The sequence below is a fragment of the Corylus avellana genome, chromosome ca1 (genome assembly GCF_901000735.1).
Source record: "Corylus avellana chromosome ca1, CavTom2PMs-1.0".
NCBI lineage: Eukaryota > Viridiplantae > Streptophyta > Magnoliopsida > Fagales > Betulaceae > Corylus > Corylus avellana.
The window spans coordinates 2,352,887-2,416,045 of NC_081541.1; the positions used below are offsets into that span (position 1 = coordinate 2,352,887).

Here is a 63,159-nt window from a genome sequence, read left to right on the forward strand (position 1 = left end):
GCCTCCAAAGCCAGAGATTTTCCATGCTGAAAAACAACCCACTTGCATAAATGAATTTCATTTGAAGAAATGCTTTCCATTATTGGTGGTCCCACCATTTCATAAAACTCAGAAATCAAATTTAAGCCTACCCCAAATGGAATTCGCATCTCCTCCGATTTCAATCGGAAAGAATCTTCTATAGTTAATTGTGGTATTTTATTTTTAATTTATTGGTATATAAAATGTGGATCCGATTTGCTGTTATTTTAATAACAGCATGTATGCTATAGTTGAATCAACGGCTAATATTGAATTTTAAAATTGACTTACTTTTAAAAGCATTTAATAAAAGAGAGAAAATGAAAAAAAAAATTTTGAGAAATTCAATCTTGACCATTGATTAAACTACAACATACATGCTGTTATTTTAATAACAGCATGTAATCCAAATCCATAAATTGTCAGTTGTTTTTGTATCATCGAGGCATTAAATGTTGACTTTTGTTTTTTTTAAATTTAAATAATTTTATAGACCATTGAATTTAAAATAAAAAATAACGATTAACAATTGAAGAATCTCTAATTTTTTCTCAATTAGAAAGGGTCATCCCCTAAAATGTGTTTAAGATATTTATTAATAGTTTTAATTTTAAAATAAAAAAGTATTAACAAAAATATCATTTCCCTCTTTGACTCTATTTTTGTTTTCTTTCAGCTTTGTTCGGCTAGGCATTGTAGGCAACATGGGCATAAAATATATTAAAAGACAAGTTGAAAACTATGAACAAATGCACGCGACATCTCGAAGCAGTCGTATACATTTGGCGGAGACAAAACAATGTGACAACGTATGCTGTCTGGGCGGTGGTTATCATGATCATATGGGCATTGCGTCACATACTCACGGGTCGGCGAAATGGAAGGATTAGATCTTCAGAAATATACGTTATCATGTGCTGTTTTACATTTTTTCAACTAACAGGAAATCATTAAAATAATAAAATAAAATAAAAGAATGAGATTTTGACCGTTTAATTAGTTGAGGAGTTGATACTCCTTCAGACATTGCAAGGGTCAGGTCCAAAAGGGCCACGCTTAAGACGGTGTATATTTTTAGGACGGCTTCACGCGGTAACGAATCGATTAGAAATGTACCCGCCAATAATTTGAAGCAGGGTGAAAGTATTTTTCAAGGAGTCACGAGGTTTCATTGTTTCAATTCCAGTGAATGCAGGGCAGGACATCTAGTGCGCGTGGGTGTTGTATTGTTTTTGGAGAGGACAGTCAACGAGGGAAATGCTTATCGAATAACATACGTGGCGGTAAAGAATTTCGTACTAATTTATGAATGATGGGTGAGCATCGAATCGTATACGTATAAAAGACATCGTGTATATATATATATATATATATATATATATATATATATATATATATAAAAGTATGAATGATTTCACTGAATCATATACCTATAAAATATACCGTATAATACTTACTTAAAAGTAAAGTTATCGATAAAAAAAAAAATGTTTAAAAAGATGAAAATTTTTTGAAGAACACATAATCTAGTCATCAATATGATATCATGCAAGACAACTAAAAGTTAAGAGTGACGCATTGTGAATAAGGTAGGAGAGCGGTGACGCTATCGCCGATGTTAAGTCAGTAAAGATATGAGGTGAAAATTGAAGAGATAAATAAAAATTAGGAGATGAGAACATATCTAAGCCTAGCTTTCTATTGATCTTATATAGGCTAACTACCATTTATGTTGTCTACTCTTATAAGAAAATTGTCGTCAAACGACCATTAATTTGGCCTTTGATTGTGCAGGTGATTTTGATCCACCTTCCAGTAATGAATTATTATTATTATTATTATTATTATTATTTTAAATTGTGCAATCATTGTTTCTATAGAGGATGCTTGCATGATATGAAATTTTCCTCATGAACGCATGCTTCACACAAGGTTGGGCAATGAGAGATGTTAATATTTAATAAAATCAATTTTGATGTTGATAATGAAATCAAGTTTGTAGTCATATGATAATTGGGCTAGTGAAAAAGATAGAGAGATGAAAGTACAAGAATTAAGTTTTGGACCATTAACTTTTAGTTTTAGATCATACTACTCGTACCCTCGTATGTTTATATGAGATTCAGATTGATCACTAACCATTTGTGAGTTAATAATATAATTTTATTATTTTTTCTGATCTACTAATTGAGTTAATTTTTGGAGTCCGAAAACAATTATAAAACTTCCTCCTTTTTTTTATTTATTATTATCATTATTTTAAGTAATGGACCCTTTTTGTCGTAATAATTTATGGTTCAATTAGGTCATTAACTTTGCAAAGTTCATTTCAAGTAGAATGGAGAGAACCCGGTCAAAATTTTATTTTTCTGCATCAAACAATATACACGAGTCAATACATATTAATAATATAAAAGTCTAATTTAGATAACACAATAATTAAAATGAGCTATTTCACAAGAATTAAAAGGAATAAAAAAAGAAAAAAGAAAAAAAAAGGAGAGTGCTAGAGAAGTGTTGAAGCATAGGAAGACAGGAAATAATTGGAAGCTTGATGTACCTAATCGGCTAAGGTGCTAGGCTTTGGAGGGATTGTCCGGTGAACCCTTTTAATCATTTTCCTTTTTTACAGAGCTTCTCCTTAAAAATCAGTCTTTTTTCTTTTTTGTAAACTAAAAGCAGTCTTATTACTACGAAATTTCGTGAAATTCTAATATAAAAAGTAAAGGAATAAAAAAGATAACCAGTTTCTGCAAAAAATTTGCATCTAGGCTGCGCCAGAATTTTTGTATGTATGACAGATTAGTGATGAGGAGGAGGAGGTTCTCTAGGCCTTGCTCGACTAGGCACATCACTCTTTCCAATTATTTCCTATCCTCGTATACTTCCTTCTGACAAGGCTGCAGGTGAAAAGTAATGCAACATATCACGGTATTTTTATTTTACTGAGTTAATATGATAATGCCAATTTGCCATTGATTTTTATTGATCCAATACTCCAATAAAAACCGTCACAGCAACTCAGTTAAATGAAAATATAATATATAATATTACTTGTATACAAAATGGCTGATTGTTATTTTAGAGACAATGGGCCAAGAAAAGGTGTTTTTCTGTACATACGCGAGGGAAAAACAAGAAGAAGACTTAAGAAGATCCTGCTCAAATTTTGGGGTAGAGACTCAGAGCTTGGGTGGTCGGATTTATATAGACTTGCATTGGTCTGATTTTCTTCATATGATTTATACAGCTTGAGTGGATTGTAAATTTGTACATTCCTTGACTCCTGTGGCTTTCTTTTGCATTATTGCTCGGTTCATATTTTTCCTGAAGGGTACCCACTTAGGTGATTGATTTGAGTGGGTTGCTGGTTCCATGCATAACAAAGAAGTGGACTGTTTTTAACCGAATCTTATGGTTCTCTTATCCTTTCATTATTATTATTATTTTCATATTTTGCTTTATGATACTATTTAACCATGATTAATACATGAAATGTCAATGCCAACGTTTGTCACATTCGGAAAATGTGCAGTTTAAAAAGGGTGCCATTAAAGGAAAAAGCCTAGATGGGGCGTTAAAAAGTAGGTAGGCGGCTATGCCGCTATAGGCTATAGCAGCCTTAACAGTAACGGGGAGTTAAAAAGTAAGGTTCTTTATTAGTTAATAGTTACTATTATATTTACTTTGCCTTAAAGTTTATTTATTTATTTTTTTTTTTTGGTTGCAAAATTATTTTGTGCATGATAATGACTTATGAAAAGTACATGTTTGATAATGATTTGTCAAAGTCTATATTTGACAACGATTTAAAAAATAAGGTTAAGTATTTTTTTAGTATTTCAATTTGCACTATTTTACTTTTTTTCTCTCTAGGTTTTTAAAACAGTAAAAAATGATAATTGACCTATGCAAAAAAATAAAATCGATACCTCGTTAAGTTTCTGTTTGAGAAAACTAAAGATTTGTCACGTATTACTCCCAAAATATGCCACGTACCTTAAAAAATTAAACCTAAAAAAAAAAAAATTAAAAATTAAAAATTCTATAGAGTGGCCGGCCCACCCCATTGGCCAAAATGGGATGGCCGGCCACCCCCATAGAATTTTCAATTTTCAATTTTTATTTTAGGTTTAATTTTTAATTTTTAATTTTTAATTTTTAATTTTTAATTTTTACGACACGTGGCATATTTTATGAATGACATATGGCAGACGTTAATTTTCTTCAATGGAAACTTAACTAGGTATCGATTTTGTCTCTTTTCATAAGTCAAGTATCATTTTTTATTGTTTTGAAAACCTAAGGAAAAAAAATAACAAAGTGTAAACCGATGTACTAAAAAAGTATTTAACCCCTAAAAAATAATATTTTCAATTTTAATTTTAAAAATGATTATAATATAATATGAGAAAAATAAAATTTTTTATATGATTTAATATTTTTAAAGTTATTATATAATGAATTATTTTGATGTGATATTAAAGTAATAATGTTGTGTTTTAAATTATCTATTAAGAATTTCTTTTTTTTTTTAAAAAAAACATAAAAGTGTTTTTGAACGGTTAACAAACGCGATTAAAAGCTGTGCATAAAAAGATTATTATTATTTAAAATAAAAAGTAAAAAGAAATTGAGTGGAGAAACGTAAAATATTCCCTAAGCATTGATCTAATTAAGGGCACCCACCCCCTCGAAAAGAAACGAACTCTCGATGGCTTCTAATATTTTATTTGAATTTGACCAGAACACCGTAGCTGTGAAGATAGTCAAAAAGTAATTAAAGATTATTATTTTTTATTTTTTCCATTATTAGGTAGGAAAGCTTCAGTAATGATGAGAGAGTACAGAAAATCTGAGAGAGTCATATTTGCAATCTAAAGTTTTGTTTTGGTCGCAAAGGAATCTTCATTGTTATTTCCTAATCCACACTTTCATGAGAAATTGACCAAATTCTACCTTGTTTGACCCCAAAACTAACTCATATGTTTAGAACTAATCATATTCAGAGATCCTCTTTTTTTTTTTTTTTTTGGTATTTTGTATGTATTTCTAGGTTAGCTGGTCTCTATATATAAGTGGTTCGTGTACATTTGTTGATATGATTCAATATACATTGATGATACCATAAATAAGCATACGGCCTAAAGGTTTGTGCCCAATTAAATAAAGTCCTACTCACTATAAAAAGGTAAAAAGGAGGGTGATTATCTTTGTTGTGTATGTACTTATGAGATTTGTGTCTCACATTGACCAAAAAAAAAAAAAAAAAAAAGTGGTTAATATATTTAAGTGGACCCAAGCTCATTAACTTAGACTTTTGGACTAGAAGTTGCGTTCTAATATATATGTTAATTTACTCTTGTTTGAATCCCCTTAATGTTTCTCTTCCAACAACCGGTATCAAAGCCTATTGTTAGCTTCTGCCGATGGAGTATGTGTGACACTCTTGTGTGCGTGGAAGTTTGGTTAATGTGGAAGAGACTCACAACTCACAGGCAAGGGGAGATTTGTTGTGTATGCACTTATGAGGTTTGTGTCTCATATTAAAAAAATATAAATAATAAGAGTGGTTAATATACCAAAGTGAACCAAAGCCCATTAGCTTACACTTTTGAGCTAGAAGTGATGTTTTAATATTTATATTATTAATTTACTATTCTTTGACTTTCTTATTTCTAACTTTCTCTCCCCAACAATCCTAGATAAAAGCATATCTTTTGAGCTCTTCAAATAAAAGTTAAATTTGAAGAGAAAAATTCAATTTTTTTAATCTGGAAAGTCATTTTTAAAAGGAACCAAATATCAAACTCACTATATCTTTCTTTACTTTAGTTAAATATTAATATTTTATTATCTTTTAATTAATTTTTTGTTATTAGCAGATGAGAGAGAGAAGGAAAATGAATATATAAACTTAAAAAACTAAATAACTTTCACTTTTTGGCACTTAGTATTTTGGAGAGCCTTGTTATCAAAGTTAAACTTGAAATAAAATAGAAAACTTGTTAAATGACTATTTTTATAAGTTTTTTCAAATTTTTAAAGAAAAACCAAATTTAAAGAGTTCAATAGAAAAACTGTAAGATAAGAGCATCTTTTATCATCAAACTCTTCTTATTATGTTTTTCTCAACAAATTTATTGACTTAAGCATCTTAGGCTCTCCTACTTGCCTATATCACTCTGACAATTTTCGACCAGTCATTTGATTTGACTGTCCAAAATTTCTGCTTTTGTATGTATAATCCTACTTTCAACATGGTATAAACCCGACATCTTGCTGCTCCAAGTTGTTCTAACTATTGTTGAATGTGTTTTGTTGTTGACTCATTCCTCACAAAAGGGTAGATAGTGGTAGGTTGATAACTTGTAGTTGATGGGCCATCCACTCTAACTCAGTGGGTAGCTGAAAAATATTGAATAATGATGATGAAGCGTATAATGTTTACCAGTTTCATTTGATTATAAAAATTAATTAGATTAGCAAATAATAATGAAGTCTCTAATCATCAAGAGTAGGGTTATTAAATTAATTTCACCAACCCAATAAACATTGCTTTTGAGCTTATTATTAAACAGGAAGTTTCGCCGGCTGTGGTTGATCTCCTAAGTTTGATGATTCTGAAAATCTTGGAAAAGGGGGATTCTTGTATTATCAATGATTGTGATGTTTGTATGTGACCAAGTGCTTTTCCTACCACCAACCATGCCTTTTGAGTATTATATACTAATTTGTTTGCTACAAAAGTGGGTTTCTTAAGCTTTTATTAATTGATTAAAGTTGCTTATGCTTTTATAGTGCATTTAGAATTGAATTCTAGAGCACAGTAGATTTCGGGTGCCTTTATACATTAAAGTTTTTTCCAAATTCAATGTAACTTTTTTGGGTGCATGGCTTCTTGCTGGATTTTTTCGCTATGCAGCATGTGATTCACGAAACAAACCAAATGCCACCTTTTTAGAACTTAAAGGTTCCTGCTTTTGTAGAATATGACCCATTCTGTTGGAAGTTACAGGCTGGGGCTGCTTTTACGTACTTCAATTCCCTCGTGGAGAAAAAGATTTGAATTTAGTCATTTAATATTTTAATATTTTTCTTTATATGTGGGAATAGATAATATGTAGACTATTTTAATTTAAATGAGAGTAAATAACGGGAATAGTATTCATATTTAATTATTTAATACTTTAAAATCTTTCTTAAAAAAAACATGTGCTTCTCACACGTGGAGAACACATATTATTTTTATAGAATAGGTTAAAATTTTTTTTTTCTAATTCAATTTGAAAGAAAACTCTGTCTGTTAATTAATACCTTAACATCATTTTTCAAATAGTACATAACTTTTCTACAACTGAGTTTCTAAAAGTGTCATGTGTTATGTAGGATGTGAGAAACACTTTTTTTTTTTTTTTAATAGCATTGTTAAAAAAAAAAAAACATATATTCCTCGCGTTTTAAGGAACAAATAACACTTTTAGAGAATGAATTAAAAGATTTATACGACCCATTAAAAGCCACGCATTCTCAAGGCTTTAGTCAATACTTGCAGTAATGTTTTACCTTAGACAAGAATCATAATGAGAGATGTTGCACACTATAAAGCTAGTAATACACGGATTCAAGGATGTTATTGTTTTTTTTTTTCTTCTTCTTCTTTTGGAGGTAATTAAGAAAGGATGTCATGTTACTAGCATGAGCAGGACCATGGTCCATATGCGAAAGAGACAGGGATTGGATTTGCCAGGCTGAGTACGAGTAGTAGATGGTTATATTTATGAAGTTTCATCAACTTTCTACTACAGTTTTGGTAGCTAAAGACACATTTTTGTGTGGTAGACAGCCAAGATTAAGGTAGTTGAATATGGACTTCACATGCTTTTTGGTGTTAAGTTTATGCCATCGGGTTGTTGAAGTTGACGAAAACATGTCTCATCGTTTTGATTGGCTAACCACCAACTAGAAAAACAAAACAAAAAACAAAAAACAAAAAATTATTAGTTCCCCGTTGGCCATTTACAACTGTCAACAAGATGAGGGATTCCTGTCTACCAGCCACCGGCAGCCTAGAATACAAGATTCACATACATATTACGACAAAATTCTTTAGGGCTAGTTTGGGTTGGAAAATGACAAGAAAACTGGGTCTACTTTGGGCTTTCACATCCTCTTGTTGGGCTAGGGTAGCAAAGGAGAGCTCAATCTGGTCTGGGCTTAGTATATACAAAGTAGATGGTTTAACCCTCCGGAAAATTAAGGGCCGGACTCACCTCTTGCATTGAAAAATTGTTTTAATGTGACGTAAAGATAAAAATAGTTTTGTTTGCTAATGCTTTTGCTTCCTTTTCGTGTTTTTTATTTTTTTTATTTTTTTATTTTTTTGGGGTCTAACAAGCAAAAAAATTTCCCCAAAAAACGTGTCAACTAAGGCCATGAGCTTTCTTCTGGAAAATGCCAATCCCACAATGCCTTTTATCTTTTGAGTAAATAAACTTATGAAGAGGAATGAGTAGATGAATTACATTGCTTAATGAGCCTTTGACTAAGATCAGGTATAGCGTCAACAAGCTCCAGGAAAAAGAAATGCACTTATCCTCTTGCAGAATACAATATAACAATGTGAATGGGAAGTAGCCAAAAAACATACAATTATCTTTTACCATAACAATCACAAGCCTAAAAGGACCAGCACAAAACCTGGTCTGCCAACTCAACCATCAATAACAATAGAACAAAGAAAGAATGCATCCAAAAATTTCAAGTCTCTCAGTTAATCAAGTTGTTTGAATTGCATCATCTAAAGCTCGGTGTCGCATATTCGTACCATCAGTTCAGAAACCATTCTCCGAGCAAAAGGGATATAACTCAGACTGTACCTGAAGCAGCTCATCACTAATTCGTTAAGTCGTCAGTATAAATCATTCCAAATGCATAACCAAGTATTTTCAAAGTCAAAAGTGGAGAAACTAGACTAAAGATCTTGCTATAGGTAATTGGTAAACACAATATACATATAAAACACCGGTTGATGAAAACCGTTAAAAATAAACTAGAGTAGAGAGGAAGGTGCTGATCTCCTCCCCTGGGCCACAGAACTTAGGTAGAGAGAGAGGGGATTTTGGTGAAAGGCAAACTCACCACACAAGGGCGCAGAACTCAATTATGATCGCAATTATTGTTAAAATCTTGTTGTGGATCTGCAAGATGAAAAGAAACAATAACAGGAAAAATGAATTCTGCTTTTAGCATAACAAATCATATTATGAATATGAAGATCATGCCAACCTGGTTTTCCCACTTAAGACCTTGAAAATTCTTGCATAGAATGTAGCAGGGAAGACAGAAATCAAGTGAGGAGAGAGTACAAAACTAGGGCTATTATTTTCACAACTTTATTCAAAATCCTTTACAGTATCCCAATGAATTTGAATATATATATATATAACTATATATTCTAGCATCATATATATATATATATTGATGCATGATTTAAATTTGTGTGGTGTACAGAGAAAGGGACTGACTGCTGAGCCAAGTGAGGCAATGCGACGCAGACATTAATGCAAAGAAAATACAGGTTTCACTTTTCACCAATTCTGTCTACCCTATCATACGGCATTTAATCCCTAATCCATAAGGTTTTAAAGCCTGCAGATCTTAATTGATTTACCTCCACTAGATCTTCGTAGGATCAAGATAGCAAACTTACCCAGAGAGCACAAATGAGAGCAATAACAACACATCCAAGGTAAATAGCAGTTGCATAGACACGGGTAGAGTCAAACATCATCCTCATTTGTTGCCCAGGTCCAATGAGGAATGCTGTGCTGCCAAACAGGACCACAAATTTAGAATCTGAAAAATCTCTAGAGAATGAAAAAAAAAAAAAAAAAAAAAAAAAAGGAAAGAAGGGGGATGGACTGATGGTATGATATAAATAACAAATATAAAACCAAAAATGCAATCTTAGTTTTTTTTTTTAAGTCTACTAATATTTTTCTGCCCAATTGTAAAGTGTTAAAAACTCATTGCTTGAGTCCATTACCAATTATCCTACCTTCCAACTGCCAACACATTGCCAAAGGTGAACAGTACTGCAAATTTGATAGGTTTGGCAAAAACAATCAATGACTGCAAAAGAAGCAGACTAATAAGAAAATGCGGCAAGGATGTTAAGAGTTACGATTTACTGTTGTCATTCAGCATTGGGCTATAAATTTTTCTGTATGCATAAGAAAGTTTTGTATTTAAAAAATACGAAATTCCCCAAAATTATGTTTCATAATTTTTGCCCTCAACTGAACTTGATATTTCTTGTAATGAAAGAAAAAACAAAGTTAAGAAGTTACGACAAGAATTTTCATCTTGCTTAGCAAGGGGGAAAAGGCATACAAACTATCTATGACTCCCATGAACCAATGACTGAATCACACACAATGGTATTCTCTCTATGACTGAACCACTATATTTTTCTATTTTGTGCTTCTTCTTTTTCCCTTCCTTTTGGCATTTCCGAGGATGCTAAATGGATTTTCTCAAACATATATAAATACAAGACAACATTATTATTATACTCTGATATACAAGTACAATACCGGCTTTGCAATGTGAACTTTTATTACCATGTTAACCCTACCATCAGAAACATTTGATGGCAGGTTCTGTGCAATCCTTACCATGAACAAGTAAGAGAAGACAAGAAAATGAAGAGTAGGCACAATGCTAGACACAAAGCAACCAAAGGAAGGTAAAATAGAGAACTCATCAAAGTTCTGGTACACTTGAGAGCCTGCTACGGGCAGTCTGGACCTTGTTGTAGACGGTCCATATAAGTATGCAGCTGTCCTGGGTGATGCAACAAGTGCCAACCTTCTCGAGGATAGGGGGAAGTTCTAAATCTTCTAAAGGCATGCTGATGGTGTCTGTCCCATCACTGCCAATAAGAAGGTTTCTTGCCTCCATTTCCGCCATCGACTCATGATTCTCAAACAACCCCAAGAAGTGTTGAGGTTGACAGAGGCAATGGATTAATTAATGGAATTCTATTTTCAGGATATGAGAAAGTAACTGAGGTCGAATTTGGTGTTAGCAGCTTCAAAGGCTCATGACAGTGTTGTTAACACTCAGCAACTGGCTAAGCTACCTCTCTTGGAGGCAAAAGCAGGGCAGAAGAGATCTAGGACCAGCTACTACGTGACAATGTGGCAACAGGGAAGCGGTAATATAGATGATTGCCAATACAGGAGGAATATGACAATATGACCAGTCCTTTGGACAAGATAAACACACACAATAAGAAGTCAACAACATGCTTTTACGCAAACAAAGTAGAACATTAATGGCCAGAAAGCTAACATATCAATGTTTGAAGCTCAATGTACACCTCAAATTCTGACTTCCAAACTCAAAAAATGTCTTTTTTTAATAAGTTAAAATGCCGAGATTTGTTCTGATCACTGAGCTCAGGTGGTAAAAAATGATATCAAATAACCAATCACAAAATTTCCCATCCTAAAAAATTTGTATATTACTAGCCGAATTGTTAATAACCATTACCTCGTTATAGGGACTGATTAACTAACATTGCACAAATTTTATCTCCATTTAATTTGGTTCCCTTTGGTAAGCATACCATAATTACTTTTTGAGCTTTTATATCCTAAGATCACTGCGGTTATTGTTTGCAAAAGGAAGAAAATTCAACAAAGCCTTAATCTCCCAACTACTTCAGATTCAGCTACATAGCCTACATACTTCTGAAAACACTAACCTGACAACATCTTACAGTCCAATGCGTATTACCCATATCTGGAACCATAACAAATCCAAAAAAAACCCATGAAAATTCTAAACACGAAAATGCAAATACACGCATTTATTCAACACGACAATTTTATCAAAAACAGGAAAAAAAAAAAAAAAAAAAGGTGAGTGAATACTCATACCAGGAACATGCAAACCAGACCAGCGATCAAACACCCGGCGAACCCATAAATTCTCTGTACAAATCAAAACCCAAAAACCAGTACAGTTTCAGAAAAACCCAAACGCAACAAAACCCACATGCTTAAAAAAAAAATTTGTGTGAATAACACAGTACCTGCATGGGAGAGAGAGAACAAAAGCCGTCTGATTCGTCATCCAAGAGGCCCTCCTCTCCTTGGTCTTCATTGCCTCCCAACATAGACTCCTTAAGCTTCCACATTGTCGCAAAATCAAGCTTTTTCCAGCTCTTCAATGAGTTCGGAGAAAGAGAGAAACCAAAATGAGAAAGTGAACCAGAGATCAATACAAGACCCGACCATTTAAGTATTTAACCGATTGACACATCGTCGTAAAAAAAACACATGACCCCGCTAATTCGGTTTTGTGGCAATTGACTAGTGCGCGTGCGCGCGAGGCCTAGAATAAGTAAAACCGCTGTAACAGTTTGCGCTTTCGTCCTAACAAACGATTAAAAAAGGATTGAGAGCCTGCACGAGGGATCAGGATCCCCTAATAATCAGACAATGGGAGATTCTCCGATTTTCAATCTTGGCCGTCCATTTTTATCTAATAGTCCATACGATGCCATGTATCTCACTTAAATTAAATAATAAAATATTATTTAATCTTTTAAAATTAAATAAAAATGAAAAATGCTTCAGTGCAATATAATGTACACATTTGGCTTATTTTTAGTGACGTGACAAATGAACAATCACATGAAAGGGAATATTGAAATTTGAATTTCAATCCTCTCTCCTTCACTAAATATGGGTCAAATGTGAGCATTATATTATATTGTAGTATACTTCAATAAAAATATATAAAATCAAATAAAAAAAAACTTGGGTGACTGGCCACCCCAGTTGAGTCTAAGGGTAGCTTCGTATGGGCTATTAGATAAAAATTGACGGTCATGATTGAAAATTAGAAAATCTCCAATTCTCCCAATAATGGGAGGGGATCTTGATCTGTTAATAAGAGTCTGAATGCTTAAAACACATCAATTCAGACAAAATTTTCACACCGGCTATGAAATCCTGAGTTAATGCCTAAGATAATAAAGAATCTTAAGGACCGGTTAGCAACCTCTAAAATAGCTAATGGTTAGACCACTCCAAATAATTAATGGAGTTGCTAATAACTTCCGAAATAGGACCAAGATTCATTGTATTTGTATATTCAAATTATTAATAATTCAAGTAGTCAGTGTAAAACAACTATTGTAAAGCTTATTTGTTTGAACATGTGTTTTGAATGTTAATTGTGAGATGACTTTTATGAAATCCACCCGCGAAGCAGGTGCTTAGATAGCTTATGACATGCTTTAGTAGATGAGCCAAATAAGGAGTCATCTCATCAAATTATTAACAATTCAAGCCCTCAAGAACAGCTCATGAAATGGTTGACCACTTTCATTTAAGGTCATGCCTATGACGATCTCGTAAGAAGGGTGATCAACCACCTCTGAAACAATTAATGGGATGACTGGCTACCTTTAAAAGACTCTTTTACCTTATGGCAATATAGTGAGAGAGTGGTCTACCACTAAAAAGATTAGTCCTAGAGTAATGAGAATGCTAAAAATGAGGTGAAAGAGTTTTGGTTTTTAAAATTTCCCTTTTTCATAAAAATATCTAACATGACAAAATTTGGGAGTTTATTTATTTATTTATTTATTTTCTTTATTCTCTGTTCAAGGAGATCCAAAGAGAAGCAACATAAACACTAACAAGAGAATATTGAGAACGACTCTCCACTTGAGCTATAAATAATATTTGGAAAAATTTCACTTTGGTCTTCTAAACTTTCACCCGATTTTACAAACTCTTTTTGAACTTCTAAATCTTATATTTTAGACCATTGAACTTTTAATTACTCTCAATTAAAATCATTATGTTAATTTTAGCAGTTAAAAATACAAAAAAGATCAAGATGTCCTTAATTTTATTTTTTAAAAAATAAAAAAACATTTTGAAAGTTGAAATTTTATACAAAAGTTAGGGGTATAAAGGTCATGTAACGTTTAAAATTTGACGGGGGTCCACATTGAGAGTAATTGAAAGTTCAAGGGTCCAAAATAAGAGATTTAGAAGTTCAGGAGTTTATAAAATCGAGTGGAAGTTCAGGAAGCCAAAGTGAAGTTTTCTCATAATATATATATATATATATTTTTATTATTATTATTTATAAGTGATAGATTAAGATTATGTCAATTTCTCTAACAGCAGCAATTTATTTGTTCTTTTAATTATTTTAAAAGTAGTTAATTATTTTTTAAAACTCAATCGGTTATTTATCAAAAATAAATAAATAAAGGGAAAATTACAGTTTACCTCCCCAAAGTTGTCAGCGATTTGCAATTCCGCCTCCAAAGTTTCAATTTTTGCAATCCACCCCCCTAAAGTTTCAATTTTTTTCAATTCAGGCATTCCGTCAGTCAAAGCCGCTTTGACTGACGGAACAGTGATCACGTGCAAGTCACGTGATCACTGTTGGTTGTTTTTTTCCCAAAATGCCCCCATCCCTACCCCATCCCAAAAAAAAAACTATAATCTCTTCGGGCCATCTCCCCCACAACATGAGCCAATTAAATAAAGTCAAGAGTAACAATTATCACAAAGCAATCCAATTTCCAAAACAACTACTAACAATAAATATCATCAATATTTGCTTTAACGTGTCATTCACGAAGCCGCACTCTTTTTCAGTTTTATAAATAGCCAACTTTGTCTTGACAGAAGAAACTGCACCAATAAAATGAAGAGGCAAAGAAATCTAGAGGGTACTACTACTACGACCAAGTTTGAAGGTGCAACAATGGTGGAAACGTCAATGACAAAGAAGAAGGCCAAGAGGGAAGTTGAGAAGAGAAAAGAGGAGGTGGGGAAGGTCGAGGAGGAGAGGAGGGAATTAGGCAGAGATCAGCCCGGGTTTGCTGTGGCAGATTATGAGATGAGTTGGGAGGAGTACTACTGTCCGTGGCTGGGTGGTGCTGTGGATGAGCAAATGTCATGGGGGTCCCTTTGGCTGCCGTTTTGGGATGTTGAGTTTATGTGTGAAGATTACAGTGCATTCTTTGGTGATGTTGCTTGGGATGATGATATTTGGAACGTGAGGGGTATCATGGAGGTACCAAAACCATGAGAACAAGAAACACAGCTTTGCCGGCGTACTCTGTCGACGCCGGCACAGCAACCTTCGCCGGCGTCCTCTGTCGACGCCGGCAAATGAGCTTCTGCCGGCGTCAACAGAGTACGCCGGCAAAGGTAACTGTGCCGGCGTTCTCTGTCGACGCCGGCAGATGAGGTTCTGCCGGCGTCAACAGAGGATGCCGGCACAGTTACCTTCGCCGGCGATCTCCATCGACGCCGGCAGATTGGGGGAACCTTCCACAATATCTGTTGCAGTTAAGTATCTCTTGCAACCCATCCTGTCTGCATGTTCTAGAACTAACTTTGTTCTTGCCAAAGGATCTTTTGCAGCCAAAGTAGATGGATGACTGTGCTCTGGCGCAAGAACATTTAGGAGGTGAGCATAAGCTTCTCCATCCTGCAGGTCAAGCATTTTACACACTCAAAGTTGCTCCACGCAGTGATGGGGACAAATGAAGGCCAAGACATTGTTTTGGTGGGGGAGATGGCCCGAAGAGATTATAGTTTTTTTTTTGGGATGGGGGTAGGGATGGGGGCATTTTGGGAAAAAAACAACCAACAGTGATCACGTGACTTGCACGTGATCACTGTTCCGTCAGTCAAAACGGCTTTGACTGACGGAATGCCTGAATTGAAAAAAATTGAAACTTTAGGGGGGTGGATTGCAAAAATTGAAACTTTGGAGGCGGAATTGCAAATCGCTGACAACTTTAGGGGGTAAACTGTAATTTTCCCATAAATAAATAAAACAACTCATTTTACATTTATCTCCTCCCTTAATAATACGAAAAACACGTGGAGTATATACAGAAGTTACAAAAAGAAAAGATCCCAGCTTGCCTCTTCTTCTTTCTTCTGCTTCTAAAGCCCATACAGAGACAGATAGAGAAACCCTAAGTGCAAGTTGATTGAAAGAGGACAAGAAGATGTCGTCGACGTTGCTGGAGGTGACGCGCTCGGCGCACGAGGATGTGGAGAGGCTGGAGAGGCTGATAGTGAAGGACTTGCAGAACGAGCCGCCAAGCAACAAGGACCGCCTCTTCCAGAGCCACCGCGTCCGCCAAATGATCGACACCATCATAGCCACTACCGAGAAGCTCGTAATCATTCTTCCATTTATATTGCACTCTTACTTTTTCATCTCCAATTCAAAATACTGAAATTTTGAAGGTGACTGTGAACAATTTCAGGTTGAGATTTACGAAGATAAAGATAATGCCAGGAAAGATGAGATTGCGGCTCTCGGAGGCCAAACTGCCACTGGAACCAATGTGTTTAGTGCGTTTTATGATAGATTGAAAGAGGTAATTGTTAATTAATTATTTCTTATGAACTGTGTTTAAGAAGTTTCTCGCAATTTGTAGTTGAATTTGGAAGAAAAAGGTTATGTTCTCCGGATACATACATTGAACTCAATTCCCGGCAAATATGTTTTATATTTGAGTTACTCTCTTTAACTTTGTGTTTGAAGTGGATATTTTATCTCTAATCAAGAGTTTGAATTATTTATTTTTCGTTTTTCTATCTTTGTGGTAACAAAGAAAAGTAATGTAACATTTGTATGTTTTTTTTTTGTGCGTGTATGTGTCTTGAAACCTTGCTCTCAGAACTGATTGGTTGGGATGCGAATTGGTTAAGATTTTCATTGTTTACAATATGTGCAGATTCGTGAATACCATAGAAGGCATCCGGCTGCTCGTGTTGTTGATGCTAGTGAGGAGTACGAGACACTACTTAAAGAGGAACCGCAAATCGAGTTCAGTGGAGAGGTCGGTGTCTCTATTTGTTTCTCTCTCCACACAGCATGTTTAACCAAATGTTTAATTTTAGTCGAGAACATTGTTGCCCTATCATAGTTATGCAATCAATTCACTTCTACTTCTGTTTTCCACCTCTTAAAACTGTATACTTGGATTCGAACATGAGACCAGAGCTATATGAGAAATATAGTGCTATTTAAAGAAGTGTTTTTCCTAGGGGTACAACTTGGGCAAGCTAGCACAGCTCAACTCAAGCCCAATTTGGGCTTTTTTGGGCAAATTGGTGTACTTCATTTTGGCAGTCTCTTAAGTATTTTCTGTTCAAGGAATTTGTTTACTTATTATTTTTATTTTTATCTTATTACAAATTGAAATCTTTAATTTAAAAAAATAAATGGTATTTGAATGGTTAGAAAATTATGATATTAGCCGTCTCATCGCCAAAATATTGTTGTTTAGATGGTGCTCTAATATTTATAGTATGTTTAGCTTAATCACAGTTGGTGGTCACTCCTGCTTAGCATTGGAGTTAATTTTGCTTCGTTGGTTTTCCTTTTTTTTTTTTTTTTTTCCTACATATTATCTGTTCGATGCAAAACAGGTTATGGCATTATGTAAATCTGATTGTATTCTAATTTAGTACAGTTTGTGGTCTTTCAGTATCGTTTTCTAATAATTTGAGTTTTTAATTTCAGGAAGCTCTTGGGCGATACCTAGACATGCATGAATTATTCAATCAGTACATTAATTCAAAATTTGGAGACCCTTCTACTGAGTACTCTGCTTACCTTGATATTTTTTCACAACCACACAAGATTCCCCGCAAACTGAAGTTAACAAGGTAAACTACTTTCTGATTATATCTATATTATGTAGGGGTTTACCATCCTCCTCACAAAAATCAAAGAGAAGTCTGGTTGGGTGTGTTTACGCATTAGGATTTTATGTTCAGTGAGAGGCAGCCTTGGGAGATCAGATCAGAAAAGACTGAACAATAGAAATGAATGGCCTCAGTTAATCTGTACTGGTGTTAAGATCAAGGCAAGTCTGCTGAAAGGCATTGGTTGCAGCAATATCCAGAGTGCTAGGGCTGTCACCAGTGATGACAGATTTTAATTCGGGCTACATAAAAAAGCAGAATGCCTATGAATGTTAAGCAGATCGTTGAGAGAGTAAATCTAAGAAGTTACGGAGATGGGGCCTAGCAGCATCAAAAGTTAGAGGAGGGTCCTGAATAAGGATCTATTGTGACATCTTAGAGTTGCAGATTGTGGAATAGAGATGGGGCGCAAAACTGGACTGGGAGAAATGGTTGGACCTGGTTAGACATGGTGTGACTTTTTGAGGATAGTTTTGATACTTATGGACAAAAATGACCGTCTTATATGGCGAAAGAGGGGAAAATTTGGCTCAATAAAAAATGGGATGGTTGCTATCCTTCACTTGAAGGTGGGAAAGATAGTAAACACCTATATATATATATATGTATATATAGGCTTTGATTGAGGACCGTGAGAGGACCTTAGAGGAATTAAAACTTTATTCTTTAAGACTCTTTTTCATTGGGCAATTGCTTCAGATTTTAGTATTTCGAGCTGTCATGTTTTTTTAGAATTTTTTTTTTTTTTACTTCTAGCTAGGTGCCTCTCGTGTATCCCTAGGTTTTTATATATACATATATATATATAGTGTGTGTGTGTGTGTGGATATCTATGTAAATAGTTTAACAATGATTGTATATATCTATGGATTTGCACTTGAAAATTTGTTGAAATTTTTATTTTCTGCAGGCAATACAGGGAATATATGGAGAATCTATTGGAGTATTTAATATATTTTTTTCATCGGACAGAGCCCTTGCAAGATCTTGATAGGATATTCTCAAAGGTATTTACACACTTCATATGATCTATTTCTCACGCAATAGTGAGATGCAGTTTTAAAGTTTCAATTTAGGCACCTGGACTAAATTAATGAACTATTAATGTAGGCTCCAAGTACTCAAGTGGAATTATTTTGTGTCGATATGATTTACTAATGCTAATGGTCTTAAGACTGAATGGCATTGCCTGGTGCCATAACTAGAGGAGGACAGGGACTTCATGCATTCAGTCCTGTAGGAGTGCATGATTTATATTTCACTATCACAAACCTTTTTTTAATAGCATTTTTAAGCTATGCAATTGCAGGTGCTTTGGTATATGTGTGATGGTTGGAAGGCCTATATCATATTTGGCTATATTAGAAATTATTAACCTTGTAGGCTTTAAAAGTACCATGTAAAATATGTGCCAGAAAGCATTTAATTCCAAAATCAAATTTATCAGTTCACTTAAGTGTTTTTCGATTTTCATCTTTTGAGTTACTTTCTATTGTAAATTCATGTATAAATGGAATGTGAACTAGATTTGATTATAATTGATGTAGACTCTTTTCTTATAGATTTGGAACCTTCTACATGTGTTGCTTTTTCAATGAAAATAATTTATTATCGTCTGTGGCAGGTTGTGACTGAATTTGAAGAGCAATGGTCAAACCAAAAGGTACAAGGATGGGACAGCGAGGTTCAAGAAAATGGACATGTTGCTGCTGAGCATACTGTAATTGATCTTGATTATTACAGCACAGTTGAAGAGCTGATGGAAGTGGGTCCTGAAAAGTTGAAAGAGGTAATAAGTCCTTTGTAGTAATATCATAATTTTCAGCAACATTTTTTGCCACAGGAATTTTTTTTTTTTTTTTTTTTTTTTCATTTTCCTAATTTGTAGTTGTAAAGTCTTAATTCCAGAATATATGTTCAAGTTGCTCTAAAGATCCAAACTTTAGAATCTAGCAGTGCTGTTTGAGCAACTAAGCTTTGTTGGTTCTAACAAGTTTTAATTTGCATGTCCTTGAAGAAGTTCAATACATGCATCCTGCTGTCTGTTTTAGCTCCATTTTCCTTGATTGGTCACTGTTTTGTTGCCTGGCAGGCATTGGCTGCGTTAGGACTAAAGGCTGGTGGCACTATTCAGCAGCGTGCTGAAAGGCTTTTCCTTACAAAGGTAATTGTGAACCAGTTTTTTTACCTAGTAACAGATATAAGGTGTAAGTTAGAAAGATTCTAAAATGTGAATGTATGCTTTGTCTGTGCTTTACTTTCTAATTATTTTTCTTGTCAAATGACCAATCTGTTCTTGTATTATTTTTGGAGTTCACTCTGTTCAATGTAATTTTAGTGATTACTACTTAATTAGGATCTGCTGACTAGGGATGAAACTTGCTCTTTTTCTTTAGGTTGTTGTTAATGGTAAACATTCTTTAGATTGGCATATGCTCTTGTGTGTTGGAACTACTAGATATCCTGTAATTGTATGTTCTTTCTGATAGGAATGATATTGAGTGAAACCGTCTAGAAGGTTAGGGTGACTGCTCACTTATCCCATGATTTGAGAGGCCTTGAAGGTAATAAAATAATCTTCATGTTCACCTATTAAAGTTTCAACAAGTAATCATTATTCTTTAGCCGTCACAGATGCTATATCATTTACATATTCTCCTTCTATCTTCACACGCATTCTTGTTTGGTTGGAGTGGCCTTAGTTGATGAACTCCTATTGTATATCTGTTCAGCTCACTTTCTTCTGAAGTTTCTTTATCTATATGTCAGGAATTTAATTTTACTTATTTTTCCATTGCTGTCATCTCTTTTATGCAGGACACACCTCTTGAGAAGTTGGACAAGAAACATTTTGCCAAAGGTGCACGCGTTTCAGAAGAAAACCGGGCCGCTGCAACTCTGGAGCTAGATCACAATTCAAAAGAAATAGCCCTAATTGAGGCCAAAATGAAAAAACTCTGTGAATTACTGGATGAGGTTAGCCTATGTTCCACAATCACCTAGTCTTACCACATATTTGTGTTGTAGTGTGTATTTGAATTACTTTTTCAAAATTGCATTCTTGTATATATATTAATATTACATATATACCTTTTCGGAAACAACTACATGTGTGAATTTTGTGTAACCTTGTACAGCCGATTGCTCGAACAAAAGACAATATTGTGAAGAAGCAGGCTTTGACATATGAGGAAATTGAGGCAGAACGTGAGGAGGTGAGTAAATAGACCTTTATTACAATCTTTCGAGTGTCGTAAGGTGCAACTTTACATCCTGATTTTCATAGAACTTTGTTAAAACTTTTTAAATGTCTGTTCTATGGTATTATGTATGCATAATGCCACACATTTAGTTTACGGCAAGCATGCCAAGCAAGTGTTAACCATCCATTACTGGTGGTAAGTTTGAGGGGTGCAGATGGGGCAGCTTTGTTTAGAAACCAAGAATATTTCTGCCTGGTTGTTGTGTTGTGCGTGTAGATTTAATTGTTTAATGCATGAGTTGCTGGCCCACAAATGCATTTTTATAGTTTGCTGTCTATCAAATTAGGCTTTCCTAGATTTATATTTCCATACTTCATGCAGAAATATGCTGGGAGTTGGTTAGAATATACTTCGTTATGACTTGAATCTTCTGTTTGTGCTGGTTTCTTTGATAAATGGTCACTTAGATTTGATCATTCATGCAGGAGGAAACACAAGCTGATACTGAAAGTGATGATGAAGAGCAGCAGATTTATAATCCTCTCAAGTTACCGATGGGTTGGGATGGAAAGCCTATACCATATTGGCTGTATAAGCTACATGGTCTTGGTCAGGTACTTTTCCCCTTTTAATTGTAGGAGCTGTTTGTACCATATTTCCTATTTTAATTAAATTCTATGCATTGTAAATTTGTATTTGCTGTTCCAATGGTCAGATGTAAATTCTATTCCCCCTCCCATTGGGTACAAAAAACTACATATAAAATAAATAAATAAATAAATAAGATGTATAGATCATATCGACTGTATTTTCAAGTGCTCTTCTATTTTATCTTTAATCAACTGGGAAGCTTCTGTTTTTGCATTTGGGTCAACTGTATGACAAAAGCAATTTTGTCCTTTATTATTGATAGCCAAACCACGAAGGCTGGGAAAAAAAGAGACTAGTACTGCTTTCATGTACTTTTTAACCAGCATCATGGTGCATATGATAATAAATTTGTGATACACTAGTGCACTGAGAAGCAGTTCCTTCTCAATCAGGAACTGGTGTCTACCATGGGCAACATATGTTATAGGGTTCTTTATGGCTCACAAGATTGCATTTTTTTTAATGCATTTCAGGAATTTAAGTGTGAGATATGTGGGAACTACAGTTACTGGGGCCGTAGGGCTTTTGAACGGCATTTCAAGGAATGGCGCCATCAGCATGGAATGCGCTGCCTTGGTATTCCAAACACCAAGAACTTCAATGAAATCACATCAATTGAGGTATGTTTTGCAGAGCTTTTTTGTCCAATGAATCTTTCTTTGTCATTGATGAGTTCATCTGCTCAACAAAGTCTTCCAACTGTTGTTCTCATAATGGTGTCTGTGTATTGATCTGGTTGGATATTTCTAGAACCATTGGATTAACGAAACCCAGCTGAGACAAGGATAACAGCCAAAGTGATTGCTTGTTGCAAATCTCTGATTTGTAATCAGTCTGCTAATGATGATCTTAAATCAAGCTTATCATTGGCATCCGTAGAATTTGGGTTCATTTGTTCTTGTGGTACTGTCATAGAATAAAGAAAATGCTAGTGGCTTGGTAAATTATTCCCGCCATTTGTTTTTCTTGCCTAGATTTTCACAAAATGAAATTAGTTTCCCATTATATTTTATAGAGGTATGAAGACTTCATGCATTCTTGCCAAAAGGTGGCCATATGCATATTGACATATATGCTTACACCCTTTCGGAAAGATAAACTTATGCTTGTAATCTGTGTGATGAACTGATGACGAGAGCATGCATATAGATGCTTGTTCAAAATATGTTTCCATTTTAGCACTAGTAGTTTTCAATTTTTCATACTCATTAGTATGTTTAAACATTTTTATTCAGGAAGCAAAAGATCTGTGGAGGAAAATACAAGAAAGGCAAGGAGTGAACAAGTGGCGCCCAGATCTTGAAGAAGAATATGAAGACAGAGAGGGTAACATCTACAATAAGAAGACGTATACCGATCTGCAGCGCCAGGGATTGATATGAGCACCGCAGTTAGAAAAATTTTCATGTATCGAGTTTTCACTTTTCAGCACAAAGTGAGCCCTAGGGAATTAATTGCAAATTGGTGAAACCAAAACGACTAATTTTGTATTCTTTCCAAAATAGAAAGTCCCAAAAATGTACCTTACCGAAGTAGTGGCGTGTTACTTGTACCTAATCGCTTGTGTTTTTTCCAGCTGGGTTTAGTTTAAGTTACTCTAGCCTTGGTTTAGGTCGGCTGGGTTAGACTTAGCCCGTCAGTGTTGAATGGGTTATCACTCTGATCTTCTCGTGAGAAAGTTTTTATATTAACTTGAGATATTTGCGTTGTTCTCATTTTACAATTAATTGCATATTTTAATAAATCAATTAACATAACAGATATTTACACATCACTAACACTTGTGTTGTTATCTATTGGTTTCATCGACACAAGACCTTGTGAACAGCAAGGCTGATCCATTCACCCCGCGAAGAACTAGCAGCCTGGAGTCAACATACGTTCCACATACAAACTTCGTCAGATCAAACATTTCAGGCGGGAGTTGTGTCCGAACTTCCTGAACCACGTTTCTTGCAGTATCAACGTCTTGAGTCAATGGATTACCGAGACTCATTGTCACCTCTATGTCACCTGAAGCAAGTTTGGCCACTGGAAGGCTTGATGGGAACTCCTTAAAAGGGATTGCTTTCCTCCATTTTCTACCTGATAATTTCTTAGCTAGAGAATCTTGGATATTTGATGGACCCAAAGTGAACCTTCCTGTGGTCTTTTCTTCCTTGAGGTACAGCCGTCTCCCGGCTGTTAATTTGAATAATGAATCTACTTGCAAATTCCCATTTGTACCAGTCTTCGCGTGGGGCCAATCTCTACCACTCATGACTGTGAATCCAATGTTTGAGGTGAAAGACAGGTTGGTATTTAACTTTGATGCTCTTGACACAATAAGGTGCACGTCACCGATGAGGACTCGGGCAGGTGGCTGGCGAAGGGTCAACCCTATGTGCCTCCCTGTGCAGTACAATAAACGCCATTTTCCAGGCATCAACTCCAGCCAATTCTGCATGTTCAGAAGAGTAGCATAAAGTTTCAACAAGCTAGACCACGGACTAAATGCTATACTATATAATGTGATACAACAGTTGTACTAAATGCAACTTGAACCTAGCCCCCGTGCATCTGTGGGGGTGGGTGGGCATATGTACGTGTGAAGAATATTGATCGTTACCTTTGGCTTTGAGTGAGGATTCAGCATTTCCATCAACTCGATGAAGTGGGCAAGCCTACTACGCTAAAACATTAAAGATAAGAAATTCAGTGCAACTTCTACATTCTCCAACTTCTGAATTTATAAAATGTACATTTTTGGTTGCCAGATATTTAATAGCCTGAACTGGCGAAAGTTGAGCTCAAAATACAGATGGAAACACAGTATGCACATAAATTGCATACACTAACTATAATAAATGTACATAGAGATGATTCTTGAAAATATGGGACTTGAAGAAATAAGCAACTTTTCATCTAATTTACTTCAGCTTTCCAAAAATCAAACAAGAAATTCCTTTATTCTAATCTCTTGAGCCCAAACAAGATTATATTTTAGTCATGCAGCTTCATATGGGCATATTGCACAAAAGAGATGCTACCATTTGTAATGAGAGCCTATATTCTCGCTATTCAAGTGGCTCTAACAGGACAATCTATTAGATTATCATTCATATTCTTTTCAATGATTTAAAATAAATTGCTAAAAAACATGATTATTATTCAACAGTTGTAATACTCAAGCTGGGTTGGCGCAAGAAGAAGATTAAAAATCAGTAGCAGTTAGAAGCAAACTTGATGAAATGGACTCTGTAAAACTCGATTTAGACTGTTCAAAGAAGGAACTATACCCATGAGAATCCCTTAGCCTATTAGTATTAGCCACCTTGAGTCTCATTGATACCCTGGTGGGATAGGTGTTAAGTTATGGCTCGGTTGGTCTTGAGAGAGCGCCTGCAGTTCTCACTTTCTAGGTCCCTCCTGAACGGCGCCCCGCGGGTTGGCGCTACTATGGTCATACCCAAGTAGAATAACTACAATTGACCTCCCCCTCCAACCTTTTTTGAATAAAAAAAAAAAAAAAAAAACCAAAAAAAACCAAAAAAAACCAAAAAAAAAAAGAAGGAACTATACCCTAGTGTTTCTAAATATGTTTCTAATTATGTATCACTGACAAGGTTTCCATGCAACCAACAAAATAAAACAATGTTGATCTATACGGTATGGAGGTATTGATGAGAATAAAATTAAGAAATTTGATTCAGAAGTAGCCATAACCTGAGGTTGGCCATAAATGTATTCCTCTGTAATTCGTACTGCAGTGGAACCAAGACCCCACCTGATGATATCCATGGATGGGACTACCCGCCATCTTGGACCACAAAGAAATGGGTGTCTAAGAGCATCTAAACAACTGCAAACCAGTACAGAAGGATCATCTCAAATGGCATTATTTCTCTCAATAAAGATGAAATATCTAAACAAATGTTTTTTTTTAAAGGCACATAATAGTGTAGGCCATTGTATTTTCCCTCTAGATTTTCATATCTTACTTTTGTGGTTGATGTAACCAGATATGCCTCATTTAAAAAAAGAGAGGCAAAAACCATGCCTAACTCCGAGCAGTTATCAAAGTATTTCTTAATTTAGATTTCAGTTCACTTATTGTTCATAAAAAAGTGTAGATTAATTTCATATTACATGCTTCAATGCATTGCTTATGAACTTCTCTGCTTCTCATGTTCAAGAGGTTTCTGTATGTATCAAGTAAACATAGTTACCTGAATTTGTCCATTTTAGGCACAAAACAGGATATCAGCTGAAAAGATCATAATTTCTATTTGTTTGCTTTTAATCTAATTGCTCATGTTGCTGAACACACCCTGATATATGATTCAATTTAATTTTCATGCGTGAGATATCAATAGTTTAATCATACGACATAACATGCATATCATGATTGGCCAAATTTCAATTAAGAAAACATGAAACAAGGAAATTCTGACCCTTCATTCCAAACAAGATATTTTTTTGTCTCATAGATAGTACCTTATTCTTTTGGAAGGTTTGGTTGCAAGCAATAAGGATAAAAGGTTCCAACCTGCACCCCAATTCCTATCCAGAATCTGCAAGAAAGATAACAAATCAAAAGATCTTCATACAAACAAGTGAAAGGAACACTGAAAGTGAAATAGATTTGCAACGAAGAAACAAATACTTGGAACCCAATATTTCCTGATGGGGAATTCCTACTGAGGATTTTTAGAAGAAACTCCCGCAAGCATGAAGGATCCTTTCCCTGCAATTGCATATAAATGAGAAATTTGGTATATATGATAAAGATAATATTCATTTACCAGAAATTTAGACCATTGTGCATGATCCGAAAGCACATTTTTTATGGTCCAACTGGCCTCTATGGTGAAAGTCAAGAAAACAATATAAAATTTGATGGAGAACTATCTGTACTATTGATTGATTGATTGATGATGCTATATGAATGCGTTTAGTTTCAAATATAATTATGATATAGGTAAATTGACTAACCCACAAAATTTCAGGAGCAGAAATGTGGGGGTGGGGAGGAAATAGAAATGTGTTTTTACAGGATCCACGTATGTAATACATCTCCCCAAGATTCAGTTCTCTTTGGAATTATATGAATAGAAGCTTGAATTAAATTAAAAAAAAAAATGCATGTTATACCTTTGTGAGAAACGATTTGAACTTTGTAAATATTAAGGGATCCATGAGTTCCCGCAACACCATTTTTGCCATCATGAACCCAACACATCTTTGCATCACATACAAAACAAAATAAGCATTAGGAAGATCTTATGGGTACATGAAACATATTTTACATCTTAGTTCACTTTCTCCACACCATACCTCATGTCAAATGCAATCATCATTAGTCGCCTATCCAAGTTGTTGTCCAGAGCACTACTGTTAGGACCTTTCTCATAGAAGTCAGCAGCATTTCCTAGTATCCCTACCTGACAACATAAAAATTTAAAAGCTAAATACAGAAGAGTAGGACATAAATGGAAGAAGGAAACTGAACTCGCTAATCCTAATTAAGTAACATCAGAATTCCTCCTATCCTCAGTAATCCAGATTGCAATATCTCATACATTAAATAAATCCCTCAAAATCTGCAAGCTTATTTCATCCTCAACCACCACCTCCTTCAGAAGGCAGTCACTCAATGAAGGCTTATTCCAGTATATATTTGAAACAGTTGAGCACACATATGGCTGAACAAACTACTATCTAACTAATCCATAAATAAGCTATAAATTGCTGCAACACAAGAATTTCCCACCATTAAATAAGTGATAAATTTTTATTTATCATATATTTGTAATGTCCCCATGATACATTTGATGAGCTAGCAGATTTTTTACAGGGAAAAAAACTTGCAACTTCAGATTATCTGTATGAATTGTTATTTCAGTAACCCTTTTAATCGTCTCTAACAGTGCTGCAGGAAAAAAAATTCCGAACAAATAAAAAACCAGGTATAGCCCTATTCCTGAGGAATTTATGAGGATGCAGATGTAATTCACCTATTTTTGGCAATCACATAATTCATATATGTCTTGAACAAAATCGCAAAAACAATATTGACAGCTAAAAAAAATCCTTATATTCTGATATCATACATGAAAAATCTGGAGCTTACTTTAATATGTCTGTCCACTGGGCTTATGTGCACATTCTCCAGCCTCAACTCTGTATGGGCAAGTCCATGGCTGTGCAAGTAATTTACCTGAGCATAATATACAACATAAACATAATCAAAATCCTCCAATTATCAAATTCAAATACTATGAATTAATGACTACAAAAATAAAACATACTCCAATCAAAAGATCCCTCATCAATAATCGAATAAGGCGCAATTGCCGAGTAACCGCAGGCCCTCCAACTGTATCGTCTCCCACCCTCCTGACAGACTCTTCATCCAACACAAGAGTAGCTTCTAGGGTTGGAAGCCAATCTGATTGTTGAAGCCAATGTCTTAAGGAGAAACTGCCATGATACTGCAGCAAAATTTATAGTTTAAAAAAAAAAATTAAGTCAATTTTCTTTTCTTATTGCTAAATCTTTGTATAGTCATCGGTAGCCTCCAGGAATAAATGAATTTTAACAAGGACTTCAAAGGAAAAATGGTAAACTGGCAGAGGACAATCTGTCTATAGCATGCAGAGTAACATGGCTCGTCACGTGGAGAAATATCCAACAAAAGTATCTTCAAGACACAAACTATCAGCTATTGTCCTCAGAACATAAATATTTGATAATTCAATCAGACTCTTTTCCAAACCATAGAGCTCTAGGTGAGATTTGTCATGATCATGTTACGAAGTGGCAGCATAAGAATCCATGTAATATAGGAAAGGACTTACCCCATGGACCAGGGTAAATGAACAACGACCACTACTTGTAGGCGAAGCAATGTAACCATGGACTTGCATCGAGTAAGAATGGTACATAAGTCTACGATGAACTAACTTCTTCAATACCTAAAGACATTCCAAGAGTAAAAATAATTATATTGATGTGAAACTTTAAACTATAACGTAGAAATTATGACAAACAATCCACAAACCTCTATTGCCCTTTTTCCTCTGCGCTGAGCTTGAGCACTATTATGACGTCGAAGCACAACTCTAGTGTTATACAGAGGACTGCAATTCCATAATACCTTATACTAGGATCAAATCTATTAACAACATGGACATCACTAAATCAAAGAGAAACTAACCTTTTAGTATCCTTCACCATTGCTTCAAAAATTAACTCGTCAGCCTACAGCAAAGCTCAATCAATTTTCCCACCATTAATTTCATACCATTCTAACAACACCCATTACAACAAACAAATAATTTCTTTTTGGTAAGTAAGTACACATAAACAAACAACACATCTAAATTTTCATACCCGCCCACCAAGGCCGATGCTAACGCAATCAAGAATCTTAAAATCGGATATCTTGAACCTTGTAACATGTTTCAATTCTTCCTCCATGGAACCCAATAATGCACTCTGAGCATTTTCTTCTGATTCCATCGGAGACACAGCTTTGCTTGCCGATGAACACCTTACACCCCAATACTGTCTCTGATTCAAGTAAGAGTTCTTCCCAGTTAAACGCATGGGACTCTGTCTGATCAGTCTTGTCGACAAATTTCCACTAAAATACACTACTTCAACACTTTCCACACTCGGACTCCAACCAATTCCACATAGCGCCATTGATCAGAGTGCTGAACCATTAGAAAATAACAATAAAAACAATGATCGTATAAAGTTTCTGCAACTTTTAGCTCCATTACCTACTTACAAAAATAAACAATACCAATGACAAAATAATAAGTCATCCATTTTGCATTGTCTCGGAACCAAAAGCGATAATAGATTAATTCAATAAAATCGTGTACTATTATATTATAGAGCTGAACTCAACTTTTCTATTTCTTGCGATCCATACAAGTATACAATGAAGAGAAATGCTAGGGGTACCAAAAAAGCCCTCTTGGCAATCATTTTCCCTCTCTTTCCGTTAGTTTTCTCGGCAAACGAACAGATCACTATGCTCCATTGGCTGCCTCTATCAACGAAGTCAAACTCAACCCACTCTTTCTCACCAATCCCTCGGCCATCAAGCAGGCCATTATCTCCATTCGCTTGCTGAGAAATCAGGTGAGGAATTTTTTTTTTTTTATAAAAAAAAATAGCTATATGTCTATATCTATCAAAGGAAATGATTGAATCTTCTGGTTCTTGCTGTTACAGTTCCGAGCAAACCGCAATTTCGACTGAACTTATCTAATTTTTTGGCTTAGTCTGAGCTGAATGGATGATTCAACTTTCTCAGCACCCAAACAAATAACAAAAATTCTCAAACACAAGTATAATTAGTTATAGTGAGAGACTTAATTTAACGTAAACCGAAGAAGCTGAGTTAGGCACAGTTGAGCCAGCGTTAAGCGAAAATCATATTCCTGATTTTATATATATATATATATATATATATATATATATATATATATATATATATATTTCTCTTGCTTTTTTCTTTTCTCACTAACCAAACAGATGCAACGGAAAGATCGATAAATAAAATTCTTAAACTTACCGGAAAGGGAAAGAGCGGTTGGAGACCAAAAGAATCGAAAAACGAGAGTGGGAGAGAAAGAGCGAGAGGTATTGCTATAAATATGAAATGTGGAAACGATGGGAGGCGTGTGAGAGTTGCGTGGGAGAGAATGGAGAAAACGTTTCGCCATGGGCTACTCTCATGTCCTCGTCCGCCTTCGCAAATATCTGCTTCTTGTTGGACCGGGAAATTCCCCTCAAGTTGAGGCTTCGCCGCTATCGTACAGTGATTCCTCCGGATGTGACATGTCATCGTGTTAGATTTGGCAGATTCTCCGATGGGAATTCTATTCCTAGCTTTTCACGTGTTAAAGGAGCATTCTAATAATGATTATTTAAGTGAGTTTAGGTTTTTGCTTGCTTGGATCATACATCATTAAAAAATAATAAATTAATTAAAAAAAGAGAGAGAGAGAGAGAGTGAGTTAAATATCTTTTTTGTCTATACACTTTGCATTTTTATCAAACTACTCCTAAAATTTTAGAAGGGTCTATGACTCTATCACCCCTTATCATTTTACTCTTTTTGTTCATATTCCATTAAAAAAACGAATTTTGTACCACGTATTCAGACTGCAGCTTATGAGCCACTAAATGTTAGCCACATTAGCATTTAGCATATCAATTAAAGATATATATAGAGAGAGAAATGATATTAATTAAGGGTAAAAACATTTTCCATTTCTCCTAACTACTTTATGCTTTGTAGAGGAGCCTAGTTATTATGACCTACTCACAAAGTAAAGTGTTCCTTGCAACCTACCTAGTACGAGAGATAAGGGTCGCAAGGAAAATAAAGCTTATTGCCACTCATTCCAAAGGGTGAGAGCACCAATTTAAGAGAAGAACGTTATAATTATGACTTTTGTCATCTTTTTATTTATTTAAATGTAATATCGTTTTAAAAATTATTATTAATTATGTGCATCTCAAATTTAATTGTAATTTTAAAAGTCACATCACTTTTAAAAATAAAAATGTGACTAACCTTACTCATTTCAAAATTATCAAAATTAAAAAAGATATCATAAAAATAAAAATAAAATTGCTAAACGCATGTGGGAGAGCCCAAAGCTCTTCCGGATGTCTATATATGACTGTTAAGAGCTTTGGGCCCTTCTCAACTCAATACCAAACGGGCCTATTCCAATTGACTTTTAAGACCCATCATGGTCCATGGACAATGGCAGAGCCGCAGAAAGCTAAAAAGTCAAAAGTCAAAAAAGGTATTGGAGTACGACCCGTCATCCGGTGGTTAGAGTCCATCTCCATCTCCTTGTTGGAGGGAGAGTCGAACCAAATATGAGTGAAGATGCGTTGATGGCTAAAATTGTTATATGTAACTGTTTAGGCGATTAGTAAATTTTATTGACGGTTAGGCAGTTAATCGCCAGATAGTGGTTATTAAATAAATAATTGCCTCTACTAACCGCTTTTTATAAGTTGGGCTTTTTGAGTCAATTTTGAGAGTTTGGCTTTTTTTTTTTTTGCTCACTATAATCTTTTTTTTTTTTTTTTTTTTTTTTTGCATTTTCATGGCCATTTTAGCATCAACATTTGCTATATACCTCAAATTGGGCCGAATTAGTATAAAAGGATCCCATATTGAAAAATCTAAAATATTTTACTACAAATTTACGTTAGTTTAAATTTACTTGTACTAAAAAAAAGTCATTAAATACATTTCATAACTTGTTAAGAATCAACATTTACTAATATTTTAAACAAGGAATTAAACACAATATACAAATAAAATTTTCAAAATCCTTGTAGGTCACCTTCTACGCAACATAAAATTTACCAATAACTTATAACTTGTGACTTATGTTATATTGTATATGTATTATTTGTTATTATATAATCATATGATTTATCATCCATAATATGAGTCTTTCTCTAGGGTTTCTCTCATAGTTCTCTCTCTGCGTACGTAGCTGTTAGGTGCGAGGAAAAGTCTCCTACCGGTGCAACGGAGGTGGAGCTTGGCATGAAGGAGAATAGGAGTGTGACGAGAAAGTGGAAAAGAAGGGTATGGCTGAGGAACTATAAGGACTGTGTGGGAAGATATCCCTCACAGCAGGGATTGAAAATAACATAGGGGAAATAGCAAGCACAAGGGAGAAAGGAAAGAAGTGTATGGTGGGCAAGATCAAGTCAGGCAGAAAGGCAAACAAGGAGGCGTTCACGGTAGTTTTGTCTCGAATATGGCGAACGAGAGTTGGAGTCGTTTTCAATATATATATATATATATATATATATGAATTCATCATGTAATATAATCATATAAATTATATTGATAATATATTAGTACTTAAATTGTGATTTGATTATCCCAAACAAATTTGTAATTTAATGATCATGTTATATATATATATATATATTATAATTATAAAAATATATATTATATAAAAAAACGATTAGCAGTTACGGCTTTTTACTAACCGCTTTTAATGCGGTTAGCGGTTATAGATTAACCGTCTGCTCTTTCAACCCTATAACTAAGTACAAAAGGCTACACCAAAAGCCTAATGCTTGCCGTTTGTCCGTGATACAAGAGCCTGATAGAAGATTAGACGACATATATATATATATATATATAGGCACTTGTACCATTGGGTTGCTTGTATGCTAACCAATAAATGTAATTGGGTATCCCTGTGATTAGAGGCGAATTAGGATTTTAAGTTTTTGAGTGCAAAACTAAAAATAACACTTTTTAGGAGAATAAAAGTAAAATTTTGAAGGGTCTATACAAAAAAATTTTAAAATTTATTTAGGCCTCAACATAGTTTTTCCCTTGCCTATGATTCTATTTGTGTTTGAACAATATTTATGCAAGGAATGAGCAATATTTTAAAATCATTTCATGGGAAAAATTAGACATCCAACATGTAGTGGTAAGTGGCAACCACCCAATTGCAAAAGTAGAGCTTTACCAATGTGTTCTTTTACTTGGCACATCCATAGATGGTAAGATATCGTCTAACATAGGTACACAATACTTATGTGTACAAAGCATAATAAGCTTAAGGACAAAGCATGGAAAAAAATTATTATTATTTTATTATATACTAATTGATAATGACATCACTTCTATTTGAAAAAAAAAAAGAAAAAAAGAATTAGATTCAAATATGAAAATTAAACACTCATAAATCATAATATACATAACAAACCTTAGTATCATTGTTGATGCAAACAATCAGAGCATAAGATGTATATATTTTAATTTTTTTTAATTTTTTTTTTGCCATTTCTTAATTTTGATTTGTTTTTTTTGAATAAAATTTTGAGCCGTTGAGTTCACGAATAAGCAACTGATTGAGCTTTAAAAGTCTAAAACACTTTAGAGTTAGTTAGTAAACAAGTAAACAATTATTTGGTAATAATTGCTTCTTGTAAAATCTTTATTGAAAGCTCTATTATCCTTATACATCTAAGGATAAACTTCATTTACACCCCCTCTAAAATATAAACAATTTTACAATTAGAATATTGAAATTTACAAATTTGTAATATCTGTATTCTATGTTTTAGCCCCATTTAATTTCACATCTTCTTTGTTGAAAATGCCCAAATTGCCCCAATTTTTTAAACTAAAAAACAGAGTGAAAATAAAAAATAAAAAATGCCCTTAACTCACCCACGGCCACGGTAGAAATTTCACCTTTTATTTATTTATTTTTTAAGTATATATTGACTATAGTTATACTATCCTTATATATCCAGTATAGGCCTCAAATTAATCAATTTGTTTGTTACCAATTGTGTATCTAATTAAGCCCTAAACTAATAAAATTTGATGTGGTCATTTGAGTGTTGTTAAAAGTAAATACCATTTTTACGGTAATGCTATTTATCATTCATTCGTCATTATCTCGTCCAACTCTATTAAAAATCAATCGTTAAATGTATACGATTCACATCTTCATTAACGTGGATTCTACAAATTCAATGATTGATTTTTTTTTTTTTTTTTTTTTAAATAGATGCAAGTAGAACATGAGAAATAGTTTAGACTTTCTTTCTATTATAAATTTATTTCAAACTAATGCGTAAATGGTTAGTGATACTACATATAATGCTTATCATATTTACAAACTAATGTAACAATTCACGTGATATATGTTAGTTACTAAAATGTGAATTGTCCTGAAAATTTATAAAAAAGTTTTTAATTAAATTTGTAGTTGGTAGACATTTTTTTCACCATTTATACCATTTTCATCCAAATTTCTTAACCAACTAATAATTGGTTTAATTTTTAATTTATTTATTTAAAAAAAAGGGTTTAGCTACCGATGAATCGTGTATTCCTATCGAGAAGCGAAGGAAAGGTTGGTTGTGCTACAGAAGTAACTCGTGCTTGAGCTACAGCGCATTGTCTTTGTACTTAACGGTGGTTCCCCCGGAACCAACCATGATGAATCCCGCTGTGATGGTCCTTGAAAGAAATCTAATGGAATTGGATTGATTCAGGTCAAGTGGATCCCACCAATCAGGTCGTATTGATAAAGGATCCTGATCAATCTAGGTCCACTATGACCAATCACATGCTTCTGTCCCCGCACAACTATTACTTGCGTGTCACCTTGTCATTGGACACATGACGTGCTCAATCACAAAACTATCAATACTCGACCCAAGCACCGCAAGAACAACTCCGTCATAAAATGGAATCACCGAGGGTAATATAGTCATGGAGGCACAAATTATCACAACGCCTCCTCGGAGTCTCATAAACCAAAACCAAAAAGCCTGACGCCTCTTTTCCTCTCTTCAAACATCACATGCGCTTCCACATATATCCCCTAGTTCTCTCTTGGTGGCTCTCTCGTAATTTACATTCATTTCGATCCCAATCTCGTACTCCTTCCGATCTCCGGCGATCCGTTCTTTCCGGTGACTCTCCGTCCCTTACTCCGACCGTCGCCCACTGTTAGGGTTTCGCTCAGTGCGTGCGGTTCAACCCGCGAAAGTTTCGCAACTAGGGTTTCGGTTTCTGATGTGAGTCGTCGAGTTTGTTGAGAAGGTTTACGATTAGGGCTCTAATCTCGGGTTTCATTTCTGAATATCGTTTGTGGAGTCGAGGCTAGGGTTTGGGATTTTCGATCTGAGAGCCAAATTTTGTTTGCGGATTTGAAACTAGGGTTTCAGTTTTGGTTCGGGAGGTTGCAATTAGGGTTCCGAGAGCATTTCAGTGATGCCGAGGAGTTCACGTCATAAATCGAGCAAACACAGTTCGAGGGAAGTGAGGGAGTACTCGGACTCGGAGAAGGAGTCGAACTTAAAGGATCGGAAAGGCAAGGAAGAGAGTGGAGGTGGAGCTAGGGTTTCGAAGGAAAGCGAGAAGCGGAAGGTTGATTCCACCACGAAGGATGCCAAGGACCTGTACGGGTCTGGAAATGGGGACTATTCTGAAGAGCACGGCTCCTCAAAGCGGCGGAGGGAGCGAGCTGGTGATGGAGTGAGTGATCGATGGAATGGCGGAGAGGACGATCGGACTGAGGTGTCGAAGAAGTTGAAGGAGTCGAAGGCTTCGGGTGAGTTGAAGAGTGGTAGTAGCAGTAGGAGGAGAGAGGAGGGTGTAGGAATGTTTGGTGAGGGTGAGGAGGGAAAGAAGAGTAGTAGCGGGAAGCACCGGGATTCCGGTCGAAAGGAGGGTAAGGAAGGCGGTGTTGAAAGAGAGAAGAAGAGTAAAGAAGTGAAAAGTGAGAGGTCGGTCATTGATAATGAAGAACATCGCGAGACAAAGAAGGCAGTCGAAAATACTGGTAAGGTAACTGGTTGGTTTGTTGGTTAATGTGAATTAATGTGTATATAGTGATTACATTGTTGTCTTACGCTCCCGTTGGTATTATTTATGGTAGATATATTAGCGTGTTATAACATTAGGTCATGGCTAGCATATGTGGTAGACAGTATTAAAACTAAAAATTGAGGTTGTTTGAGTGATGATATCTAGTATCAGAAGCACAAAAGAATAGTGGATTTTGATCCAAATACATTTTGGATGAACTTTGTGCCATTTCAGTAGCTGAGGAGCTCAATTGTGTTAACTTTGTTTTGTTTGCTGGAAATTTGGTGGCCTTTCCTGTATCCATTTTCTACATTTGATATCATTCTGATGATATTACTTATAAGCTTACTGTTCTGATACTGGGACTTTTTCTGTTGCGAGGTATCTAAGTTAATTATAAGGTTATTTATTCATGTTCTGCACAATGAAAGGTCATTAATATTGTTAGCATGTGTTCAAGATAAAGTATTTAGTTATTTTGAAACGGCATCTCTAAAATGTTAAGGAGACCATTGTTTTGTACTTAGATCTCTCATGATAATGTTATTACAGTATGGGATCTGATATGATAATGGCAGAGGTTGTTTACCTTTCACAATGCTAGATTTAGTGCTTACATCTTTCTTCTATTCTGCTCCTTTTGTTAAATGTAGTTATTGTTATTATGGAACAATTCCTAGATATTGATAATGACCGGGGTTTTGTGCGTTTCACAATGTTAAAATTAGTGATCTAGATAGTTCTTATATCTTTTCTTTGACCTTCCCTATTGTTGAATGCCATTATTTGATAGAAATTGAAGAGAATTGGAAGGCTGTATGCGCATTGAAAGTCCAATATGATTGGGAAACACTTAAAGGTTATGCATATCAACGATGACAGAACTGAAACTGACGGTAGAACAAAACTATATTTAGTCAGCAATCACGAGCTACCATCTTTACTAATATTTACAGGGACTCTATTGCCTTTATTGTTTAGGTGTATCTGTCTTTTTTATTTTTAATGTATTTATATTTTACTTACAAAGATAAGTAACGTAGAGGACAGGATGGTTGAGGATTTTTCTGAAAGGATGAAAGAATTGAAACTGATTGGAAAAGAAATGATACTAGATTTTTTGTTGAAAGCTCCACTAGGCTATTACAAATGGTTGATTAGTGGATTGAGGTGCGATGTTTCTTTTACTTACCCTTGAAATCAAATGATTGTTCTCATAGTTATAACTAGAAAAACGTTGAGTATTTTTTCCTCTTAACTGACCTTTCAATCTGAAACAACATATTAGAGTTCTACAGATGGATCACAGTTTCCAGTTAGGAGCATCACTCTACTGAGTGTCTTAGATTGCATCGTATCTATGCTCCAGAAGGTACCCGAGGGACCTCACAATATGTATAATGTTACTAATCTATTATAGTTGCTGTCAGAGCTGTTATGCAGGTCAGATTCATGTGATTGTGTGATTGTATACCATGTTCAATTCAATCCTAGAGGTTTTAAAAAAAGATTGAAGCCTTCTTTTCCAGTATGTGAATTTGTCAAGGGGTAAAGAAAAATGTTAGTTTCTTTTTTTCCTTGAGCCTGTCAGACTTTATTCTCCAGAATATATGGGATTTGGAAATAAAGTTAGTTGAAGGAAGAAAAAACTCTAAAAATAAATTTTCTTCTTTTTGCTCTCCATTTTCTCTTTTTAACCAGAAGTCTGGAATGATACTCTCTTTTGTTCTTTTCTTTTATATTCACTCAGTTATCTCTTGCAAGTATGAATCAAACAGAGTGATAGAGTTTAGTTTTCTTTTCCTTTTCTCTTTTATTTTTCCTTTGTTCCCCAACCTCTCAAGATATGCTACATTTTTATGCTTGAATTTTTTTTTAAAAAAAAACGAATAGTGTAAACTTGTTGCTTTCAAATTAATCCTCATATCTCCTACGAAAAGATATTTTATTCTGGTACAATATTCATTTTACTCAAGTAAGCTTTTATCCCAACTTTTTGGGATGGACTACACGTATCATTAATGCCATTTTGTTCTATTTAGTCAAATTCTTTTAAGTCTTTGGCAATGATGTCTTCTCTCCCTGTCTCCACCCACATCTTTTTGTTCTTCTGTTCCCTTTGGTACCTTGGACTTTACTGTGGCAACAGAAGAAGAAGCAGCTGATGCAAGACTACTTTTGGGTTACTCATCAAATTAACATGGATGCAAAATTTTTAGACAATCTTCTGTAATAAATATGCTTTAAAAGTTAAAGTATGCATTTTGAGTTGTGCTATAGTTCATATATATGCTTGAAGTGGAGTGCTGATAAAGCTATTTCTTTCATATCTTATGAAGTCCATTTTTGCTGTGGAATCTACTGCACTCCAAGTAATACCAAATGCCCAGTCAGAATTGGTGACTCATTTATTTTGGGTGAAGTGCGGCCACGTGGCCGTTTTTGTCACGATGAAGATTTTGTAGTTTACCTGGCAGGGCAGCTCCACAACATATGCGGGCACTATTAATTATTGAATACTGTTTTAGGGGTAAATTGGCAAAAGTGCCATGTCATAAGACATGTATTACTTTGGGTGAACATTCTCTGAGTTGGAAAATTTTAATTGTTTTGCTTGATGCGGCAATGAGACACTTTAAGTGAAGCTGCCACATCAAATAAACCAAATATTTTCCAAACCTTTTCTAATTTGGCAAATATTTAGTTTTACTTGACATGGCAGCTTCACTATCTTTTGGTGACAACAGATATCTTGGATTTTATGGATGGTTTTAATTATCTTTGAGATGCTGCATATGGCATCTGTTCATTGAATTTGCAATTCTTCTGTTCTTTGTAATTTTTATACTATCTTGTGTGGACTTAGCTATATACATTCAGGATACTAAGCAGTAGCATATTGAGTTTCCAGTGAAACTTCTACTAAACTTGACTAATAGTTACTTATCCATAAAAAAAAAAATTGCAGTGAAACCTTTCAATTACATTGAATCCTTGGGGATTCTGGATATGGATAAATTGTATGTATTTTTAATAAGAAAATGTGTGTTCCCTCTCTGTCTCTCTCGGGAAGACCATGGATGCTATGTGGTGTGAGATTATTGGGTGTTGTAATGCTAATGTTTGTACCTTCAGTAAATATTTTTAACCTTGTGTAACTTGGGATTTGTAGAGAGGTCTTGTTTTTCCAGATATTGTAAAGTAACCTGTTTGGTTTCATTTCGGGCATGAGTGCTAGGATGATATAATATCAATATTCTGCATTCTATTCATATATGGCTAATTTCTAATATGCTACTCACCCAATTTTGCCATTATCTTTCATGTAATTGCAACAGTATTTCCTACAGAAAGTTGTATTAGTTACAAGTCTTCACTCCTTTTCTGTTTTTGGAGTTTCATATGTTGTTATTTAGGTTTTTTCTTTTTTGTTCTCGGTAAATTTGGATGCTGCTTACTGACCATTCCTTTGCCTGTCTTTGATGCCTATCTGATTTGGCTGTACCAAAAGAAGGGCTGACGCTATCCTGCCTCTTTCTATATGACAGATTTTGAATTGTATGGTTTTTATAGCATTGATTTATTGCCAACAGCATGCTTCAAGAGCACAAAATGATCACCTATACATTAGCTTTGGTAACATTTACTCTTCCACCTTAATCTATAATGTTTGGGATGAAAGAACAATATGTATAAATCTATTTGATGCTCGAACATAATCTGTGGCTGTTCATCATGGCATAATACTTTCTTTACCCTTTTTCTGAAGATGTAATGGTTGAAGAACACTAAATATAATGTTTTTGATGATGAACATTCACTATTATGAGATGAAGTGTCTAGTAGTCTAATGGAGCTTGGATAGTTGTTAAGCTCAGGGGAGGCATTGAAGTGAGTGATAATTTTTGCACTTTAATTATACCTTATGCACAAATACATTAGAGGCTATATACAGTGGGTCAAGCGATCCTTGAAGTGCATAAGAGCGTGAAAACCGAGGACTTGTATTCTTAATACGTATTAGTTCTGAACAACCTGGAATACGATTTTGGAGTTTGCCTAGACTTAGTTCTCCACTTTTCGTTGGCTGAATTTAATGACTTATCACATGTTACTGGTGCTATTGAAGAACTGAAGAATTGAGGTTACACACTGGTTCTTTTTGGGAAGAGAGTTTAATAAGAAATTGTCTGTATAATGTATGCATTGTTTATTGTAACATGCTTGATCAATAAAGTTTCTTTCTAAGAATTTTTCATTTCCATTCAACTCATGCATCAACTGAACTGAGTATTGATTTGACTTGTGACCTAGTTCTCTGGCCATTTTGTTCTTTCTATTCTTATTTTAGAAGACTTAACATGTTTCTTTAACAAGATATAAAGAATTTGTTGTATGTACTGATGTATGAAAACCATATAGATGATCTTAGCTTTTCTTATTCAAACTCCAGTTGACATTTTCATCTGTCTTCCTGCAGATCTGAATGCGCAGGATGAGTTGCGAAGTCCTGAACCAGAAAACCAGCTTGAGAGACGAACGAGGAAAAGAAGAGATGGTTCTGGTGATTTGGAAAAGCATCAAGACGATATTGGAGATGTTAATGATAGACGATTATCGTCTAGGGATGATATTTGCAAGGATGGAAGACAAAAGGACGAAAAGCGCAAGGATGAGAGATCAAAAGACAAGTACCGTGAAGAGATAGACAGAGATAACAAGCACCGTGATGACAAGCAAAGCGAGGAGCGCCTTGCAAAAGATCATACAAGCATCAGATCTGATGATAAGCGTGCAAGAGATGAAAAAGATTCTACAGACATACGACAAAGGAGAACCAAGGCTCAAGACAGTGACCGTAATCGAGAGCGTGATCGTGAGCGGGACCGGGATCGTGAACGGGATCGTGATTTAGAGGCTAGCCGAGATCGTGATCGCTGCCATGACCGTGATCGTGAACGGGATGGGGACCGTGGGCATGATCGCAGCCGTGATCATGACCGTGACAATGATCGTGATCGTGACCGTGAACGGGATTGGGATTGGGACCGTGACCAAGATCGTGATCATGACCGTGGCCGAGATCGCTTTCGTGATCGTGAACGTGAACGCGGGCGTGATAATGACCGGGAATATGATCGTGACCGTGAATATGACCGTGACCATGACCGTGACCGAGACCGAGATCTAGAACGTGACCATGATGGGTCACAACTTGATGACCGTAGTGCTAGATACAAAGATAACAGGGGAAAGAAAAGATCTCCAGATGACCGCGATGATTCTAATGATAATAAAACTAGAGTTGTCAAAGGTCACTATCCTGATATGGAAAAGAAATCTTTGAGCGGCAGTAAAGTTGAATCAGATGCTGATAGGGGGAGATCTCAATCACGTCAAGCTCATCTAGACACTCCTACTAGTAGCAACAGACGGAGAACTTCCCCCAGCTCTACTTCACATGCTGGCATAGATGAGTACAGGTAGTTATTTTACTTCCACTCCAGTCAGTTGGTAATCTGGTTAGAATTAGAATATTTTATTTTGTAAATTATCTTTTGATTGTCTTTGCTCTCATATCTTGAATGTTGATTTTATAGGTGTTTTGTCACCTTGTTTGTCAATTTTAGGCTACTGTTGTTCAACATATGTGAAACATTATTGGAATCTGTTAAAACTTACTTTGGTTAGCATGCTGAGCAATGCGCTATTGCAGCCTCTTTTATTTTTTCATCATATTGGAAATGTTGCCTTGTCCTAGCAAACTATCTTTTGTATGCTGGTGTTAAACTATTTTGATAGTAAGTCCTTGGTTAAATTTGGTAGGTTTATGAACAGCTATCTTTATGTTGATAGAGATGAGAAACTAGCACTACATGTGACACTTTTGGGACCAACCCTGTGTTGCTCGATCTATTCAATTGCGACCATATAATGCCATCACATTCTTGCATCAATGTCTTATAATTTTTTATTCTTCCTTTTAATAACAGAAGGAACTGATACAAGCATTCTCCTTCGATCCATTTGTTGCAATTTATCTTATACAACTGCCCAATGTAATGAACTTGCGGGATTAATTTCAGAAGGTGAACCAATACAGTAGAATCACTAAGACCTGGATTGGTTGATGACTTTTGAAACATGGCATGCGATCAACAATAGCACTTGTTTAAATTCTCATTTTTGTGTTCTAATATATCTGTATGTCCTATCTGAAATCAAATATAGGGAACTTGAATACATGTGCTTTATTTTTAAACGCCAATGAGAATTTTATTGGTAGGTGATGTGAACCATATATTCTTGTGAAGCAAAATATGTGGATTTCAGTAATAACATTGTCTTAATTTTCTCCCATTATAGGCATTTAAATCCGGATGATTTGAAGTACAGGGATAAGTCTGAACAGAGGTCCAAAGTAATTTCTTCGAGAGAGGTAAGTGTTTTATCTGGAGTGACAGAGAAAGGTGTGAAGTACAGATCCATGGAGAAGCCTGTCAAAATGGATGACGGCCATTTAGGGGAGCTGTCAACTGAAAGGTCTTCAAGTTCCAAGGTTTCACCAAGGGGCTTGGTGGAAAGATCTCCTTCATCAACAAGTATTGACCGTAGGTATCTGAATAGAACTGGTGTTAGGCGGAGTCTTGATATCGAAGAAACAGGACGGAGGAACAGTGTTTCTATTGATGCTAGAGATTTCTCTACTGCTGAGGATAGGTTGTATCGGGACTTTCCACAAGAAAAGCCTCTATTGGATGAGTCCTCCCAGGCAGATTCAGCTTACTACAATAGAGCTAGTCAGAGCAATGCATCTTTGATTCCTCCACCTTTCAGAGCTGGAGTGGACAGCCCTACTTTGGCAGGGTCATTGGAAGAAGATGGTAGACTTAACTCCACTGCTCGTTATAAGAGGGGAAGTGATGCTGGATTGGGAAGAGGGCATGGAAATGCTTGGAGGGGTGTCCCAAATTGGAATTCATCAGTTCCTAATGGCTTCATTCCTTTCCAACATGGACCTCCTCACGGAAGTTTTCAGGCAATGATTCCGCAGTTTCCATCCCAACCTCTGTTTGGCGTTAGACCTTCTATGGAAATGAACCACTCAGGGATTCATTATCACATCCCTGAAGCTGACAGGTTCTCCAGTCACTTACGCCCAGTTGGCTGGCAGAGTATGATGGATGGTTCAGGCCCTCCTCACTTGCATGGATGGGATGGAAGTAATGGTTCGGGCCCTCCCCACATGTATGGGGGGCCTGAATGGGAACAGAAGAGGCATTCAATGAATGGTAGGGGATGGGAATCCAACGCTGACTTGTGGAAAGGACAAGATGGTGATATGAAAAGGGACTTGCCTTCCCCATCCCACAAAGATGATTATCCAGAGCAGGCCCCAGCAGATGATGCTTTGGCTATGAAGGCAGGTCAGAGGTCTCATACTGAAGATAACCATCATGAGGTTCAGGCAAAAACCGCTGAAATAAGTTCCACTGGCACATCTCCAGCAAAAGAAGTTTCTGACTCTTTGCCTAAACCTGCCCATGAGGAGGCAGCTGATCATACTGCATTATCAAGTGATGATGTTTCTTATTTCAGCCGTTTTTATCTTTCTAAGCTTGATATTTCGGCAGAACTTGCACATCCTGAGTTGTATAATCGGTGTATAAGCTTACTGGATATTGAAGAAAGCACAACTATGGATGAAGACGCCACTATGGATGTACTTTTGGAGGTAGAGAATCTTGACAGAAGTCTGCTGCTTGCTTTGCAAATTTCTAGTCTTAGTGATAACTGTTGCATCTACTTTTTTGTAATGTAACAGGATGGAGAAAGAGCCACTCTGAAATATTCCAATAACCTTTCAAGCCATTCACTTTTTCCTGCCATAAAGGATTCTGTTTTTCAGGTAAATTTTATTATGGACGAATGTACTAAAAAAAATTTACTCATTTATATTTTGTTCTTATGCATTTTTAGTAGCCTCTTCTCATAATTGTTAGTATTTAGTAGCATGTATCTGAGGGTTCGAAGTGGTAGTCGAGATGCACACTCCCAAGCAGATGTCATTAAAGCCTTTATAACCACAAGATAATTCTTTAGTTTAAGTGTGTTTGGCCCCGCAATTTTGCAAGCCATACGCGCGTTTTTATAAAATTGTGGAAATTTTACCGTTTGGGCATGCGTTTGAAAAAATTAGCAGTTTGAAAACCTGGAAAAATTCATGATTGCCAAGCTGTATTCAAGGGTTTTTTTTTTTTAATTTTTTAATTTTATTTTTATAAAAAAAAGCACAATTTTATAGGATAAACAACGATTTTAAAGGCTAAACCACAATTTTACTAATGCTTAACTGAGTTTTTAAAAATTGTATTTTCATTAATTGTATTTTGCAGTTGCAATTTTTTCAAACCATATGTTTTGAAACCATTAAACCCAATGCTCACCAAAAATTATAATGTGTTTGTGTCTATTTTTATGTATATGCTGGCAAGCTTATGTTTTCTTTTTTTGATAAGCAATATTGTGTATATTAAAAAAAGCGCAATGCGCCTCTAAGTACACAAAAATATACATAGGGAAATCCTCAAAAACCCACAAAAAAGACCCTATGCAAACCCTAGAAACCAAAGAATCATAAAGAAACTTGATGCCCCATAAAAACCCACAATAACCCTAAGCTCATTATGCAAAACCCTAATCTTATGTTGTTTGATCCTTAATTTACTTCTCCGTTTCTTCTAACTTAAATGGGAAGCTGTATGTATATATCATATTTGTGAACTAAGCTGGACCAGTTTAATTTTCCGATGTATGGTTTCTATGAAAGTACTGGATTTTAAATCTGTATTCTGACTTTACTTTTTGTTACTATTTGTAAGTGGTTAAATGAGTGGAAGTAAATTGACCCCGTGTGTATAGCGTTTGGGTTGGAGTGCCATTTTTTGAGCTGTTTAATTGTATTCTGAAATACAAATTTACAGTCGATGGAAGTATTTGACAAAACTCATTTTTGCTGTCATCATTATACCAACCCTGGTGTGCTATAGTCGGACTGCATGGACAATGTTGATTAGTTTATGGAAATTGGTAATATTGCATGGAACTTTAAATGTATTAAGCATTGATTCTAGATTGTCGTGTGTTGACAAGTTGCTTTCTGGCTTGCAGAGAGCCATGGACCTCTACAAGAAGCAGAGGGTGGATATAGTAGGTTTGCTGTCGGTTGCCGGACGAACGTTAGACATTATTTCAGCATCAAAGCAGGTGACAGTGGAAGAGCAAGCCCCCATCTGCGATATGGAGAAGGCAGAGGAGCCAATCCCAACTTTGAATGCGGAAATGCCAAATGAGCCCATATCAACTGTAGATCAAAAGAACGTGGAAGCAATTGCTCTCATGCAGGAAAATATGGAGGAGCAAGTTTCGACCCCCACTCAGGAGGCACAGAATCACGTTTGTACCCCCACTCAGGAAGTGCTGGTAGCTTATGGTGGTGAGAAAGGAGAGCCGGTGCCAGTTTCCAGTGGGGAGAAGGATGGGATGGCCTCAGAACACGTGAATTCGGAGGTTGCAGATGGGGATTGTCTTTTGACAGTTGATAATGAATCACAGAAGACCACAACTTTCTCTGCGGATGGTAGCAACATCAACGGGCTTGGCAAGGCTGACGGCAATAGCTCTACCTATTATACAGAGGAAAGGCTTTCTGGTGATACAATAAATGGTCCTAAATTTTTTCCGGGTGGTTCTCCCAGGGCTTGTGAGGCTTTGATGTCTGGGTCAAATGAGTCTGAGTCGGTAATTTTAAGTCGGATACATCATTCTCCCGAAAGTACACATTGAGACAATTTCTATAACTCTCTTTTTTTATTGCATTTTTGGTTTAAGGTAATTTTGCTCTTCATATTTTTGTTGCTTGTCTTCAGTAAGGAAATAAAAAGGAAATCTCCTCTTTGGGTCCACCGACAAGGGGTCAGGTCCCACATCATTTTGTTCCTTTTCCTTTCTTATTCTCTAAAGCGGGGTTGCGTCTCCGCTGGATTTTTGTGCTCGTTGGTCCTCCATTGACGCCCATCCTTGAGAAGATCAGGTATCTGCGTTCTCCTTAGTTCAGTTGTCTGTCTCTGTTTTTTTCTGAGAATTTTGGTTGAAAGGGATAATTACTATACACACGCCCACACCTGAATTTGTCTTCGACCATCATTCCCATTTCTTTTTCTGCCTCCTAGTTTTTGTTTGGGGGGTAACTTCCCTATCAACCTAAAATTAAAACCCTAAACCGCGGAAAGAAACCCATGACCAGGGATTTTTTTTTTTTTTTTTTTTTAAATCTGGAGGTATATTTGTATTTTCACAGAAATTGTCAGGGTATAATGGATATTTTACTCATTTTCCGTTGGATTTAGCAGAAATTTCTAATGAAAGGAGGCCAAGTAAAAGTGTTGGGTAGTTTAGGGGTCAATTGCTTTTGTTAAAAAAAAGTTTTGTTGGAGAATATTGCGTGTAAGTTTGAGGTGGTAAATGTTATTTTCCTTAGTTTTCTTTGGTAGTTTATGGGGAAAAGATTATTGCAATGCACAACAAAAACAACATGGGCCGAAATTTTGCCAAAATCACTAGTAGCGTGAAAATCTTAACATGGTTGGACTCATGGGCGGGCCCTGCTTCCTGTTTGTATATTACCTACAAATTGTTGGTAGATTGTGAGTTGCTGGAATCGGATAGATTTTAACACTTTTTAGTCAACTTAATGCATGCACGCAAGAAATTAAGGAAACACCGGTAATTGCTTGTCTTGTCTCTCACGGACTTCGTGGAAAGCATTTTGGTGGGCTTTCTTATGACCCGGGACCATGGTGCCTGGTCGTGCCGCTTAATTGCAACAAGTGTATTGGGGTTAATAATGTTTGACATGATCTGAAAATTTGACATGAACACTACACGAAATTGATGGATTAGGGTTGAGGGGTCTGAATCGTTTAATTAAATGGATCGGATTAAAAGCTAACATATATAGTGCTATATCTATGTCTTGAGATAAATTGAACTTGATGCTTCCAATGTGTGGCATTATGGCTAACAATGTTTTATACTACTCATGGATTCAATACAAATTTAACATGAAGTTGCAAGTTATGGTTAAAGGGCGTTAAATTAAATAAGGCGAATTATGATTGACTTATATAATTTTATACTCGTACCTCAACGTGACACAAATTCTATATGTAAACACGAATTGTCATTATTAACATGTATCACGACACTCTCTGAAGTTACGGTGATGGCAACTACTTCAGATGGCAACTTGGCACAGGAAAAAGACTGGATATTCAAATTCTTCTAGCGGAATAATTTGGATCAATCAAAAAGGAAAAATTGAAATGCTTGTTACTGATCCCTTGAATTTCTATGCCTCGTTCGTTGGGTAAAATGGGAACATATCTGTTGTTGGAATATCCGACTAATTTTGTATTTGGACATCATTTGGGAGTCGTGGATCTACGCTTTTGGTTCTTTGTGCACCAAAAAAGAAGAAGGAAAAAAAAAAAAAAAACCTGCTGATATTTTTGGTTTGGATCTTCTCCAAATTTTGGTTGAAAGTAGAAGCTTCATTAATGAAAATCTAACTTGGGAATTAAAATTGCAAAGTCTATCCTCAATTAACAGACTCTTTCATCAATTAGCTCATCACGTGCAATATTTCTACTAAACATTGAACAAAAGAAGTTGTAATATTCAAATAAGAAAGAAAAGAGTAAAAAACAAAAGCCAAAAACTAGTAATCTCAAGGGGCTTGAGGCTGAGGAGTTGATCCCATATGTGCACTTGGGCTATTACTTGCACCATCTCCTGCCACCCACCTACTCTCTCCTTTGCTCTTTGGCTGGTGCTTGGATCTTCTTCGCTGCCCCACTTGCTGTCACTATGCTCCCGTTACTTGTATTTTGGGCATCTCCCACTGTAGCCTCAAAATCATCCGATTGTACTTATACGAATACGAGGGGCTCCATGAATTGCACTATATCAATGGGTTTTGTTGTGCAAAGTTTTCTCTCTCAAAAAACCCTACCCTTGTTGATCTAACTGAATAATCGAGTACTGTTGTTTCACTTGTTTGTCCTTAGATCTGTGTGATAGAGCGCTTTTTGGATGACCATGTCCACTTGGGTCCCATCCATTGCCTTGATACACTTGTGCACCTCTGGTCGTGCCGGAGATCGACATGGAATGGAAGGCTATGTTTTCTGCTTTTTGTGGTGGAGAGGAGGGTGAGATGTGCGGCGGTGCATAGTGGAAGATGTTTTTGGCTGCGTTTGCTACTAAACGATTTCGTCAAACTCACTTTTTCATTTTTTCATATTCTCTTACTTTTTACATCACATCAATAATTTTTTATTACTATTCAAATAAAAAAATCATTACAAAAGCCTTTTTTTTTTTTTTTTTCAAAACCAAACATTCTTACTTTTTCACTTTTTTCAAGAAAAAAAAAAAAATTCTTACTTTTTTTTTACATCAATCAATTTTTGCTACAATATCAAACCACTAAAACCCTTTACCAAATGGACTGTAAATTTAATTTTGTTTAATTTGTTGCTCACTTCGGTTTATGTTTTTCTTCCTTTTGTGGTAATTGAAGTTTTTATTGTTTGGTTCTTGGTTTTTTAAAAGAAATGCTAGGTTTACAAACAAATTTTACAATATAATTGAAAATGAGATAAATTCAACTTTTGAGAAACCCAATCATATTGTGCCACATCATGTTGTAAAATTTGTTTATAAGTCTAGTATTTTTCGTTTTTGAATACCACCAAAAAGATTAAAATAAATAAATCACCCATTCACATTTTCGGTTTGGATCCCCTCCAAAATTTGGTTGAAAATGGAAACTTCATTAAGCATGCATAATCTCATTTGGAGATTAAAGCACAAAGTCTGAGTACTCCATCCATAAACTCCTTACATCTTTTGCCAATCACATGCTATCTACAAAACGATATTAAGCAAAAATACTAGTAATATTCAAATCAGGAAGAAAAGAATCAAATTAGAAGCCAAAACAAAAGTAATTAATTATCTTCATGGGCTTGCGACTGATCAGTAGATTCCATATGTGAAAAAATATATAATGTTATATATATATGAGAGAGTGTATATCTTCCAGGCCTTTAGCACTACATCTTTACTATATATATATAGTAAAGATGTAGTGCTTGTAATGTATTACAATGAACTATATTTACAAAACAATTAAGGAAACGTAAAAAAAAAAATTAACCTAATAGGACTTGCATCATCTTCTTCGGTACTGCTTCACATGCTCTCACTACACCCCCACTCCTTCTCCATCTCTCCCATGGCTGCTACTTCCTCCCTCGTTGCCACCACGTCGGCTAACCACAACAAGAGCCAGGCAGAGTTTTTGTTCATTGTCAACCCGAAAAGACCAAACTTGGACCACATCCTTCGGCCTGAGTCCATTCTCTTGAGAAACCTCGTTCCAATTAGTCCTCAACACGTATGTTGAGCATGTTTTCCCCGACTCTTTGGGCATGTCCCATTGCCTCAAAATCATATTGTTCACCTTATGTGAGGGCTCGATGAATGGAACGTTCAATTCATTCTGTTGTGCGAGAGATTCTCTCTCATCATCTCCCAAAAAATCCCCCTTGATCTGTCTTAAAGGTATGGATAAACGGCTGTTGTTTTTCTTTAGATCAGTGTCATAGAGGGCTTTTTGTATAACCAAAACCACTTGCCTTCCCCCCATTGCCTCGATACGATTCTTGAATTCCTCAGGCAAGTCCGGCGGCGGGTTTGGAAGGGTTGGCATGTCCGGCTTCGACTTCTTCGATCTCGTTTTGGGTTTTTCTTCCTTTTTAGATTTCTTTTTCTTTTGGAAACTACTCTCGCCACGGCTTCGCTTCAAGCCTTTTTGTTCTTGGTCATATATGCGAGCAGCAACCTTAGCAACCTCTAATAACATATCAAAGGCAGCCTTGGTTGGATCAACATCCTCATTCTTGAAATCGTTGGGGTTCAAGAGCCTCATTCTTCTAGTACTTCAGAGACACAAACAATGAGTACTGCTTTGTTGAGAAATATGTGTGGTCAATAGAGAAACTTTCCCACATCGAAAATCATTTGATGCTTATTTATAGGGGAATTGTGATTTCGGAATTCCCAAAGAAAATTCGGCTCACCGCGGGAAGACTCGGCTTACTGTGTGAAGTACTCCCGTCATGGCTTCAACTGCACGCCATGCATTCCTTCCAACTGCTGCAAATTAATTGCAATGACCGGGTCAGTACCGTCGAAACTACAAACTAGTTGGTTAGAAATTTCTTTGTTTTTTTTTTTTTTTTTTGAAACACGGTTAGAAATTAATTGAATTTTACAATAGGATGGGGTGCTTTTGATTTCCTAACCCCCGACGGAAGAGACTAAAAAGCAAAATAAAAATAAAGAACATAAGAATAATAATAACAAGAAGAAGAAAAATTTAAACGGGATTACAAAAGAAAACGTAGTTATCAAAAGCAAATATATTCTGGATATACTCCTTCCTCAATAAATTAATTTGTGCAGTATAATTTATTGTTTTCATTATGCATATATAGTGCAACTTAATTTATTAGTGATAATTAGTGCTTTGGCTGCATGTGATAAGAAGTACCATTTAGTAACATTGATGCCTGCGTAGGTGGGGAAAAATCAGAAGGTGACATAATTATATGATAAACATCGGATATTCTAATCATTAATTGAATTTGTGAGTTTGGCCTTTAATTGATATATATCATTTGATGCTTATACGTACAGGCAAAACTACGTACACAATTCCTTCTGCTTCTCCTTGTTGTCACAAGTTTGGATATTCTTTGCACCTAATAATATTTGAGACATGCTTCGCTTAATTAGTTATCTTTACTAAATGATATATAGCTAATTATATATAGTGGGCTACACTTCAATTTCTCGAACTTGGTCAATAATAGAAGTTCTAAAACTAGTAATTATTTCAGTACTTTTGCATGCATGCATGCCTTTTCTGATCATTTTTCTCAACACGCCCTCGATCGATCAGTTTGATTTTCCTTCCATTAATATATGGTCCTCCCATGATTGCTCTCAGTCTCAGGGGGAAATGGTGGAGAAATATCAAGGAATTGAAAGGAGCATCACGGTCACGGAGTCTGATGATCAATCAATCACCTTCCCATGATGTACGTAGCATCTTCCCGATGAAGACAGGTGTAATTAATTGAACAAGCATCCACACGCCCAAAAGGTGCCCAACAACGGATAAGGATCCACGGCAATTTTTAAGAAATCGCCCAGTAATTAAGTGACAGTAACCATATAAGGTAAACAAAGTAAAAAAGAAAAAAAACAAAAACAAAAGCACCTAATTATATGTAATACGCTACCTGCAGCTACCTTAAACCCTAGCTTAGCCTATATATTTAAATTTAGTAACATAAATCAAAGCCCCATAAATAAGCAATATTTGTTGTTAAGAAGCAATACCTGAAGCTAATCACTTCGTTGAACAACTTATTTTGGGTCCAAAAAGTGTTTCTTTGGCCATTAATTTCCTTTCAATTTCTTAAAGCCTTCCCACTATTAATTCTAAAAGCCCTTTACATTGTCTGCAAGCAAGGAGATATGGGACCACCAAAAGCCCTTTTCTTTTGTTTTTGTTTTTGTATTTAACTCCACAATATATACATGCCCCTATGCGTACAACCGCGTACAACCATTGACATAAAACAAAACCATCAACTTTTGTCATATTCTCTCTCAAGCTAGCTCCATCTCTTTCTCAAAGCAACCGAAAATCCTAGAGCTTAAAACACCGATCAGTTGGCCATCCCTCTTTTTCCATACCCTATCACACGACCTTGCAAGAAGAAAACATCACCAAGCTTTCTCACTTTGTAAGTTTTAAACATGATCTGATCTCTCTTGCTCTTTTCAAAGATTTAACATTATGTTTTAGTGATTAAATGCGTGAAGCTTTATTTTGATAGGGGCTAGCTTGTTGGGTTTATATGAGAAATTGTCAACAATAAGAGCATTGAGGGTGTGAACGAGTGGGTGCAAGAAAAAGAATTTTTCAGTGTGATGTGTGTTGTGCTTCATATATATGATCTTAGGTTATTGAAGGATAAAATTAAGTTTCTGTGTTAGAGTAAATAGGAGTTTGGTTGAACGAAAAACAAGGAGAAGATTGTCTCTTTCATGCAGGAAGTGCATGTGAAAGAAAGAGAGTTGTCTAAAAGAGTTGAATGATCCAAATAAATCTAAGGTGGTTGATAATAAGATTTTTAGAGTGTGAAGTATAGAAATAGTTGAGTAAGCTTTCTATTAGGGTTGATGTGTTTAGCTTATGGCTAACATTGCTAAGTTTTATCGATTCAGGTGTTTAACAGTATTGGTTAGTCTATTAATTAAGCGGCAGTATTGAGGTAAGGAAAATTCCTAATCCTTTCTAAGTGAAATTTCATTGCATGTATTTTTATCATTTTCTCTTAGTACATTATGAATGCATGAATATGTTATTTCACATATGCTTTTTGAATTGATATCCTCTCATGAATTGCTTTCCCTAAAGAATTTTAAAGCGAAATTGTTATTTATGTCACTCAATCTTGATGGGTATAAGTTCCACTTTCATGAAGTGTCTAAATGAAGGATGTTCTATATAAAGAAGGGTTTCCATTTGAGACAATTTATAAATATGGAAATTATAAAAATGTAAATAAGATGTTATTTTGTGGAAAATAGACCAGTATTTGAGATTGAGAGAGTACTACTTGTAGTTTTCTAATCCAAGAGGGAAAGGATAAATCAAATATAAAATAAAAAAGAGAGTTATCGTATATTTTAATTAAGGACGAATTTTTGTTGTCTGTTGTATATTTTTTTTTGGATTTATATTTCTACACAATAATATAATCCGAATTTTAGTATTTTCAATTCCTTATAGGATTAGGAAAACATAATGCAACATCAACTTAATATATATATATATACCCCTTTAAATATTGCAGAAAAAAAATTAATTACTTGGTATATAAATTTTCTCAGCGCGTTGAGAGAAAACATGGCAATCCCCGAGGTGATTCTAAACATGGGGTTTTCGGATTTAATGTTGGTGATTCAAAAGCCGTTGAGCCGTATTGATTTAAGCCCGGCACACGGCTGCTTCTTGATCCCGTTGAGAAAAATCAGATATGAATTCTTGACGGAGGAAGAGAAGACAGCACTGAACAATGGAGACAACATTGACGTAAAGCTAATGGTACTGTCGCTGTCGCAGATGCCAGTGAGTGACTTGGCTTTGGTGAAGTGGGTGAAGCAAGAGGAGTGTGGGGACACCACCTCATCGTACGTGTTGACATGTGGCTGGCACGCAGTGGTGGTGCGTCAGAAAGGGTTGAAGGTCGGTGATAAAGTGCAGCTCTGGTCATGTCGGAGACTCGAAAAGTTGTGGTTTCTGCTAATTGCAGTGGAAGCCGAAGAAAAAGAAGAAGAATAGGATAAATGTCGACATGTAGGAATGTTAAGCCAATGAGGAATGCTACAATGCATTCTAGCAACCATCTACTCACCATCTCTTCACTTGCATTTTTATTTTTTTGATTTTTGATTTTTTTTTTTTTAAAAAAAAACGTAAAAGAGAGAAGAGATGATGAATAGATGGTTGCTAGAATGCCAAAAAGAACATCCCTAAGCCAATGGAGGACAACAGTACTATATAAATAAAATATAATGATGATGTTTTTGTTTCTGTTGGAATTGATACTGGTCAAATTGTCCATGTGTTCACATACGTTGTTTGATTAATGTGTTCGAATTTTCAAGTCAATTTTATGAGTGATTCAATATTCTTTTTTTATTTCATTCCATATATAATAGAATGAGATTCACGTTTCTTTTATTATCCTTAATTATAGGTAAACATACTTTGATTTTTTTTTAATTATTCTTCCAAAGTGTGTTTCGATAAAGTCCATATGATAAAGTGGCTGCATTAAGCTCTTATTTTTTTTTAGTAATCTTTACAATATAACATACTTCTATTATAACAAAATCATATTAAATACAAATAAATTTTTACTCTAATTAGGTAATAATCTTCAATTATAAATAGATTTTATCTGTAATTCAATAAAAATCTTCAAATATAATTATGTGATATTCTTTTCTTTAACTATAACTATTATTATTATTATTGAATTCCGTGATCTACTCAAATCATGCTACATACGACAATCATCATTATTGACTTAGAGAGAAAAGAGAGAGAACATGTGACCATTACTCATTAGCCGGCAGCAGCCACATATAATATAGTTCCCAATTGCCATATTGGGTTTTTATATTCATATCGTTATCGCCAGTTTATTTTTTATCTAACAAAAAAAATATTATAAAAATTAAAATACTTAAAAAAAATTTGAAACCTAAACTTAGGCCTCTAGCTCATCCTCCCTATCTCCTCCCCTCCTATTATAGTGCCCTATTTTACCCTTCATGATTATTATCTTTTTAATCCTTTGATTTGACAACCTTTAGCTATAATTTTTTTTTTTTTTTTTTTTTAAGCTATAATTTGTACAACCTTAGAGCATGCACTAGCATTAAATTTGCCAAATTTTAGGTAAAAAAAAAAAAATTAACTTTTCCTATTTTCCTCCATATATACATATGCTAAGAAACCCTTAAAACAATGAAGAAAGAAATTACCTCTAAAGTTTCTCAGCGTTGAGGAAAAACATGGCCTACTGTTCTTGAATCCCCAAAGGAAAAACTCCTGATCATGAAAGCAAGAAGGGGCTGCTGCCTGCTGGTTGATCCCCATCCCATTGAGAAAAATCAAAAAGGAGCCGCTGCCTGCTGGTTGATCCCCATCCCATTGAGAAAAATCAAAAAGGAGTGGTTAACTGAGGAAGAAAAGATCGATGGCACTGAACGATAGAGATATATAGCATTGTAGTAACGCTAATGGCGTCGCAGATGGCAGTGAGTAAGAGGATTGGGGGGACACGACCTCGTCGTACGTGTTGATAAAACAGTGGTCGATGAGGAAGTGCAGCTCTGGTCGTGTCGGAGACCCAGGAGCTTGTGGGTTCTGCTAATTGTAGTGAGAAGAAGAAGAAAGAAGAAGGAAGGAAAGTGGGGGCAATATAAAGCACAGAAATGGGGGTAAGGATACAGTTATAATTGACTCAAGTCAATTCAACAAATTAATGCTAATTAATTATATTAGCATTTCTAATCTCTCGTAGGTATATTTACTTATAAAAAAAAAGTGGGACCATGAGCACTACTCATTAATAAAATATGTCAAGAAAAGAGAGGCATCTATGTTTACTTTACATATTCAAATTCATGGGTCAGGTTTTTCAAATTAAGTTTACAATTGTATCAAAATTGTCGGTAACCTTAGATTGAAGCTGCAACCACAATTAAAACGTGTAGTAAACTGTAGAGTCACTTTTTGAAATTAAGACTGACATTATTCTAGAAGTTTAAGTGGGTGAAAAATTATGAATTTAATTAATTAATTACTTAATTCTCTAACAAATTATAAAACTGCAAAAGGTTAGTATTTAAGGAGATCACCCTGGCATGGAGACAGCGATAGTAATTCTTCAGGGTGGAGATCCCTTGGAGGTTTCTGCAACTTGTAAAGATAATGAACATGATAGCGGAATCCAAGTATCCTGATCTCCTCCAATCGTGAGTAATTGGAGAATCTCTTTTTTTGAGATCCTACCCATCCAAAACATCTAGGATCAAAAACTCAAAGACAAACTTAACACACTTGATTATATCAAATAATAAAAATATTTATGGTAAATATATTATAAGTTTCTAGTCAACCGGCCAAAACTAAAATATTTCTAAGTTTTTTTTGTTTTTTTTTTTGTCGAAAATTTACTCTATGAGTCAATCGAAATGCCAATAAAATTCATATCGTCAAAATTTTGTAATTGCCGTTAAATTGGGTGAAGCGGTGCGTTTTAAGAAAGGCCATATCAGTCAAATTTTTTGATCATATGTGTCCACAGTAGACACGTAGGATCAAAACTCACCATTTTGACCATAGCCAAAACGGTGAGTTTTGACTGACTTGATTTTTTGTTTTTTTTTTTTTTGTTTAAACCCCCAAATCAACATCTTCCCCACATCCTTCCAATCAAACCCAGAAAATAACTGGCGAAGTCTTTCTTGTATCAATTTTCTAAGCTCAGATTGTTAATGGGTTTCATTTTCTGGAGCATTTGTAGAGAATGGTGCAAGATTTTCTGTCTTTTTTTTTTAAAAAAAAATAATAATTTAGGTTGTTTGCTCTAGTTTTGTATGAGACAAAGCAGTTAATTCAATTCTCGGTTTGCCATTACTTACATGGGCATATCAGAGGTATCTGGTATGAGGAACTCTGGCATACGTCCCTCATCCACTTTTCGGTCTAGTCACAATCCTGACAACTACAAGCATAAGTGGGATCAATCGCAGCATGAATTGATGCAAATAAAAGAGGAATTGAGAGAAATGGAGCAGCGATTGGAGCAAATTGAGGAAAGACAACGAGAAACGGAGGAATTAAGACAGCGAAAAACGGAGGAAAGACAACTAAAGACTGAGGAAAGACTACGAGTAACAGAGGAAAAACGATGACGATTGGGAAGGATGTGGGGAAGATGACGATCTGGTGGTTTAAACAAAAAGACTCCAAGTCAGTCAAAACTCACTGTTTTGGCTAGGGCCAAAACAGTGAGTTTTGATTCTAGAGTCAAAAAATTCGACTGATATGATATTTTTTAAAACACACCGTTTCAACAAATTTAACGGCAATTACAAAACTTTGACTGTATAAATTTTATTGGCATTTCGATTGATTCAGGGAGTAAATTAAAAAAAAAAAAAAAAAACCTTAGAGATCTTTTAGTTTTGATAAGTTGACTTAAGGACTTATAATATATTTACCCTATTATTTATTTATTTATTTAAAAAAAAAAAATGAGGAGAAGCCACCAGGGGGCGGCTCGCCGCTGCCCATCCCATGGGTGGCTAGGGGTGGCCGTGCGCCGCCCCCAGATCTGTTGGGGATGGCCGCACGGCCACCCCTTGGCCATGGGGGTGGCCGTGCATGGGATGGGCTGTGGCGGTGGTGAGCTGCCTGGGTGGCTTCTCCTCCTCTTTTTTTTTTTTTTTTTTTCTTGAAAAAAAAATATATATATATTTTTATTATTTGGTATAATCAGGTGTGTTAAGTTTGTTTTTTAGTTTTTGATCATAGATGTTTTTAAACCTTTGGATGTTTTGGATGGTTAAGATTTCAAAAAAAATGAGATTCTCCAATTACTCACAATTGGAGGGGACCCGGATCCGAAATCCAACTATTCAAGCATTCAAGGTTGTACTTTGCATTGATAAGGCTAAAGTATTGACAAATTATAAGTTAAAGTCTAAACAGATAACATACACATATTTTTTAAAGCTTCTACTAATTAACCCACATTAATTGTCCAAAATTATTTGGTTAACTGATCAGTACTGAACTTGTATCTTGAAATATGTTTGTTAGAACTTAATTATTTGGCCTTGAACTTGGAAATTGATCAATATTTAGAGGAAACTTATTCCACATATTGGAAAAATTCGGCAATTTTGTTTTTTCATCAATACCAAGCTAAAACATTGACAACTGAATCTGTCCAGTCTAAAGCATGTAACATAAACAAATTTTGAAACTTTGTTAGGCCCCATTCTTTTGACAGATTGTACCAATGCTCATGGTCCCGCTTAGATTGCGTTCTTTTAATGTCTTGTTTGGTGATTCAAATAATTAGCTTTTGTTCAATTGATTTCCATGATTCTAACTGGAATTTTCTTGGCTTGTGCCGTTATTGAATGTTGAATTCCTTAGGCCAATAATATGCCTTTCCTCGCTTTTTGTAACTATCCTTAGCTATGTTTGCCCCCAGCTAAGGCCGGCACTGTAGCTGGAACGGCACTGTTCCAGCTACAGTGCCAACTGACACGTGGTAACAAAATTGATTTTTTCATGTCAATTTTTTTTTTTTTTAAACAAATTCAAAACCAAAACCAAAAGAGAATAACTTATATATAGGGAGGTTGCACAAAACTTCCTTTTTACGCCCATCAATGAGGAGTTGCTACCTCAGCGTGGAACATAATAACAAAATAAAACCTAACCACCTGATTATATCAGGTTTAATCAATTTTTTTTTTTTTTTTTTAAAAAAAAAATTGTAATAAGAGATAAGCCACCCAGTGGTGGTTGGCTGCCACCCCTAGCCCATGGGGGTGGCCGCTCAACCATCCCTACGGACTAAGGACGGCTAAACTGGCCATCCCCATGGCCTTGGGGTGGCCTCGCGGCCTGGATGGGGTGGCTGCGCGGGCCACCCCAAGCCATAGGGTGGCTGCGCGGCCACTCCCATGGCCTTGGGGTGGTAGTGTGCCCACCCCATAAGCCATTGGGGTGGCCGTGCTGGATCTAGGATGGCTGGCCACCACCCCCATGGCCTGGGGGTGGCCGTGCGGCTACCCCCAGGCCTAGGGGTGGCGGCCAGCCACACCAAGTGGGGGAGGGGTGGCCAGCCAACCACCCGTTCAATTCTTTTTTTTTTTTTTAAAAATAATAATAATAATAATTTTTTATTTCACATAGTGTAATCTGGTGTGGTTGTGTGTTTGTTTTAAGTATAAGTTTAATGAAAATGGTTGATGTGTCAGTTTCTTATTGATAGCACAAAATATGATTTTTGTGCAACAGGTGCATCCAAATCTCTCTCCAAACCAAAAGATTGGAAAAGTGAAAGTCGTATGAAATATTTAGTTTTTTATTTTTTTTATTTTTTTCTGACATGTCCACACAAGGGGAGGAAAATTCAAATTGGTGACCTTCATGAGACGTAGTGCATAACCGATTGAACTAACCTTTAGGGACTAAATATCTAGTAAATATATATTCACTTAATTGTTGTAAGGTTGCGCAAATTGTTAGTAGCCAATCGAAGGTTCACAATTTTTTTAAAAAACATAGTGTGTATATATATATAACACTCATTAATAGGAGAAAGGAGACCAAGATACATCTGGGCGCTTTGGAGTATACTTGCTAAGTGTAAGTGCAAAAGACGCAACTTAGTTATAGAAAAAGATTTCAGGATATTCAGCTCACCGAATTCTAGACAACTCCAATTAAGTCAAAGTTGCGAGATTTACTTACTCAAAATTGGTGGATCTTGCACCCCAATTATCCAAAATAAGTAGATTATACGAGCTCAAACTGTTTTAATTTAAGTAAAATTTGAATGCATGAACCTTACACAAATTTAATAATTGATTCATCAATTAATTATAAAAATAATTGAAAAATAATGAATTATATTTCACTTTTAATAACCGAATCAAAAATATTATTTTTTTGCTACTATAAAGTTCATGATTAATTAAGATTTTTAAATTTGAGTGCTTAAACAAATTCGACGGCCAAAGTCGTTACATAAAGGTCACGGCCTGTCCCATCCACAGCACATATCAAAAATAGACATGACCCACGTGGTTAGACGTAACAGGCACATGTTGTCCTAGACAACTGTGTCTTTCATTGGAATGGAAGTTGATAATATATATGATTGGAGATTTTTACTTTCATTTTTTTTCTTTTGTTTTTCGTTTGTTTATAATATGGGCATATATTAACAAGGCCTGCTGGAAAATTATCAATGATTTTTAAATCTAATGGCATTCTCGTTTTTCATGAATATTGAGATGGTGATTGAGGATTATACGTTTAAATCTCACTAATTGTGTGAGTTAATTATCAAAAAAAAAAAAAGCCAAATTATTTTTTCAAATAATAAATATTAATATAAAATTAGATATCTAAAAAACTCTACATAAATAATTATTACAACACAAGGTACCAGCACAATCAGCATCCATAAGCACCCAAAAAAAGAAGACATCGACTGTGATGTAAGAGCCAAGAAACAGAGGAGTCTTCAGACCAAACTCCCGTCTCAAAATGGATATGATATGTTTTTTTTTAGAGGAAAATCAAGAGAACCCATTTCCTGATAGGTATCTTTCTCTTTCCTGACATAGAAATTTACTTGTTTTTTATTCTCATCGAGTTTTGTTCCTGTTGATGTTGTCTTGATGCTTCAACGTTTGTATGTGTATCTTGGATGCAGAATTGCTTCTGTTGATTAGTGAATATTCTGGTTTGTTATGAGGCGGTTGTCTATCTGCTGTTGAACTTGTGAATTGTTGAGTAAGCTTTCTATTAGGGTTGATTTGTCTAGCTTATGGCTAGGCCTGAGTATCAGTCAACACGGTCTGGTTTTGGCTCTTATCGGTTATTAACCGATAATTTTCGGTTAAACGGTTTATTAACCGCTACCGAACCAATAAAAATTTTAATCAAAATTATCGGTTATAACGGTACACGGCTAAATGGTTCGATTAAACCGGTTAACCGTAAGCTTTATATTGATTTATTTTGTTGAGCAAAAAATACGTTTTTTTGACTTTTGAGAGCCCAAATACTTTTTGTTGGGCTAAAATAATTTTTTAAAAATGAGTTATTTTATGAGCTAAATACTTTTTGTTGGGACCCAAATATTAGTTTTTTTGGCTAAAAATTGAAGCTTTTTTATATTGATCCACCACAACCTTTTTTTATATTATAAAATACATTTTTTAAAGCAAATGGACTAATTAACATAATGAATGCTAATTAGACTAACAAAACTAGTTAATGAAAAATGCTTTCACCAAAGGCAAAGAAATCTCATCCAATCCCATCACTAAAAAAAAAAAAAAAATCAAACCTACCCAAACCCAAATTAAGATAAGGTTACATAAGTATATATATAATCTCAAAACTATGTCGTTTTGGCATCCATACTTAACGGTTTATATCGGTTAAACGGTTAACCGATATGAAATTTCTAACCGGACCGAATCGAACCGATAAGCATACCAGTATAAAAAATTTAACTGATACGGATATCGGTATATCGGTTACGGTTAATATTGGTTCGGTCGAAACCGGTACACGGCCAGTAATCGGTAACTGGTTAATCTGCCCACCCCTACTTATGGCTAACATTGCTAAGTTTTATTGATTTAGGTGTTTAACAGTACGGGTTAGCCTATTAATTAAGCAGCAGTATTGAGGTAAGGAAAATTCCTAACCCTTTCTAAGTGAAATTTCATTGCATGTATTTTGATCAATTGCTCTTAGTGCATTATGAATGCATGAATATGTTATTTCACATAAGCTTTTTGAATTGATATCCTCTCATGAATTGCTTTCCCTAAAGAATTTTAAAGTGAAATTGTTATTTATGTCACTCAATCTCTTATGGGTATAAGTTCCACTTTAATGAAGTGTCTAAATTAAATGAAGGATGTTCTATATAAAGAAGGGTTTCCATTTGAGACAATTTATAAATATGGAAAGTATAAAAATGTAAATAAGATGTATCAAGAGAAGTAAAAGAAATGATAAAAGTTTTATAAGATGAGGACACATGTCTGGAGAAGATAATTTTGATCCCTAAAGAATTCAAAAAATGCATATCATGGTAATGGCATTGGAATGAAAGTGCAACCACTTAAGAACATTTCGCAAAAGTGGGAATCCATCACAATGTTTAGTAGCCACGCAAAGTGCACATTGGTTAATTGGAAGGGCAAGCATGTCTACGGCCACAAGCGTTGTCGTGATCATAAGGACCGTGTAACCCTATTACACAACATAACAATGAGCCTTACTATGAGAACAATTATTATAAGGTTTCATGGACATAACAATGGGCCCTACATAGGACATAACAATGTACATGGGCCCTAGTATGAGAACAATTATTATAATTAATATATAATATTCTATTGAAAAAAAAAAAGGTTCATTCAAGGTCTCATGGAAAAAAAAGTTCTTAAAGAAAATGATTTTTGGTTAGAAATTTTCTTACTGAGTCTTCTTCTCTCACCATTTTTTATGTTATGGGTAACATGGATTAGGAGGCCAGGATGGGGGCTTAGAAGAGCATTAGAATTATCTCATGAAACTCATGTTATTTTAAAATAAGTGCACTAGCACAAAACTTACATTTTTATGATTAATTTTCAGACTAAAAGTTTTTACATTTATTAAAGTTTTAATTTGACCCTAATTTCTTAATTATCATGCATTTAATTCAACATGTTGAGTTAATTACCCTAGAAAACATTATAATGCTTTGCACTTTGAAGTATTTGTTGACATGCCTAACCCTAACCGGCCAGAGTAATTAACAAATTGGTCAAGAAAGCCAAAGGTTAATCTCTCTCTCAGTTGTGGTTTGATGCCAATAAACCAGAAGGATAAGCCAAAAGCATGCAAACAGACAAATAAATAAGTAAAAAGGGTTTCTTTTTATTTTATGGAAAATAGACCAATATTTGAGATTGAGATTACTACTCGTAGTTTTCTAATCTCAGACGGGTCCTGGTGAAGTCCTGGCAGGGTCCCGGCTAAGTCCTGGGCGGGTCCTGGTCGGGTCTTGGTCAAGTCCTAGGCGGGTCCCAGTCAAGTCCTGGGTAGATCCTAGCGGCGTCCCGAGCAAGTCCTGGTCAAGTCCTAGGCGGGTCCCAGACAGGTCCTAGTCAAGTCTTAGGCGGGTCCCGGACCGGTCTTGGTCAAGTCTTAGGTGGGTCCCGGGCAGGTCCCAGTCCAGTCACGGTCAATTCCCGAGCAGGTCCGAGCGGGTCCCGTTCAAGTCCGGTCATGTCCCAGGCATGCCCTGACGTTGTCCCGAGTGGGTTCTGGACGAGTCTCGGTCAAGTCTTGGTGAGGTTCTGGGCGGGTCTTGACAAGGTCCATCGATTTAAAAATGAGATGCTCACAGTCGGAAAATAGTTAACGGTTTTCAAAACTGTAAACCATTTTCTGAAAATTAAAGAAGAATTTTCGGCCAAAAGAAAAATATTTTTCGTTGACCATTATTTTACGTTGAAATAAACACTGTAAAATGCAGAAATTATTTTTTGAAAACCATTTTATGTC

The 63,159-nt window shown here is 35.4% G+C and overlaps 5 protein-coding genes across 7 annotated transcripts; 2 read left to right on the forward strand and 3 right to left on the reverse strand.

The window, feature by feature from the left end:
- Positions 1-8,608: 8,608 nt before the first annotated feature.
- LOC132163743 (uncharacterized) lies at positions 8,609-12,337 on the reverse strand. 2 transcript variants are annotated; one of them, XM_059574117.1, is made up of 6 exons: positions 12,125-12,337; positions 11,970-12,023; positions 10,082-10,155; positions 9,734-9,851; positions 9,163-9,221; positions 8,609-8,900 (listed from the first exon to the last, which is right to left on the reverse strand). In XM_059574117.1, the coding sequence occupies exons 1-6, from the start codon at positions 12,227-12,229 to the stop codon at positions 8,822-8,824; spliced, it is 489 nt and encodes a 162-aa protein (XP_059430100.1). In that variant the 5' UTR covers positions 12,230-12,337; the 3' UTR covers positions 8,609-8,821. The 2 variants fall into 2 exon arrangements, with proteins under 2 accessions (XP_059430100.1, XP_059430106.1); XM_059574123.1 differs by having other exon boundaries at positions 8,609-8,916.
- A 3,656-nt stretch (positions 12,338-15,993) lies between these two features.
- Positions 15,994-23,366, forward strand: LOC132179092 (splicing factor SF3a60 homolog). Its single transcript, XM_059591730.1, has 12 exons — positions 15,994-16,264; positions 16,355-16,468; positions 16,829-16,933; positions 17,620-17,765; positions 18,715-18,811; positions 19,429-19,593; positions 19,897-19,968; positions 20,622-20,780; positions 20,942-21,019; positions 21,493-21,621; positions 22,132-22,278; positions 22,894-23,366. The coding sequence occupies exons 1-12, from the start codon at positions 16,091-16,093 to the stop codon at positions 23,038-23,040; spliced, it is 1,533 nt and encodes a 510-aa protein (XP_059447713.1). The 5' UTR covers positions 15,994-16,090; the 3' UTR covers positions 23,041-23,366.
- Positions 23,367-23,437: 71 nt separating this feature from the next.
- LOC132179084 (probable plastid-lipid-associated protein 14, chloroplastic) lies at positions 23,438-30,446 on the reverse strand. Its single transcript, XM_059591718.1, has 14 exons — positions 30,231-30,446; positions 29,033-29,358; positions 28,857-28,900; positions 28,701-28,779; positions 28,498-28,614; positions 27,949-28,131; positions 27,771-27,857; positions 26,975-27,081; positions 26,792-26,879; positions 26,304-26,384; positions 26,135-26,211; positions 25,364-25,499; positions 24,267-24,329; positions 23,438-24,098 (listed from the first exon to the last, which is right to left on the reverse strand). The coding sequence occupies exons 2-14, from the start codon at positions 29,345-29,347 to the stop codon at positions 23,448-23,450; spliced, it is 2,028 nt and encodes a 675-aa protein (XP_059447701.1). The 5' UTR covers positions 29,348-29,358; positions 30,231-30,446; the 3' UTR covers positions 23,438-23,447.
- Positions 30,447-34,961: 4,515 nt separating this feature from the next.
- On the forward strand, positions 34,962-45,957 carry LOC132177594 (uncharacterized). Its single transcript, XM_059589980.1, has 5 exons — positions 34,962-36,024; positions 40,531-41,533; positions 42,417-43,785; positions 43,876-43,959; positions 45,222-45,957. The coding sequence occupies exons 1-5, from the start codon at positions 35,454-35,456 to the stop codon at positions 45,894-45,896; spliced, it is 3,702 nt and encodes a 1,233-aa protein (XP_059445963.1). The 5' UTR covers positions 34,962-35,453; the 3' UTR covers positions 45,897-45,957.
- Positions 45,958-49,277: 3,320 nt separating this feature from the next.
- LOC132167255 (putative B3 domain-containing protein At2g27410) lies at positions 49,278-55,221 on the reverse strand. Of its 2 annotated transcripts, none has more exons than XM_059578167.1 (3): positions 54,810-55,221; positions 50,258-50,330; positions 49,278-50,116 (listed from the first exon to the last, which is right to left on the reverse strand). In XM_059578167.1, exons 1-3 carry the CDS (start codon positions 54,922-54,924, stop codon positions 49,381-49,383), a joined length of 924 nt encoding a protein of 307 aa, XP_059434150.1. In that variant the 5' UTR covers positions 54,925-55,221; the 3' UTR covers positions 49,278-49,380. The 2 variants fall into 2 exon arrangements, with proteins under 2 accessions (XP_059434150.1, XP_059434149.1); XM_059578166.1 differs by having other exon boundaries at positions 49,279-50,116; positions 50,258-50,333.
- Positions 55,222-63,159: the final 7,938 nt, after the last annotated feature.

Coding starts and splice junctions, on each gene's coding strand:
- LOC132163743 (XM_059574117.1), bottom strand. CDS start 12,229: ATGTGGAAGCTTAAGGAGTCTATGTTGGGAGGCAATGAAGACCAAGGA. Junction 12,024..12,124: donor GTTCTCTCTCTCCCATGCAG/GTACTGTGTTAT, acceptor TGATTTGTACAG/AGAATTTATGGGTTCGCCGG. Junction 9,222..9,733: donor CTCTCATTTGTGCTCTCTGG/GTAAGTTTGCTA, acceptor TTCATCTTGCAG/ATCCACAACAAGATTTTAAC.
- LOC132179092 (XM_059591730.1), top strand. CDS start 16,091: ATGTCGTCGACGTTGCTGGAGGTGACGCGCTCGGCGCACGAGGATGTG. Junction 19,594..19,896: donor GTCCTGAAAAGTTGAAAGAG/GTAATAAGTCCT, acceptor GTTGCCTGGCAG/GCATTGGCTGCGTTAGGACT. Junction 19,969..20,621: donor AAAGGCTTTTCCTTACAAAG/GTAATTGTGAAC, acceptor TCTTTTATGCAG/GACACACCTCTTGAGAAGTT.
- LOC132179084 (XM_059591718.1), bottom strand. CDS start 29,347: ATGGCGCTATGTGGAATTGGTTGGAGTCCGAGTGTGGAAAGTGTTGAA. Junction 24,330..25,363: donor ACATTTATGGCCAACCTCAG/GTTATGGCTACT, acceptor TTAATGTTTTAG/CGTAGTAGGCTTGCCCACTT. Junction 24,099..24,266: donor ATCCTCACTCAAAGCCAAAG/GTAACGATCAAT, acceptor CTGAACATGCAG/AATTGGCTGGAGTTGATGCC.
- LOC132177594 (XM_059589980.1), top strand. CDS start 35,454: ATGCCGAGGAGTTCACGTCATAAATCGAGCAAACACAGTTCGAGGGAA. Junction 43,786..43,875: donor CTATGGATGTACTTTTGGAG/GTAGAGAATCTT, acceptor GTAATGTAACAG/GATGGAGAAAGAGCCACTCT. Junction 43,960..45,221: donor TAAAGGATTCTGTTTTTCAG/GTAAATTTTATT, acceptor TCTGGCTTGCAG/AGAGCCATGGACCTCTACAA.
- LOC132167255 (XM_059578166.1), bottom strand. CDS start 54,924: ATGGGGATCAACCAGCAGGCAGCAGCCCCTTCTTGCTTTCATGATCAG. Junction 50,334..54,809: donor AACGCTGAGAAACTTTAGAG/GTAATTTCTTTC, acceptor ATTAATTTGCAG/CAGTTGGAAGGAATGCATGG. Junction 50,117..50,257: donor GTAAGCCGAGTCTTCCCGCG/GTGAGCCGAATT, acceptor GTGTCTCTGAAG/TACTAGAAGAATGAGGCTCT.